At 40.3% G+C, this 72,089-nt stretch overlaps 1 protein-coding gene across 1 annotated transcript; it reads right to left on the reverse strand.

Moving 5' to 3' along the window:
- Positions 1-7,046: 7,046 nt before the first annotated feature.
- Positions 7,047-51,429, reverse strand: RPN1 (ribophorin I). The gene is made up of 10 exons (XM_028524232.2): positions 51,069-51,429; positions 44,899-44,963; positions 36,950-37,256; positions 21,856-22,065; positions 20,814-21,006; positions 13,705-13,804; positions 12,270-12,408; positions 11,905-12,024; positions 8,804-9,049; positions 7,047-7,507 (listed from the first exon to the last, which is right to left on the reverse strand). Exons 1-10 carry the CDS (start codon positions 51,381-51,383, stop codon positions 7,325-7,327), a joined length of 1,878 nt encoding a protein of 625 aa, XP_028380033.1. The 5' UTR covers positions 51,384-51,429; the 3' UTR covers positions 7,047-7,324.
- Between the last annotated feature and the right edge of the window lie 20,660 nt (positions 51,430-72,089).

Genomic DNA, 72,089 nt, shown 5'->3' on the forward strand with positions numbered 1-72,089 from the left:
TACTATATACCCCTGGTGCTTTAGGCATAATGCCTGATACAAAGTAAAGATATTTGTTAAATGTATCACGGGATTGTTGTGCTGCCTCCTTAACTCTGCTGAGAGTAAGTTCCCAGTCCAGTGAGGTAAGCAATACATTGCACTTCAGAGAGCAGTGCCAAAGAGTGTAAGGTAGAGTCCTCCCAGAGGAACAAGGAAGACCACCTAGGAGGCAAAGCTTGTACAGTTCTCTACCAGTTTACTTGTGGTACTAGTGGGAGGCAGAGCCAATTAATTGCTCAAAGACCTCTCTTGAAATCTCTCCCTCCAGCCCTCAATCACATCCCTGGACTCCCGCTCAACTGGCCCCTTCTCACCTAGATCTGCAACCTCTCTCTCCCTATGATCTCCTTACTTGCTCCCAACACTTGAAGGAGCACCTATCTTTCTCATCCTAAAATGAATCTGTCCGTATTCCATCTCCTAGATGAAAGGCAAAAAAGGTGGCCAGAATCTGGGTTCCTCTTTCTCCATCATCACCCACAGACAAGACATTGTGATTATTCCTAATTATGCCCCCTATTCTGTCTGCTTTTCCTGATGCCCAATACCATTTTGTTCACTTCTGTGTTCCCTGTATTTAGTTCTGGGCCTGTTATGGTAAATATAGAGCCAACTACTGGATAGAAGCTGAGAATTTAAAGGGCTTGGTCGGGGGTACCATGGAGGGGTTGGCCATGGTAGAGGAGAGGCTATACTCCACTCTGGTTTCTGGCTAGCCTAGTCTGGAGGTTCTGTCTACCCCTCCTGTCATTTCCCAAGCCTGTGCAGGCAGATGACAGACCAGTCCCCAGATATCAAGCCAGAGACCCAGAGGCCCAGAGTCTAACCCAGCTTCAAAATGGCGCCAGGCCTGGTCCAAGGCAGCAGGCCTGTGCCAAGGCCATGGGGCCTGGGGTACGTCCGGGGGCGTTTCCTGTCTGGGCCTGCAGCCCCCAACCGCTGGTAGCACGGTTTCCGGCGGGGCTGCGGCCGGGGCCTGCGCTATCAGCTCGGTACCAGATGCCCAGTCAGGATACTTGTGGTGAAACTGTGAGGGTACATTCGGCCCTTTGGGGTTTTCTCCCATGTCAGCCTCCAAGACAAATGAAGGAGGAAAAGTGACACCCAGCCCTCCTTCTTCAGCTGTGTTTTCCCCCTTCTAAACCAGGAGTCGGGTTGCGGGAAGCTGCTGAGGGCCAAGGGCCTATTACACGACCACTTGTGGCTGTAGGGGCAGTTGAAAGCTGAGGCCCTGATGGATGCTGGGGTCAGGCCACTGGAGTTGGGCATCTTAGCCAATGCTGGAGATGAGACTGGCTTGGGGGTCTGAACATTGTCCTGGAAGCCTGGGGAAAGCATTCTTCTCCACACACCCACCATGAGGTGCACAGATGGAGTAGACTGGGTCTGAGACCAAATGAGAGGTACCAGGTGTCTGGGGCACCTCATCTTGCCTAGGGGGGGCCAGGCCTTGGTAAACTCTTTATACACAGGGCCTCATTTCAACCCTCACCCTATGATTTACAAGGGAGCAAATGAGGCCATGTTTGCCACAGGGAAATAGAGGACCAGGGAACTCAGGCTGCCCTTGTCCTAAGACACTATGCCCAGAGCTAAGAATGAGGGTAGGCTGGGAGCAGGATGCCTCACCCATAGCCCCCTAGCCCAGGACACAGGGTGAGCCATGGGCTCTATCTGGCCCAGCACAGGGAATTTGGAAGCCTAAGTCCCCATCACTCATCATCTGCACTGTAGCCTAACTCCCATGCTGACCTCAGGCCCACTTCTAGTCCAGATGGCAGCAGCAGTTCCCAGACCTGTGCCCTTAAGTGGTGCCACAGCCAAAGCATTGGCTTTGGGGAATGACCAAGCTACTCTCCCTTTAACATGGATGCAGTCTTCCTCATGAGCTGCACTCAGCCTTACTTTCTGGCATCCGAGTGATATTTCCATACGTTTGAGACATTAGGACACAAGCACAGCTCCCTGCCCAGGCCTGTGAGAGGCCTGCCAGCATGAACCCTTGCCAGCTTTTATTTTCAAGGCTGGTGAAGTAACTGGCCAAATGGGCCAAGATGGTACCTGCCCAAGGCAACCAGGGCCCCAGCCCTAAAGCACATAGCTGCACCTGGGCTTCCTTAGAGAAGCAGAGGCAGTGTTGCAAGGATGCTGGACAAATCAGTTGGGCAATTTTAGGGGAGCAGGGGAAGGCCTGCTTGGCCCCACCTAAGGGTACCAGAGACCAGATGTGAGTGGGGACAGGCCCACAAGAACACCAAGCGAACACCAGTCCCATACAGCCTCCAGTTTCCAACCCATGAAGACAGGACACCACAAGGATCAGAACCAACACTATGATTTGAGAAATGGAAAGAGATAAATGAAACAAAATAGAACACAATCACTAATACTTAACCAGCAGTTGCAATATGCCACTTCACACTTATTACATCATGTCATCCTTACAGCCATCCTACCAAGCAGCTCATATAGCACTGCTTCATTTTAAAAATGAGGGAACTGATACCCAAAAGCTTTGCCTAAGGTCACAGTGGGTGGCAAGATTCAGATTTCCATGGAGGCCCACTGAATGCAGAATCCCACTGTTGAAGACAAGTGTCCTCCCTCCAATACCCAAGTCCCAGTCCTTCCACAGTCCTTTGGAACCCATATCTTACCACTGCATCAAATATTTCACATTGTCCACAATCATTTTCTCTTCTCTACATTCAGCCACGGGATCCCTCCCAATAGCATTTGACACACTTGAATCTCTTCCATTTTAAAACTTTCAGCTGCACATCCTCCTATAGCTACCCCACACTCATACCTTTCACAGCCTGTCTGTGAAATGCAGTCACTATTCAAAAGAAGCTTCACCTCAACCCAAATCTCCTTGCCACCACTCCACCAACAGTTTAAGACACTGAAAAATGACTTCAAAATATGAGCTGCTCCTAAAATCAAACAGGCATCTCCCATTCTTCCTTTTGCTTAACAATTCTCAGTGGCACTTGCTGTTTTTTTCCATGTTTTTTTTTATTTCAATCCTTTGAATTTTTTTTATTTTTTAAATATATTGATTACACTCTAACAGTTGTCCCATTTCCCCCCTTCACTCCTCTCCACCCTGCATACCCTATCCCACCCACATTCCCCCCTTTAGTTCATGTCCATGTGTTGTTAGTTCTTTAGCTTCTACATTTCCCATACAATTCTTACCCTCCCCCTGTCTATTTTCTACCTATCTATGCTACTTATTCTCTGTACCTTTCCCCCTCTCTCCTCCTCCCACTCCCCTGTTGATAACCCTCCATGTGATCTCCATTTCTGTGGTTCTGTTCCTGTTCTAGTTGTTTGCTTAGTTGGTTTTTGTTTTTGTTTTTGGTGTGGTTGTTAATAATTGTGAGTTTGCTGTCCTTTTACTATACATATTTTTTATCTTCTTTTTCTTAGATAAGTCCTTTTAACATTTCATGTAATAAAGGCTTGGTGATGAACTCCTTTAACTTGACCTTATCTGAGAAGCACTTGATCTGCCCTTCCATTCTAAATGAAAGTTTTGCTGGACAGAGCAATCTTGGATGTAGGTCCTTGCCTTTCATGACTTGGAATACTACTTCCCAGCCCCTTCTTGTCTGCAAGGTCTCCTTTGAGAAATCTGGTGACAGTCTGATGGGAACTCCTGTGTAGGTTACTGTCTCCTTGTCTCTTGCTGCTTCTAGGATTCTCTCCTTCATTTTTACCTTGGCTAACGTAATTATGATGTGCCTTGGTGTGATCCTCCTTGGGTCCAACTTCTTTGGGGCTTTCTGAGCTTCCTGGACTTCCTGGAAGTCTATTTCCTTTGCCAGAATGGGGGATGTTCTCCTTTATTATTTGTTCAAAAAACTTTTCCACTTGTTGCTCTTTCTTTTCCCCTTCTGGTACCTCTATAACTCGGATATTGGAATATTTCAAGATGTCCTGGAGGTTCTTAAGCCTCTCCTCATTTTTTGGAATTATTTCTCCATTCTTTTCTGTTTCGTTATTTCTTTCATCCTTCTAGTCCACTCTATTGTTTTGAGTCCCAGTTTCCTTCCCATCACTATTGGTCCCTGTGCATTTTCCTTCATTTCTCTTATCATAGCCTTCATTTGTTCATCCAATTTGCGACCAAATTCACCCAATTCTGTGAGCATCCTGATTACCAGTGCTTTGAACTGACAGGTTCAAATCTGATAGGTTAGCTATCTCTTGGTCACTTAAAAGTATTTGCTCTGGGGCTTTGATTTGTACTTTCGTTTGAGCCTTTTGGGGCCGGGGGGCGGGGTCCAGCTGCGCCTGTTACTTCATGAGGGGCAGAGCCTTAGGTGTTCTCCAGGGCAGGGAAACCCACATTGCTGGGTTGTGATGTTGTATGTGGGGGTGGGGTCCGACAGGAAACAATGGTGCCTGCTCCTCTCTCCATCGGATTTCATTTCCTTCCACTACTTCCCCCAAGCAAGCTGGGCTTTTCTGGTGCTGATTCCCGGGTGGGTGGGCTTGTGTACGTTCTAGGACCCCATGGATCTCTCCAATGCACTCTCCTGTGAGGCTGGGAGTCTCTCCCTGTGCCTCAACCCCACAGGTGTTTTCAGCGAGTGTCCTGAGGTTCTTTTTCCCGGCGCTGGGACCCTGGGTGGGGCGGTCTGTCTCACTGCCCAATTTTGCCTGCTTTATCTGTACACAAATGTGGCCCGGGCAGCCAGGAGCCTTGCGCACAGTGCCTCGCTTCACAGTCACTGCCTCGCTGGCTCTGTCAGCCGCCTGTGGGCCCAGGGTCTGCCAGCGGGGGTCTTGCACCCGGGATGCCTTACATGTCCAGTGCCACCACTTTTTGTGTCTCGACCCCTCTCCACCCGGCTGCCCATCTCCGCCCCTCCTACCGATCTGGATGAATGTGTATATTTTAACTCCTTGGTTGTCCGACTTCCATACAGTTCATTTTCTGTCAGATCTGGTTGTTATCTTGTTTCTAAATTGTTGCTGACCTTATTTTGGTTGTGCGAAGAGGCACAGTGTCTACCTACGCCTCCATCTTGGCCAGAAGTGTTTTTTCCTTTTTTGAAACATCTTTCCACTTGGCTTCCATGACACCACATGGTCACTGGCCACTTAACTACTGTGCAGTGGTGTCCTCCAAGTGGCCACTTTGACAGTCCTAATGTTCAGTTCTGGTTCTCTTCTTACTCGGCACCCTTCTTAAGCACCTTTACCCACCACATCCTCCATCTCACCATTTCCACAAACATCTTCATATTGAACAACCCCCACATTTATCATTTCCATGCCAGGCCTCTCCTAAGTTGTAGTCCTGAATATCTAACTGCCCATAGACATGCCCATTTGAATGTCCATGTTTGAAACAGAATTTATCATTATTTTCCTCAAACCTGGTCTTACACATCTTCCCATATTAAATGAATGTAACAATCATCTCTCAACCTACACCACCAATATTCAAGCTACTCATTCATTCAGTAAGCCACCCACTATGTACAATACACTGATCTGAACATCTAGCTGATAATGTGAGAGTAAGCATATCAAACAAAACCCCTGCAGTATCAGAGCCAGACCAGTAATCACACACATTCTAACTGTGCAGCAGAATGTGGAGTGTTACAGCTTGAACAACAGGGCACAATAGCATTTGATTGACTATGAGAGAACCTAGAAGGCTTCCCTGAGGCAGAAACCTTAAACTGTTACCTGAAGGCTGAGCAGGAATGAACTAGGTAAAGACGAGGTGTATACCCCAGAAAAGAAAGAGCAGGAGAAAGCATGGCTCTCATTTAGCACTGTGAATTTCCCAACCTAAATCTGTCATCTCTAACCATTTTGGTACATCATCACCCATGCCCAAGCCCTCATCTTTTGCCTGGATTACAAGGTTCTCTCCCACGCACTTAGAGCCTTCAGCAGTTCTCAGACAAAATACAAATCTAAGCATGTCTCACACATATCTTCCCTTCATTTTAGGATAAAGCTAAAAGCCTTGACAGACTTATAAAGCTCTATCTTGTACTGGACTTTTCATTTGCAGTCCTATGTCATACACTGTCCACCTTACTCTCTGGATCCCCTTCATGTCAAGCCCCAGCCTATCTCAGGGCCTCTGCAAATACTATGCTCTCTACCTGGAATACTCTCTGCCCCACCATCCCTGCCATCTATATGTAACTCCTACAGATCTTAACTCAAAAGGCACTTCCTTCAATGAACCATTCACCAGCTCCCTTGTCGATTAAGTCTAGCATTGTCTAGTATATACCATCAGAGGACCCTGTGTCCCTTTTCCTCACAAGGTTTCATCACGGTTTGTGATTATAAATGTGTTTGATCATTTGACCATCTGTCCTCCAAAAGAATAATCTCTGGTTTGCTCATCAGTTTCCTCAGTACCTAGTAGAGCCTGTGATGAAAAATAGGTAATCAAAAAATGCAAGAACAGAGAACTTACTCTATCACTCTGTTCTGTAACTTTATGAAGTCCATTTTACCTTTGTGGCCTCAGTGTTCTAATATATAACCAATACTTGCACCACACTTGTTCTAAGGAGCAAGTCCATTATTTAGTAGATAAAAGCAGATACTCAAAGTTAACAAATAAGTTATGAGAGATTTTCACAGAATAAAACAGAATTTCACAGTCCCTGATTTATTTTTTATTTTTTTGGTCACACATGCTTTAAAAAACACGCACACATTACCCTGGCTTGCGTAGCTCAGTTGGCTGGAGCGTCATCCCATACAGTAAAAGGCTGGGGGTTTGATACCTGGTCAGGGCACATATCTAGGTTGCAGGTTTGATCCCGGGTTGGGGAATGTGTAGGAGACAACCAATCGATGTTTCTTTCTCTCCCTATCTCTAAAATGAATAAGCATATCAGAAAGAAAAAAACATGCACACACTTACAAAATACCCAGACATCAGGAAGTTGAAGGGTATAAAACAAGGAGCAAGGTTTCAGAATAAAAGAAAACCAATCAAATATTGAAAATTTCTTTGTTGAAAACACAAAGATATTTTATTTTTAATAAATTTAAGGTTTTCTTTGTTAAAGGAACAGTTTAGGGACAAGAACTAAGCTTCCTGTGTTGTCTGAGGCAGGACCTGGTTTCTCTTCCCTGAAGGCCTTTTGAAAAATACAGACACCAGCATTCACTGACCTCAAAGTTTACAGTCCCCCCCAACGCACACCTGTACACACACCTGTACACACACCTGCCATCTGTAAGTGCAGCACCCTGGGCCCATCATGGAAACAACTGGCAGGGGTTACAGAGCATCCAGGATGTGGTCAATTTTGGTGACCAGCTCCTGTCGCTTTCCTAAGATAAGCTTCTCATTCTCGATGTACGTGTCTTTCTTGAGCTTGCCAGCCACCAGCCGCTCAGCTTCCACTGCAGACTTTAGCACCAGCTCCTTGACCTGTGCATCCAGTTTCTGCATTTCGCTCACCTGTCCAAGGAAAGAGCAAGGCAGGGTTTGAGAACTGTCCTCTCACCCTTACTCAGCAGGGCCCACCAACTCCCATGCTTACAGATTCCAGAACTCCCAGACCAAAGGGGCTGGCTGTGAAGGAAGACAGGCTTGGCTTCAAATACCAGCTTCATCCCCTACAAACCCTGTTCCTTCAAGCTCTGACTCTTGTGAACAAGTCCGTTCACCATCCCTGGGCCTTAGCTGTAGAAGAGTATTGTTGAAGACTGAATGTAAAAATATATGAATTTACCTAACATCGTGCCAGGTACACAGTAGGTACTCTAGGAACCTTCATTCTCATCCCTTCAGCTTGCCAAATTGGGTGCAGGAGTTCATATAGACAAAACACCAATGGCAGGGGTGTGCCCACAGGCCTGAATGACTTCCATATTATCAATGACTCACTGTCAGACTGAAGACTTTTATAGTCACATTCACTTAATATTCAACAAATATTTAGTGAGCCACAGTGCTAAGCATAATTCTAGCTTCTGGAAAACACACTAAAGACAGATAAGGTATCTGCCCCTCAAGAAGCTGACACATTATATATACTTAAGCACATGAATAAACAGTTTCAAAACATGATAGATGCTATGAAGAAAACAGCACAGGGAAAAGAGAGGGAATGCTGGGGTGTGGCACATAAGGGGGGAGGTCCAGAACTCTGAGGGATACCTCCAGGGGGAGGGGAAGTCCCCATCCTCATTTACAGATCACAAGAACTCACAGCATGTCTCAGGAAGGATTCTTAGCACTTTATATGCACTGAACTCATTTCACACTCACAACCACTATGAAATAAGTACTAATAGCATCCCCAGTTTACCTGTGAGGCAACTGATTTAGAAAAGTGAAATAACTTGCCTAGGATTACAAAGTCTCAATCATAGCCTGAATTCAAACCCATTCTTCTAAGTCTAGGTTCTTCTTACCCTGTTCAGTTTGGCTTCCAGGAGAGGAAGCAGCTGGTTTCAATACTGACCATGGGGACAGACAGTATTATAGAAGCTAGCAGAGCTTTCTCCAAACCCAGTTCACATCCAAGACACCAAAACTTTTTGCTTCATCACAAAGGTTGACACCATGCCACAAGTCTACAACTGCGTGAGATGTCACCCCACAAGCCAGCAGTGAGCACGAGCTGCCTGGTTTCTGATCCAGGCACAGTAGCTGCATGATGCTCTAGACAGTTGGGTACAACCCCCTAAATTGGGTTATAGCAGGCAACAAGCCAAGTGACTCAGTGTTGGCATGCTGGCAGACACTTACTTTGTCACACAGGTCAGAGCCCTCTGTCTTCAGCCTGGACTGTAGCAGTGCTATCTCACTGGTCAAGGCCTTGTGTTCTGTCTCCAGGCTCTTCTTGCCACTGTTGAGGGTGGATACATCCCGGGATTGTTTATACCTATTGACAGTCTCGTCAAAGTGACGATAGAGACCTATTCTCTTATTGACCAGGGTCAAGACCTGTTCTGTGATGCAGGCAACCTTCATCCTGGCTTCTGCAGCTGGATCCTGGAGAAGAGATACCATGTGTGATGAAACCAGGCCTGAGCCCACTCCAATTTTCACCTGCTGAAGATCATCCATCACCAATTGTACAAACCAAAAAAAAGGCATCTTCTGCCCTGACCAGTATGGCTGACAAGGTTGGACCTCATCCCCGCAAGGGAAAGGCACCAGGTTCAATTCCCAGTCAAGACACATGCCTAGGTTGCACATTTCCAGTCAGAGTGCATAAAAGAGGCAACTGATACCTATTTTTCACATTGATGTTTCTCTTCCTCTCTTTCTCCTTTCCTTCCCCCTCTCTAAATTAATTAATTAATTAATTAAAAATCTACCTTCTTGGAAAGTCAGAGAATTAAACTCATACTAGCACTGAACCTGGACCAGTTCAGCAATGGGTAAGAACAGGACATGAGAATGAAACAGATGTTCACTTCAAACTCCAGCAGGGTTAGGCAGACAAATGCGGAAAAGGGTACTAATGCCAGACTGCACCATGGAAGGCATAGAGTACTCAGGAAAGAGAAATCTCAGCTCAGGTCAGAGAAGGCTTCCAGATGTTCATTGTCTCTTTCCTTAAAAACTTCAAGGGTTTCCCAGGGCCTAAAGGAGAAACCCAAATTCCTTATCTTACCAATCAAAGCCCATTAGGTGAGGCCCTACAGACTTTCCCAAATCATCTCTACTAACAGACATCTACTGATGTCTATTAAAGACATCAGTATTAATTCTATTTTAAATAGCATATATATTCATCTCCTAGCTCTCTCTTTGAAAAGGCTTAGAAGCAGCTATAGTCCAAGGGCAAAGATCACATCTAGCTCACAGATCATGGTCTCAAGGTACCATTCTGCAATAAAAGGAAGCAGGGGTCCTTGGAGGAAGTACAAGATATGCCTGAAACATGTTACTGTGCCAACAATAAGGAAGTGCTCAAAAAAACTGGAGATGTTAAAAAGACTATCAACTCTGGGACAATTAGAGCATCAAAATAAATAGTACCAGTGACCCTGGCCAATGTGGCTCAGTTAGTTGGAGCGTCATCCCGTAACTGAAAAGTTGCGGGTTCAATCCCGGTCAGGGCACATACCTAGGTTGCGGGTTGGATCCCCAGTAGGGGCACATATAATTCCTGGTTCAGGTGCATACAGGAGGCAACCAATTGATGCTTCTCACTCGCATCAAAGTTTCTCTCTCTCCTTTCCTCTCTATCTGAAAGCAGTGAAAAAATATGTCCTCGGGTGAGGATAAATAGTACCAGTGTACAATAATCCATGGAACATAGTAAAAACCCTTGAATCCCCCCAAAAAATCAACCAACTAACCAACCAACAGAAAAGCCTTTCTTTACAGAATACCAACTAATAATGTAAAAGGTATCATAGTTTTTTTACTACCATTCTAAAAAACATATTCAGAAAAGAATCAATAATGCTACAACAGGTGAATGTATATGAACATATTTATCTAGCCTCAAACAAATTATTAATTATAAAGAAAAAAATAACTTTACAGTGAAGAAACCAGGCAGACAGCAGGCAAATAGAGCATCACTTTATAGTGTTCTTGCCAAAAATGCATAATCTCAACTTAATCAGGGAGAACAAGATAAATGTAAACTAAAGGACAGTCTACAAAACCTGTCTCTAAACTTCAAATACATGAAGGTCATTAAAGACAAAAGCTAAGAAACTACTCCAGATTAAAGGAGACTAAAGAACTAAGATAACTAAATAAACTGTATGATTCTCAATTGGACTCAGAAATATGAAAAATAATTGCTACAAAAGTTATTACTGGGACAAGCAGAAATGTAACAACATTACATTTCCTGAATTTGATCACTGTCATGGTTATGTAAGAGAATACTCTTATTCTCAGGCTGCATACATGCTTAAGTATTCAAGGATAAAGGAGCACAAATAACTGCAAACTTCTCAAATGGTTCAGGAAAAATGATGTATAGAGACAGGCTGAATGTTAACTGATATATCTAGGTGACAAGCATACAAGAGTTATTTTTATCTTTCTTGCAACACATATAAATATGGCATTTTTTTAAAAAATCAGTAAAACGCCCTGGCTGGTGTTGAGCGCAGGCTGAGAACCAAAGTGTCCCAGGTTCGATTCCCAGCCAGCGTACATTCCTGGGTTGCAGGCCAGAACCCCCAGCAACCGCACATTGATGTTTCTCTCTCTCTCTCTCTTTCTCCCTCCCCTCCCTCTCTAAAAATAAATAAATAAAATCTTCTTTTAAAAAAAGAAGCTTTTCCCTATGTTTAAAAAAAATCAGTAAAACAAAGCAATTTTTATAACTTAAAAATAGGGCTATTTCATAATAATACTCAGATTCAGCCCCTTCTGCAAGACAAGATTTGCCAGCAGCTATCCCAAATGTACCACCTTGACCCTTGGGCAGCTTCGCTGGTCTATGGAGCCAGCTGAATCAACGTGTTTGTTCGCATGCACACTACTACTAAGCACAGGTCCCCATGAAGCCCTCCCTGCTATCCCACAAACTGTGCACCTCTTGCTGAGTGCCTTTCCCCACCTTTTCTGCCTATTACTCCTCAGGGTAGCCTTTTCAGGCCCACAAGTCCCACCACCAACAGCACACACTATGCCGGCTGCCCTGTTCCCACAGTACTCACCACCATTAGCAACCTGTGCGTGCTCTGTGACCACAGCAACAAAGTACCTTTACATAAAAAAAATCAGCAGAAGCCACAGAAGAGAGTCTTCTGGGCCGCAGTATTCTGCCTTGGGCTTGGGATGACCAACACTCAGTAAGGCTAGTAAAACACATATTCAGGGTGCAAAATGACTATGTGACAAGAGAAAGAAGAAAGCTACAAGCATACCTTTGTGATAGAAAAGTCCAGCCTGACATAGATGATGACTGTGAAGAATAAGATGTAGAAAGCAGCCACTACCAGCAGGGGCTCCTGAAGCATGAGCACTTTGTTGAACGTGTAGTGCACCTATGGGGAGAACCAAGAAGATGGTTTTTGACAGGCCTACAGGTTCTCAGAAACCTGGGAGCCAAAAGAGTTTTACCAAGCCAACAATTATCTGGGCTGTCCCACCTACCTACCCAGCCCTAACCCTAGAGGATGCTATGTTCAAACCACCCCAGCCCAAGGAGGGAAAGATGGGTAAGTCCTGGTCTCCAGCACTCATTGTCTGGAAAGGGAAGTGTAGGGAGCAGAACAGTGGAACCACATACCACAATGTCCTGAATGTGCTGTTCTACCAGATTTATCTTGTAGGCAACAATCACAGGGCGGCCAAATGTGTCCAGGTAGGTGTAGTGCAGCTCATCTGGGACACGGCTGATTTCATAGGGACTGTCAACTTGGATGTTCCTAGAGTCATTTGGGAATAAAATACAGCCTCAGACAAATTGCACTGACCAACTAGGTTTATTTAGGGTTGGAAAATTCCAAGTCTCAAGGGGCCTTTCAGGATCACTAAGTTCATACACCACTCTGCTCTCCTTCTAGCACCAGGGAACACCCAACCACTTAAGACAGCTGACCCACTGTTGGGAAGCCCGAGTATGAGACCATTCTTCTGCTGAGGGAGGCAACTGTCGGTGTCCCTATACCTTGAAAGCACAAGGGCTCACCAATACCGGCCTACCCCTGGACTCACACAGCTCACAGAACTCTGTGTGCATTCTACCCAACAAGAGCCTCTCAGAGACTTGAAGAGGTACCTGAAAAGTTACTCCAAATGTTGTCTTCTCATATGACTGAAAACTTGTTATAGGGTATAGTGGATATACCCTGCTTTTGCCTGCACAGACTCATTCTACCTTCTCCTAGTCAACTTGGAGGAAATACCCATTCACCAATGAATGTCCTCCATAGGAAGGACAATCAAGGTTACTCTCCTTCTGATAATCAGAGTAAACAAGTAACCTAACAGAGGCCAAGTAAATGTTTCCCTTTACTGTGAATCAAGAGCAAATGACACAAAGCCTACAAAAAAAAAAAAAAAACATGCTTGTCACTCATTCCAAGGGCAGGTGCCCCTGTGGGTGTCCATCACTTTTAGCCATCTGAGGTCCTGAAGATGGTCTGGCTCTGGCTTTCCAAAGCCTAGTTCCTCAGTCTATGCTGTCACTTAACGATATTCCTTACCCTTCCAAACTCATTCCTCTCTGCTTAAATTGGCCAAAGACAGCTCCTACTGCTTGTAACCACAGAACTCGAATACACCATCTGAGATTCCCCCTCCGCACACCTTTCTGAATCTAGTCTAAGGAACCCAGGATAAAATGACGAAGCCACTGTTTCATTATTCTTCTTCATTCTATTAACATAACATAAGGGCTACCTGACTGTACTGACTCTAAATTATTCCCTGTTGCAAATCGTCCCATCAGATTCAGGCCATCACTCTGGCCTGATAAGGTGACTTTGGATACTGCTCCTGTCATACAAAGGTACTGTGTTTGAGAGATATTTCATAAATAAATCTTGTTCGTTCATTTGAATCTAACTTTTCTATTTAAACTCCTGTCAGAAGGTCCCTACAGGCTTCACAGTCAGAGCTATGGACTGAGCACTTACTCTGTGCCCTTTGAACACATATTTCCCTTGAGGTACCGAGGGCACCATCAGAGAAATGGGGAGCAAAGGAACAGTCACACTCACCTGGCTCCTTCAGGCAAGATGATCTTTACAGTCAGAGAATCTATTACTTGCTCATCAAATACATGGTCCACGAACCTCATCTTCAGTGCATACTGGTCACCTGGAGGATTAAGCAAACACATGCAATGATGTGAAAAAATAAGAAAATGAGACAGGAGCTAGAGGGAAATACTGGATATGAACACCCCTATCTTACACCGAGAGGAGTAAAGATGCTACCTAATGTTAATAGGCTACGAGACTATGGGAGACAGAGGTGGTGATGGCAGCATAGATTCTGGGTCTTCCCCAACTTCCACATAAAGGTGAAGCAACTAGGTAACAAAATAAGAAACCCATGGACCATGCTCACAACAAACTAGGTAACAAGGAATCTCCATGAACCTCAAAATATAAGGGTGTGGTCCACAAAATACCAAGAGCCACAAGATCTACACATTATTAGTATCTGTGAATAAGAAAGCAAAGGGAGGCAACAGGACAACCATAGACCTGAGAACAGAAGAACCCCTGACAGACAATAGTGTTCACTAAAACCCAGGACTCCTACACCCTGCATGGTGGGGGAGTAAAATGTACCCACAGAAGATCTGCAAGTCTAGAGCAGTCTAGTCCAGAGAACTTTTAAAAGCCTATCTGAACTCTCCTTTCAGGACAGTATCATATACTAAGAAAAAAACTGCTGGAAGAGAATCAAAATCAAGCATAATAGGGACAACAGAGATATGGGAAAACAAAGCCAGAGAAAGCTCAGAAAGCAAGCCAACATATTTTTTAATACTACACTAAAACAACAGCAAATTTGGCAGTTAAAATTATTCCTCCTAAAAGTTCATATTAAAAATGAGCAATGGGCCATGGCTGCTGTGGCTCAGTGGACTGAGCACCAGACTGTGAACCAAATGGTCGTCGGTTCAATATCCTAGTCAGGGCACCTGCCTGGGTTGCAGGCCAAGTATCTGGTGGGGAGTGCTCAAGAGGCAACCACACATTGATGTTTCTCTCACTCTCTTTCTCCCTCCCTTCCCCTCTCTCTAAAAATAAATAAATAAAATCTTTTAAAAAAGAAAAATGAATAACAGAAAAGCATAAGACTCCCCTTTTTAGATTAAGTTATATTTAAAAACCTCTACCATGACAACTACAATTAAAAATAATTTTAAGTTACAAAAAAATAACATCCCCAGAGAAAATAAAAGCATGGCAGAAGACACGCCCACAAAACCAACAAAAACTGTTCTTATTATTTCACACCAAGCTAAAGGCATTATGAAAATGACACAAGTCATCAAGAGCAAGGTAAACCAGATTTATAGAAATTCAAAAGAGCAACAGAACTCAGGAAAAATTTTAGAAATAAAGTCATTTTAGAAATGAAGGCTAAACTAGAAGGAATGTGATTGAATAAACAGATAATGTCTTATGATAAAAAGGTGAAAAACAGAAAAACTTAAAATGAAGAAAAGACACAAGAGAAAGTGCCAAATACTGAATACTGAAGACAAAGATTCAACATTGACATAATAGGAGTCCCAACTGAGGAAAACTTTCAAAAAAGTTTGATATTCTAAGTTGAAAGACTATACTAAATAGCAACCACTGCGATGTTCTAGTAAAAGTATCATACTTTAAAGAAGAAAAAAATTTTCAGCATCTAGATAAAAAGAACACATGACTTATAAGAGAAAAAAAATCAAATTTTCACCAGATCTTTATAGGGACACTTTATGCTGAAAAAAAAATGAAGCAATATATTTAAGATATTCAAGGAAAGAAATGAAAGCCAAGGATTTTATATTGAGGAAAAGCACAAAAGGCACAACCTGTTATCAACCTGTAAGAACTCATCAAACCCTTCCTGTGGTATCTACTTGAGGATGAGCTCCAGATCATAAAAATGGCTAAAGGTATCAGTCAACATAAAAACTGATGGTGAGTATTAAATGTAGTTATCTGTAGAACTAAGACAGGTTAAAAAAGGAGAAAGTATACTACGTAATGGCTATTTTTTTCTGCTGTATATATAGTATATATACACAGTACACCAAAAAATGGCGTACTATGGAGAAATGAAAGGATATGCAAAAAAAAAATTAACTGTTTTTAGTAATCATACTGGAAAAGGTAGTATGACTACTTTTATTGACTGCTGTGTATTAAGTGTGGGCTAAAACAAGTGGCTATTTATAAAATATTCCATCATCCTGTATCCTTCACAATCAGGATTCTCAATATGGAATTAGATATAGATAACATATAGAAGCAAAATCTCTATAGGTCATTGTTATACAAAGACCTGAGGTCAGAGAACACCTCAGTGTATTGCTTGCTGAATCCAAAGAAATAACCCAGAGGACTGGCTGTGCAAGACATGGGTTTGTTTATCAGGACTTACGTGTGCACTGGTGGCAGCTGGCCAGTGAAGTTTTCCATCAAGTCTGACCTGGCTTACAGAGAGACCACACTGGGAGTGGCTAGCCCGTGAAATTACCACAACCCAAACTTTTCCAGTACAGGGTTAGATAGAGTAAAGAAAACAAAAAAAAAGGGTATGTAGAGTGACCACGTGAAATCAAAATGTGGGCTGTTTCTCTACAGTTGTTTACAATATGGGCGCAGAAGCAGTTTCTCCCTTAACTGAGGAGCTGGCCAGATTCCCAAGGTCTTACAATCCACTTGCAAATGGCCTTCACTATATTCCCACAGGTTGGAGGGCGAGTTGGAGCTTGGAAAGGGGACCATGTTCCCATATGCCATACAGTCATACTATAAGTAACTGCATGAATTCATAAATTTTTAATCCAGAGATAATACATACCTAGCTCTATTAACTGAAAAGATCTAGAAATTAACCAACCTAAGAGCAATAAGTATTCCCAATTCTCAGAGTATGGTCTTCAGAGACCTTTTTTTCACTAGAAGAAACTAGAGCATTGAAGAAAAATGGCTGGTTTCAGGTCTGGGTCAGAAAATATACAAGTTGAGCAAAGGAATCCCTTTTCATAAGACAGCAAGGAAGCTACCAGACTTACTGGTGTCATGTCAAAACAATTCAGGAACTCTTTCTGGCAAGATGGAGGCATAGGTAGACGCACTGTACCTCCACGCACAACCAAAATTAGAACAACAACAATTTAGAGGCAGAATAACACCCAGAACTGACAAGAGAATTTATATGAATGGAAGTCGGACAGCCAAGAAGTTGAAGTAGACCCCTTCATCCAGACCGGTAGGAGGGGCGGAGAGGAGGAGCGGGCACCAGTCACGGCGCACGGAGATCGGGGAGAACAGGGCACATAAGGCAACCAAGCGCATAAGCCTTCTGGGACACACAAGATTGCAGCGCAACAGTGGACCCCAAGTACGCAAGCGGTGGCTGACAGACCCAGTGAGGCAGCATTGTGGACCAGGGCAGAGCGCACAACCCAGGATCCCAGGGGGGTTGCTGAGGCCCCAGGAGAGCGGAGCTGTGGCCATTGTTCCCTCCCGCCCCCACATACAACGTCACAATCTAGCAACTGGGGTGTCCAGCCCTGGTGAACACCTAAGGCTCTGCCCCTCACCGTAACAAGAGCAACCAAACTGGGGAAAAAAAAAAAAAAAGGAGAGAGAGAGAGACATGTCTCCAACAGAAGAACAGCTCAATACCCCAGGACTCATCCTTTTGAGCAACAAAGAGATAGCCAATGTTCAAAACATTGCACAGTTCAAAACACTGGTGATCAGAAAGCTCACGGAATTGGTTGATTTTGGGCCCAAATTACATGAAAAAATGCAGGTTACCATAAAAGAGATAAAAGAAGATGAACGGAAAACCAATAGTGAAGGGAAGGAAACTGGGACTCAGAACAATAGAATGGACCAGAAGGAAGAGAAAAACAACCAAGCAGGAAAGAATGAAGAAATACGAATTCAAAAAAAAAGAGGAGAAGCTTAGGAACCTCCAGGACATCTTTAAACGTTCCAACATCCAAATTATAGGGGTACCAGAAGGGGAAGAGGAAAAGCAACAGATTGAGCATGTATTTGAACAAATAATAAAGGAGAACTTCCCCCATTCTGGGGAAGGCAAGGAAATAGACTTCCAGGAAATCCATGAAGCTCAGAGAGCCCCAAAGAAGTTGGACCCAACAAGAAACACACCAAGGCACATCATCATTACATTAGCCAAGGTAAAAATGAAGGAGAGAATCCTAGAAGCAGCAAGAGATAAGGGGACAGTAACCTACAAAGGAGTTCCCATCAGACTGTCAGCTGATTTCTCCAAAGAGACCTTACAGGCAAGAAGGGGCTGGAAAGAAATATTCCAAGTCATGAAAGACAAGGACCTACATCCCAGATTGCTCTATCCAGCAAAGCTCTCATTTAGAATGGAAGGGCAGATCAAGTACTTCTCAGATAAGGTCAAGTTAAAGGAGTTCATCACCACCAAGCCCTTATTTTATGAAATGTTAAAGGGACTTATCTAAGAAAAGAAAATAAAGAAAAAACATGTATAGTAAAAGGACAGCAAACGCACAATTAACAACCACACCTAAAGCAAAACCAAAAGAAACTAAGCAAACAACTAGAACAGGAACAGAACCACAGAAATGGAGATCACATGAAGGGTTAGCAGCAGGAGAGTGGGAGGAGGAGAGAGGGGGGAAAAGGTACAGAGAATAAGTAGCGTAGAATGTAGGTTGAAAATAGATAGGGGGAGAGTAAGAATAGTATGGGAAATGTAGAAGCTAAAGAACTTATAAGTTTGACACATGGACATGACTAAAGGGGGGATATGGGTGGGAGAGGGTGTACAGGGTGGAGGGGAGTGAAGGCGGGAAAATGGAACAACTGTAATAGCATAATCAATAAAATATATTAAAAAAAATTCAGGAACTCAATCTGAAAAGGTGTTTACTGGCTAAAGATGGAAGAATCTGAGTACCAATGAGGATAATCACTGCAAAGGAATGAAACCCATAAAATATTTAAATCTGTAAATATATAATGATTTTTTTTAAAAAATGTAATTGGTCATCTAGTACATAAAAGGGAAAGAATCGAGTATTTATCCTGCCTTTCCTATATGAACTGCAATGCTAGAAAACCTAAGAGTAGATAAGGGGAGGTGTTTCCTTATAAATTCCACCTAATAAATGAAAAAAAATGCTAGAAATAGATTGACAATTTGCAGTCCCCTGTAAAGTACCAGGATCTAGACACTGAGCATCACAAAAGGATATACTAGACACTATTACTGCATGCCTTTCAATGAAAGAACACATCATTCATCTGAGTCTTGCTAAAAGGATCAAATCTAGTCTGATCAAGCCTCCAGGGACAGCTGTCAATTTGTAACATATACAGAAGACAGAAATATGAATTGGGTGGTTCAGCTGGTTAGAGCTACCCGATTCGTTCTGACACGCCAAGGTTGCAAGTTCGATGCTTGTTCAGGGCACATATAAGAAGCAACCAATGATGAATAGATAAGAGAGTGTTTCCGTTTCTCTCCCCCCCCTTTTTCTCTCCCCTCCCCTCTCAAATCAATAAAAAATTTTTAATAAAAAAAGAAATATGCTGAATTGCACTGAGAAAGGAGTCAGCAAAATCCAGACTGCAGGTTACACTGCAAATATGCTCAAGTTCTTCAACAGATAAATTTTAAGAAAAACAGGAGGAACAGGAAACTGGATTAGTAGAGACTGATAAGACAAATCAATTTTTTTTAAAAGAATGAAATTAGAGTATCTAAAGATGTACTCTTGGGTAATAAAACTATGAAAAAGTTCAAGAAAAGTGGCAACTAAAAGTCCAGAAGATGATTACTGTTGTGAGGAAAGAGGAGGTACATGGAGGACCTTTTGAGGGGCTGGCAAATTTCAATTTGTTGAATTGAGAGTGTTACAGCATTCCTCTTACAATAATTTACTGAGCTTACATTTGTTTTATGTGATTTTTCTATATTTTATTTTGCATTAAAAAGATTTTTTATAGTTTTTTTTTTAATTTATTTTTAGAGAGGGAAGGGAGGGAGACACAGAGAGAGAGAGAGAGAGAGAGAGAGAGAAACATCAATGTGCGGTTGCTGGGGGTTATGGCCTGCAACCCATGCATGTACCCTGGCTGGGAATCAAACCAGGGACACTTTGGTTCCCAGCCTGCGCTCAATCCACTGAGCTACGCCAGCCAGGGCTTGCATTAAAAAGATTTTTAAAAGACTTGAAGAAAATATTGATAAAATATTTATAATCATCAGTTCTGGGTGCCTATATAAAAGTGTTTTTTATTCTCTATTTTTTTAATTTTTTTTAAAGATTTTATTTATTTACTTTTAGACAGAGGAAGGGAGAGAAAAAGGAGAGAAACATCAATGTGTGAGAGACACACTGATTGGCTGCCAGTTGCCTCTTACACGCCCCCTACTGGGGAACTGGCCGGTAACCCGAGCAGGTGCCCTGACTGGGAATCGAACCAGTGACCTTTCAGTTCATAGACCTGAGCTCAATCCACTAAGCCACACCAGCCAGGGCTAAAGTTTTATTTTTAAAATATGTCAAGATAAGAGAATTTAAGTAGTTCCCTCCAGTTATGAGTTGATCTGGAGATAAGGAACTTCAGTTTGAATTGATTACCTTATGCATGTATTACTTTTATAATAGTAATTTGTACCCACCCACAGAAAGCTGTTCCTGATATCCCAGCCTTTTTAAGAATGATAAGAGAATATTCTCTTTCCCCACACAGGACTAGCAATTGTCAAAATAAATAAACAAATAAAATAAATGGTATCTCCCTTTTCCACACCCTTACTATTAAGAATGGCCCAAATTGTACCCAAAACCTGTATAATTTTATTAACTAGTGTCACCCCAGTAAATCAATTAAAGAAAAACAAAAAACTGCCCTGCCTGGTGTGGCTTAGTTGGTTGGAGTGTCGTCTCATACACCAAAAAGCTAAGGGTTCAATTCCCAGTCACAACACATACCTAAATTGCAGGTTCAATCCCTGGTTAGACATATGTATGGGAGGCAACCAATTGATGTTTCTCTCTCCCTCTCTCTCTCCACTTCCTCTCTCTCTAAAATTAATAAATATACTTTTAAAAATTAAAAAAATGACTTACCCAAATTATACAGGTACTCATAGCTTGGAAGGTTGTAGCCAACAATGTAATGGGTCTTCCACCCTCCAAAAAGAGGAAAACGAGGCCGGATTTCCATCTCTACAGAGTCATCCAAAATAAGGAGATGGCTGGTAGAAACATTGCCAATCTCATCCCGGTAATAAACATCCTGGGCAGCAGCAGGGAGGATGGTCTACAAGAGAGTGAACACAAACCTTTTTCAAAGGAAATAATCTTAAATACAGAAAAGATTTTCTGCACCAAGATCTTCATCATAGTACTACTCAGTCAGAATAGTCCCAAAACTATAAACAACCTAAAAAATCTAACGTTTCCCCCAAGGCTTCAAATGTCTAGCTAGATTCACTAGTTAGATCTACTTCTTAAAAAGGTTGAGAAATATCCAAATTCTTCTACAAGTAAATAATAAAGAGAATCATAAATACCTCTGTGAATACCAAAGACATAACAAAGGTAAAAACAATCTGAAAGTTATTTTACAGGGGGAAACTAAAGATAAAAGAAATTATATCAAATAACTAGGTAATAGGGAGAGTTATAGAAGTGTTTTCTCCACCTAATATTCTTTATTGTATCTTCCAAACTTGTAAGCATATTTTGATAACCAAGGGGAGAAAATGTAATATCTTTTTGGTACCATAAGCCCTTCTATATGTTAAGTACATGAAAATACTTCCAAGATTTCACTTATAACACACAAATATAAACTGTATATAAAATACAATCAAATTTTTTAAAAACAGCATAAAAATATTAAATTATCAGCAATACTACTGAATTGGGGTGGTATCCTGTTTATCCTTTCCCTATTATTTACATTTTCCTTACAAAACGCGGCCTACTTATATAAATGGGAGTATTTTTTAGAAAGTCCTTTCTCTTGGTTCTAACTCTATCACTCAACCACTTAAACAGAATCAATTTTAAACTGTCCATATTTAACTACTTTCAAAAAGCAAACAAAAGGGCAGATGTGATAAAGTCGTAATTTCTCCCAATGTCCAAGTTGAACACTCCATACCTTAAAAGAACGGATGGAGGATATACCACTATCTGGCTGTCTCTGGTAATCATAGCGTGAAAAAGGCCCCTTAAGCACAGCCCCTGTGTGCTTCAAGTCCACATTTTCTTCCACAGCAATATTACCCCAGTGAGAGACCTCGATGACTCGGGTCATGCTGGTGATAGTAAGGAAAGGGCTGTTGTTCTCATAATGTACTTTAAAAGTATCCTGCAGAGGAAGGAAACAAATAGTTCAAAGTTCAAACCAAGTTGGAGATTATACAGCAGCAATAGAATGGCTCAATTATAATGTATCCAATGAATGCAACATTTTAAACTATTTACTATGAATTTTTAATACTATATGAAAATAAATATTCACGATGTTGTTTATTAGACAAATAGGATATACAAAATTCTTTTAGGTTCCAACATAAATGTCATTTGTTTTAAAAACAAAAACTTCTACACTCTACTTATCTTACAGAAACTATGTGAGAGAAAAAAAAGATTCTGAAATTCAATACAGAAGAATCTCAACTGATAGGAAACGGAATTACTGATTACTTCTCCCTACACTTTTAATTTTTTTCATTTTTCAATTACACTTGACACTCAGTATTATACTAGTTTCAAGTGTACAGCATAGTGGTTAGACATTTAAATAACATATGAAGTGCTCCCAATGATAAATCTAGTACCCATCTAGCAGAATAAACAGTTATGCCAACATTATTGACTATATTCCCTATGCTGTTCTTTACATCCCAGTGACTATTTTGTAACTGCCAATTTGTACTTCTTAATCTCTCCCATCTTTTGCCCCAGTCCTCCAAACCACCTCCTACCTGGCAACTGACAGTTTGTTCTCTGCATCTGAGTTTCTGTTTGCTTGTTCATTTATTTTACATTTTAGATTTTGCATATAAATAAAATCATGTATCTGTGTTTCTCTGATTTATTTCACTCAGCATAATACCATCTAGGTCTATCCATGTTGTCTTGTTGTGGATGGTAAGATTTCATTCATTCTTATGGCCAAATAATATTCATTCCATTGCATGTATGTAACACATTTCTTTTAAGATTTTATTTATTTATTTTTAGAGAGAGGGGTAGGGAGAGAAAAAGAGAGGGAGAGAAACATCAAATGTGGTTGCCTCTCTCATGCTCCCTCCTGGGGACCTGGCCCACAATCCAGGTATGTGCCTTTACTGGAAATCAAACCAGCACTCAATCCACTGAACCATACCGGCCAGGGCTGTTTTCATTTATTTATTTTTTTGCCACTTTTTAAGTATATTTTATTGATTATGCTATTACAGTTGTCTCATTTTTTTAAAGATTTTATTTATTTATTTTTAGAGAGGGAAGGGAAGGGGGGGGAGAGAGAGATAGACAGACAGACAGACAGACACACATCAATGTGCGGTTGCTGGGGGCCGTGGCCTGCAACCCAGGCATGTGCCCTGACTGGGAATCGAACCTGCAATCCCTGGTTCACAGCCTGCGCTCAATCCAGTGAGCTACGCCAGCCAGGGCTTGTCTCAATTTTTTTTCTCCCCTTTATTCCCCCTCCACCCTGCACCCCACCACCCTCCAGCATCCCACCCTGCTAGTTCATGTCCATGGGTTGTACATATAAGTTCTTTGGCTTCTCTATTTCCTATACTATTCTTAACTTCCCCCTATTTTATGCCTACCATTTATGCTTCCTTATTCCCTGTACCTTCCCCCAAATCTCCCCGTCCCCACTGAGTTTTTACCTTTTTGAGGAACATCATACTGTTTTTAATACTGGCTGAACCAATTTGCAATTAGACGAAAAAGCATGAGGGTTTTGTTTTCTCCACTTCTATACCAATACTTACTGTTTGATTTATTGATGATAGCCATTCTGACAGGTGTGAGCTGATACCTCATTTTGGTTTTAATTTGCACTTCTCTTACGATTAGTGATGTTGGGCATCTTTTCATGCCTATTGTCCAATTATATGCCTTTTCTGGAGAAATGTCTATTTGTTTCAGATTGTTTGTTTCTGAGAGGGTTAAGTTGTATGAGGTCCTTATATATTTTGGATATTAACCCTTATTAGATGTATCATTGGCAAATACCTTCTCCAATTTAGTAGGTTCTGTCATTTTTTTAAGGTTAATTTTAAACAGAGGGGAAAGGAAGAAGAGAGGGAGAGAAACATCAATGTGCGGTTGCCCCTCACGTACCCCGACACCAGGGACCTGGCCTGCAAGTCAGGCATGTGCTCTGACTGGGAACTGAACCGGCAACTCTTTTTTTTTTTTTATTATCTTTTAATCATTGTTCAAATACAGTTTTCTCCTTTTTAATCCCAATCCTTTCCCCCCTCCAACCATCCCCACTTCCCTCCCATTACCACCCTCCCCTTAGTTTATGACCTTGTGCCCTTTAAGTTTGTTCCTGTGAGCCCTTCCCACTGACCCCTTAAATTCCCTCTTCTCTCCCCTCCCGTCACCGTGAGCCTGTCCTCTATTTCACTGTCTTTGGTTATATTTTGCTTGCTTCTTTGTTTTGTTATTTAGGTTCCTGTTAAAGCTGAGATCATATGGTATTTGTCTTTCACTGCCTGGCTTGTTTCGCTAAGCATAATGTTTTCCAGCTCCATCCACGCTGTTGCAAAGGGTAGGAGCTCCTTCTTTCTTTCTGCTGCATAGAATTCCACTGTGTAAATGTACCATAGTTTTTTGATCCATTCATTTACTGATGGGCATCTTGGTTGCTTCCAGCAACTAGCTATTGTAAATTGTGCTGCTATGAACATTGGGATGCATAGGTTCTTTTGAATTGGTGTTTTAGTATTCTTAGGATAGAGTCCCAGCAGTGGAATTGCTGGGTCAAAAGGCAGATCCATTTTTAGTTTCCTGAGGAAGTTCCATACTGCTTTCCATAGTGGTTGTACCAGTCTGCAGTCCCACCAGCAGTGCACTAGGGTCCCCTTTTCTCCACAACCTCTCCAACACTTGTTGTTTGTTGCTTTGTTTATGATGGCCATTCTGACTGGTGTGAAGTGGTATCTCACTGTGGTTTTAATTTGCATCTCTCTGATAGCTAGCGATATTGAACATCGTTTCATGTCTTTTTGGATTTTCTGTATGTCCTCCTTGGAGAAGTGTCTGTTCAAGTCCTTTGCCCACTTTTTAATTGGATTTCTTGTCTTCTTAGAGTGCAGTCGTGTAAGTTCTTTATATATTCTGGAGATTAAACCCTTGTCTGAGGTATCATTGGCAAATATGTTTTCCCATACGGTTGGTTCTCTTTTAATTTTGATACTGTTTTCTTTAACTGTGCAGAAGCTTTTAATTTTGATGAGGTCCCATTTGTTTATTCTTTCCTTTATGTCCCTTGCTCTAGGGGACAAGTCAGTAAAAAAGTTTCTTCGTGAAATATCTGAGATTTTCCTACCTACGTTCTCTTCTAGGACTTTAATGGTGTCACGTTTTATATTTAAGTCTTTTATCCACCTTGAATTTATTTTTGTATATGGTGTAAGTTGGTGCTCAAGTTTCATTTTTTTGCACGTGGCTGTCCAGTTCTCCCAACACCATTTGTTGAAGAGGCTATTTTTACTCCATTTTATGTTGCTGCCTCCTTTGTCAAATATTAATTGACCATAGAGACTTGGGGTTATTTCTGGGCTCTCTGTTCTGTTCCATTGGTCTATGTGCCTGTTTTTATGCCACTACCAGGCTGTTTTGATTACAGTGGCCTTGTAGTATAGTTTAGTGTCAGGTATTGTGATTCCTCCTACTTTACTCTTCTTTCTCAAACTTGCAGCAGCTATTCGGGGTCGTTTATAATTCCATATAAATTTTTGAAGTGTTTGTTCTATGTCTGTGAAATATGCCATTGGTACTTTAATAGGAATTGCATTGAATGTGTAAATTGCTTTGGGTAGTATGGACATTTTAATGATATTAATTCTTCCAATCCATGAACATGGTATACGTTTCCATTTGTTTGTGTCTTCCTTGATTTCTTTCTTCAGTGTTGTGTAGTTTTCTGAATACAGGTCTTTTACCTCTTTGGTTAGGTTTATTCCTAGGTATTTTATTTTTCTTTTTGCTATTTCAAATGGGATTTTTTCCTTGATCTCTGTTTCTGCTGTTTCATTGTTGGTGTACAGAAATGCCTTTGATTTCTGGATATTGACTTTGTACCCTGCTGTTTGGCCAAATTCATTTATTAGGTCAAGCAGTTTTTTGGTAGAGTCTATAGGATTTTCTATGTATACTATCATGTCATCTGCAAACAGTGACAGTTTTGTTTTCTCCTTTCCGATTTGAATGCCTTTTATTTCTTTTTCTTGTCTGATTGCTGTGGCTAAAACTTCCAGTACTATATTGAACAGAAGTGGTGAAAGTGGACAGCCTTGCCTTGTTCCTGATCTTAGTGGAAAAGATTTTAATTTTTGCCCATTGAGTATGATGTTGGCTGTAGGTCTCTCATATATGGTCTTTATTATGTTGAGGAATGCTCCCTCTATTCCCACTTTGCTGAGTGTTTTTATCATGAATGGGTGCTGTATCTTGTCAAATGCTTTTTCTGCATCAATTGATATGATCATGTTGTTTTTGTCTTTGCTTTTGTTTATGTGATGTATTACATTCACTGACTTGCGAATATTGAACCATCCTTGCATCCCTGGAATGAATCCCACTTGGTCATGGTGTATGATCTTTTTAATGTATTGTTGGATGCGGTTTGCCAGGATTTTGTTGAGGATTTTAGCGTCAATGTTCATCAGTGATATTGGCCTGAAGTTTTCTTTCTTTGTTGTGTCTTTATCTGGTTTTGGAATTAGGATGATGTTGGCCTCATAAAAAGAGTTTGGGAGACTCCCATCTTTTTGGATTTTTTGGAATAGTCTGTGAAGGATAGGGATTAGCTCTTCCTTAAATACTTTGTAGAATTCTCCTGTGAAACCATCTGGTCCAGGGCTTTTGTGTGTTGGGAGTTTTTTGATTACTGCTTCAATTTCTTTTGTTGTTATTGGTCTGTTCAGACTTTCTGCTTCTTTTTCATTGAGTTTTGGAAGATTATATTTTTCTAGAAAGTTGTCCATTTCACCTAGGTTTTCAAATTTCTTGGCATACAGTTCTTTGTAGTAATTTCTTACAATCCTTTGTATTTCTGTGGTATCTATTGTAATCTCTCCTCTTTCATTTCTGATTGTGTTTATTTGGGTCTTCTCTCTTTTTTTCTTGATGAGTCTGCTTAAAGGCTTGTCAATTTTGTTTATCTTTTCAAAGAACCAGCTCTTGGATTCATTGATCCTTAAAATTCTGTTTTTAGTCTCTATGTCATTTAATTCTGCTCTGATCTTGGTTATTTCCTTCCTTCTGCTTGCTCTGGGCTGTCTTTGTTGTTGTTCCTCGAGTTCTTGTAGATGCAGGGTTAGGTTGTTTGTTTGGAATGTTTCTAACCTTTTTAGGTGGGCCTGTATCGCTATGAACTTCCCTCTCAGGACTGCCTTGGCTGTGTCCCATAAGTTTTGGGTTGTTGTGAGTTCGTTTTCATTTGTTTCCAGAAACCTTCTGATTTCTTCCCTAATATCATTCTTGACCCATTCATTGTTTAATAGCATGCTATTTAATCTCCATGATTTTGAGTGTTTTTGGTTTTTTTCCTTGGGATTGGTTTCTAGCTTCAGTCCCTTGTGGTCTGAGAAAATGCTTGGTATGATTTCAATTTTCTTGAAATTCTTGAGGCTTGTGTTGTGACCTATCATGTGGTCTATCTTTGAGAATGTTCCGTGTACATTTGAAAAGAATGTATATTTAGCTTCTTTTGGATGGAGGGCTCTGTATATATCAGTAAAGTCCATTTCATCAAGGGTATTGTTCAATGCCACAATATCTTTGTTGATATTTTGTTTAGAAGATCTGTCCATTTTTGATAGTGGGGTGTTAAAATCTTCCACTATAATTGTGTTGCTGTCCATTTCTTTCTTGAAGTCCTCTAAGATTTTCTTTATGTATTTGGGTGCTCCTATGTTGGGTGCATATATATTTACAATATTTATGTCTTCTTGATGTATTCTTCCCTTGAGTATTATGAAGTGACCTTCTGGGTCTCTCTTTATGGACTTTTTTTGAAAATCTATTTTGTCTGATATGAGTATTGCTACCCCAGCTTTTTTTTTCCTGTCCATTTGCTTGGAAGATTTGTTTCCAGCCTTTCACTTTCAGCCTGTGTAGGTCTTTTATCCTGAGGTGGGTCTCTTGTAGACAGCAGATATGTGGGTCATTTTTTCTTATCCAATCAGCTAATCTATGTCTTTTGATTGGCGCATTTAATCCATTTACGTTTAAGGTTATTATTGATAGGTACTTATTCATTGTCTTTTATGCACGTGTTGAACTGGCAACTCTTTGGTTCGCAGGCCAGAGTTCAATCTGAGCCACATCAGCCAGGGCTCTTTTCGTTTTGTTGACAGGTTCCTTTGCTGTTCAAAAACTTTTCAGTTTGATGTAGTCCCATTTGTTTGTTTTGTTTTTTTGTTTCCATTATCCAAAGGAGACAAATCCAAATAACAGTACTAATATCAGAGTTTACCGCCTATGTTTTCTTCTAGGACTTCTATGATTTTGAGTCTTACCTTTAAGCCTTTAATACATTTTGAGTTTATTCTCGTACATGGTATAAGAAAGTGGTCAAGTTTTGATTTTTTGCATAATCTGTTCAATTTTCCCAACACCATTTATTAAAGAGACTCTGCTGCATTGCACATACATCCTCTGTCATAGGTTAACTGACCATATATGTGCTTGGGTTTCTTTCTGGGCTTTCTATTATGTTCCATTGATCTAGGTTTTATGTCACTACAATGCTGTTGATTAATACGGTCTTGTAGTACAGTCTGATATCATGTAGCATGATACCTCTAACTTTGTTCTTTCTCAAGATTGTTTTGGCTATTAAGGGTCTTCTGTGGTTCCATATACTGTCTTTTGCCATGTATCATGTGCACTTTTTGCCCAAATTTTTTAGGGTAAAATAAGGATGTGCATTATAAATGGGTAGTATTAACTCCCTATCTACATAAATGTTAATTCTTTTATTTACACTTATGTGTTAAAAATGTAACTCTAGAAAGCAATTACAATATGGGTATGTAAAATAATACCCTGGAATGTGATAATCAATTTTGTTTCTAGGTATAAATAAATAAATAATTGAATTTTTTAATTCCTAAAAAGATCTTTTTTCTAGAACAACCAAGAACATGGTTGCACTATTCACAGGAGCACATTATACACAGCTAAATACAGAAATTTTAGGATTCTCTTTTCTAGTTCTGTGAAAAAATGCCATTGGTATTTTGATAGGGATTGCATTGAATTTATGCATTGCTTTAATTAGTATGGACATTTTAATCAAATTAAAACATTTCAACCACATATACGCTTCCAGTTATTTGTGTCTTCTTTAATTTCTCTGTTCAGTGTTATAATTTTCCAAGCAGAGGACTTTCAATACAGTCATACCTCGGTACTGGTCAGCTTCAGAATTCGTCAAACCCTGTACTTATTGCATTTTGACAAGAAAAAAATGTTTCAGTACTCAGCACCTGCTTCGGACTCACTGCACTTGTTAGAACTTGTATGAGTCATAACACTGCCCCACAGGAGGAAATGCTTCATCACTCATCATATTCATCACTTCTGGCACTCATCACGAGTTCTGAAGCATTAATAATGAGTACTCAGGTACGACTGTACTATGTTGCATAGAAGTGGGGAAAGCAGACATCCTTGTCTTGTTCTTCATCTTAAGGAAAATGCTTTTATCTTCTGGCTTTTAAGTATGATGTAAGATATAGGTTTGTCATGTATGGTGGCTTTTATTATGTTAGTGTGTTCCCTCTATTCATACTTTGCTTAAAGTTTTTTATTATAAATGGATGCCAGACTTTGTAAAATGCTCTCCTGCATCTATTGATATGACTTCCATCATTCATTCTGTTTATGTGATGTATGTTAAATAGTTTGTGGATATTTAGCCAATTTTGTATTCTAGAAATAAATCCCATTTGATCATGGATATGATCTTCTTAATGCATTGCTGAATTGGGTTTGCCAATATCTTGTTGAAGTTTTTTCATCTATGCTCATGAGGGATACTGGCGTATAATTTTCTTTTATCTGTAATGTCTTTGTCAGAGTATGTAATCAGGGCAATACTGGCCTCATAAAATGGGTGTGGAAGCCTTCCCTTCTCTTGAATTTGTGGGAATAGTTTGAGAAGGTTACATGATAATTCTTTAAACGTTTGGTAAAATCCACCTGTGAAACCATCAGTCCAGACATTTTTGTTTATTGGAAGCTTTTTAATTACTGAATCAATTTTGTTAATCTGTTCAGATTTTTGTTTCTTCCTGATTCATCCTTGGAAGATCACAGAAATACATCCATTCCTTCCAGGTTGTCCAATTTGTTGGCATACAATTGTTCATAATATTTTCTTATAATCCTTTATATTTCTGTGTGTTAGTTGTTACTGCTCTTTCATTTCTGATGTTATTTACTTGGGCCCTCTAAGTTTGGGGGGTAGGGGTGATGATAAATCTGGTTAAAGTTTTATTAACTTTATCTATTGAAAGAACCAGCACTTCTCCTCTTTCATTGCTTATTCTAGTTGTCTGGATCCTCTTTTCTTCTTGCTGAATCTGGTTAAAAGTTTAGCTTCTTTCTTTGTTTTAATCTTTCCAAACAGCCAACTCTTTGTTTCACTGCAATTTGTATTTTTTACAGCCTCCTTTGTTTGTTTCCATTCTGATATTTATTATTTCCTTCCTTCAACTCACTTTGGGCTTAATTTGTTCCTCTATTTCAGGTTCCTATAGTTGTAAAGTTAGATTATTTGAGATTTTTCCTGTTTCTTGGGGTAGGCCTCTAATACTATGAATTTGCCTCAGAGAACTGCTTTGGCTGTGCCCCTTAAGTTAAGATTTGTCATAGTTTTTTTTTTCTTTTTGCCTTTAGAGAAAAGTGAAGGGAAAGAAATATCTACGCATTCACTGGTTGATTCTTGCATGTGCCTTTACTGGGATCTAACCACAACCCTGGCATATTGGGGTAACATTCTAACCAACTGAGCTACGTGGCCAGGGCCTCATCGTGTTTTCATTACCATTTGTCTCAAGATATCTTCTGATTGTTAACCCATTCATTGTTTAGTAGCATGTTTGTGTAGCTTCCATGTATTTATGTGTTATGTGTTCAGGGGTGATGGTGGTTGTGGTTAATAAATTTCCAGTTTCATGCCATGTGATAAAAGAAGATACATGGCATCATTTCAGTGTTCCTCAATTCATTGAGGCTTGTGTTTATGCCCTCACATGTGGTCTACCCTGGAAAATGTGCACTTGAAAAAATTATGTGCTTGAAAAATAGTACATTCTGCTGCTTTGGAGTAAAAGTAAAACGTTCCCAAAATATCAATTAAATCCATTTGATCTAATGTGTCACTTAAGGTCACCACTTGCTTGTTTTCTGTGTGGAAGACCTATCCATTGATGTCAATGGGATGTTAAAGTTCCCTAGTACAACTGTATTTCTGTCATCTCTTCCCTTGTGTCCATCAATATTTGCTTGATATAACTAAGTACTCTTACACTGGGTGTGTGATTTACATTCTCTTGTGGAATTGATCCCTTTACCATTATTAAATGTCCTTCTTTGTCTCTTCTTATTCTTTGTTTTAAAGTCTATTTTGTGTGGTATAAAGATTATTACCCCAGCTTTTTCAGTGTCATAAAATATTTTCCTTCTCTTTACTGTAAGTCTGTACGTTTCTTTCCACCTGAAGTGCATCTCTTGTAGGCAGCATATGTACAAGTCTTGTTTCCTTATCCATTAAGTCACCCTGTCTCTTGATTGAAACATTTAATCCACTTACATTTAAAGTAATTAATGATAGGTATGTAGCTACTGCCATGTTATTATTCACATTTTTTAATACCTCCTGCCCCTCTCTCTTCAAGAAGTCTCTTTAACATTTCTTGTAATAATGGTTTAGGGTAATGAACTCCTTTAGCTTTTTCTTGTCTGAGAGGCTCTTTATTTCACCTTGATTCAAATGATGACTCTTCTGGGTAAAGTAATCTTGGTTGCAGGTCCTTGCTTTCCATCATGTAATTGTTTCATACCAATCCCTTCTGGCCTGCAAAGTTCCTACTGATAAATATCAGCTGACAGTCTTATGGGAACTCCCTTCTGTGTAAGTAACTGCACTGCTTTTGCTCCTTTCCATAGGAGGTTCTCTCCTTATGGAAAAAAATACTATAAAGTAAAAAAATAAATCATACATTTTTAAAATTTTTTAACAAAAGATTCCTTGTCTTTGCCATTTTAATGTTTTAATGTTTGATTTATCCTGCTGTGGGTTTCTTTGGGTTGATTCATCTTGGTTGGGACCAATGGCACTTACTAGACTTGTCTATTTCCTTTGCCAGGTCAGTAAACTTTCCATTATCATTTCTTTAAATAGGTTTTCAATTCCTTGATCTATTTCCCTTCTGGTATGCCTATAGGCAAATGCCATGTGATGTTCTCCCAGAGTTCCCCAAATTATCCTCATTTTTAAAAATTATTTTTCTTCTAAATTGTGTGTTTTCCACTACTTTGTCTCCCAAATCAGACTCAATCCTCTGCTCTGTCCTTTCTGCTTTTGGTTCCATGTAATGTATTCTTCATTTCTGACTGGTTCTTTTTTATGGTTTCTATCTCCTTGTTTGCACTGAGCTCACCTATTCTTCCCTTATATTCATTGAGCATCCTTATAACCATGTTTTCAATTCTGCATCTGGTAGATTGCTTGTCTCCATTTCATTTCGTTCCTCCTCTCGAGTTTTGTCCTGTTCTTTCATTTTAGGCATATTTGTCTCCTCATTTTGGTCTCCTCCTTGTGTCTATGTATTAAGTAGATCTATTACATCTCCCAGTCTTAGCAGGATGACCTTATGTAGCAGGTGTCCTCTGGAACCCAGTGGCACAGTCTCCCTGGTCACCTGAATGGGATGTTCCAGGTGTATCCATTGTGTGGGTGGTGTGTGTCCTCCTGCTATAGTTGAGCCTTGATTGCTGTTGGCATATATCAGTGAATGGGACTGACCTTCAAGCTGGCTGGCTGTGAAGACTGACCATGACTCCAACAGACATGGTTTGTGAGGTGCTGACCCCATGGAGTGGATTTTTCTGTGTCAGGGCTCTGGTGCCTGCTGGGTCCACTTTTTGGTTGTATGGTTTGTGGAGTTAATTGGGTGGCACTCTGGTGTGGTTTGAAGCCAGCCACTGGGTATATTATTTCTTGGGAAGGGTTCTGGCACAGGTTCAGGTTGTTCACTGTCTGTGCCTGGCCCAGGGCCACCTAGTAGGAGCTACAAAGTGATCTGTGGTTGGTAGCTGCCTGTCCTGAGCTTGGAGGCACCTGGGAAAGACGATGCTGCAAACCGAGGCCAGCTGCCCCTAGTGCCAGGCTATGGGTTGCTTAGTAAGAAGTACAGGGCATGCTGAGGCCAGCCACTTTGTGTTTGGGGTTTATGAACCTTTCAGAGATTTTAGGGAAGTCCACAGCAGATTTGGCACCTGCCTGTGCCTGCTAGCTGAATGGGAAAAAGGCTCCACAAAGGAACAATGGCACCTGCCAGCACTTCTGTCCTAGCCAGAGCTGTCTCTCCAGCCCTCACCCTGAAGACAGACAATTTCAGCTTCTCCCCATATGTCCCTGGCACTTTTTGAGCTGCTGCCCTGCATTGGAGCTCAGAGTCAGTGAGTCCATCTGCCAATAAGCTGTGCATGGGCCCTTTAAGAGGAATGCCTAAGACTCCAGCAGCCCTCTGTTTCACCTGGACAGAATCCCTGAAGATTTTCACAAATAGATGTTGTGGATACTCCTATTTCCCACACTGGTATTCAGCCTGAGATGCCCAGTATGGGGCTGGGAGCCCTTGCTCCTCAGGAGAGACCTCCGTAACTCAGGTATCCCTCCCAAACCTTAAACTGCCACACATGAGTGAGGATCTGGCTCATTTCATGGGTCAGCCCCTGTCCTACCACTCTTGACATGGCTTATTCTTTATATCCTTAGTTGTAGGAATTCTGTTCAGCTAGTCTTCAGGTAGCTCTAAAGGGTGATTATTCTATAATTTAATTTTGATTTGGTTGTGGGAGAAGCAAGCATAGCATTCACGTACTCTATCATCTTGTCCAGAAGTCCCCATCAATTCTCTCCTTATAATTTTTATTTTCCAAACTTCTACAATAAACTTTTTAAATTGCTTTTTAATACAATAATTTTTACATTTTTAAAATAAATAAAATCTTAAATTCTAAGTAAAGAAAAATTCTGATAGGGAACTATATGTAAGATATAATTTTAAAAACCTAATGAAAACATAATCTCTAGCCAATGAGCCAGCAAATAAACTCAAAACTGAGGGTGATCCACTGCATTACTGGATTTTTCTAACCTGGAGAAGACTTATCTGGAAAAATTCAAAAAAAGAGAGACTTTTTAAGCTAACATTTATGGAGCTAAATATGTATGTGTCAAACACTCTTATATGAACTCTAAATAAGTGCATTAGCTCATTTAATCCTCCAAACAACATAATAAAATAAGTGCTACTTATTACCATTTTACAAATTAAAAAACCTGAGGCCTAGCAGTTTTCATTGACATGTTCAAGGTCATAAATCTAAGTGGCAATAGTAAGTCTTCAAAAGTTCTGGCTCCACACTTCTACACAGTAAGTACTTCCTCCAAATAAGGTCCAAAAGAATTTAAAATGATACCTTTGGCAATTCCCCTACTTCTTTGCCAGTTTTACCACTGAAGTTAGTATTAAAAAATCTTTCTGATCATTAAGTAACTCAAGTGCCCTTTTATGAATACACACCTAGAACCCCACAGAAATGGAATCTAAAAGGACAAGATCCAAAAAAGCAACTTTCTTCCTAAAAAGTCAATGAAAAAAACAAGAAAGGGTATATTCTGATTATTCTTTTAGCTCTTGCTACTTTATTCACTCACTCTGTGACCAGATTTTTTTAAGGTTTATCTTCTTTCATAATCAATTTGATAGCATTTAATGCTAATACTGGCAAGAGTAAAGGGAAACTAGCAGTTTTATACTGCTGACACTGTTAATAAATTGGCTAAATCTTTCTGAAAACCATCTGGCAATACATAGCAAAAGATTTTTTAAATGTTTATATGCTTTGGTTTTAAAACTTTCACTTCAGAAAATCTATTCTATAACTTTTATATAAAAAGTTATATAAAAAGAGATGAACATTCTCCTGTTAAATAGAAAAAAGGCTAACTTTCCAACTATAGGAAACTTGGTAAATAAACTATAGGACATCAAATCATGGGATCTTAAATGACTATTAAAATAGTTGACATCAGTACTATAAAATGTTTAGAGACTACTCTAAGTGGCAAAAGTATTACTTTATGCATAATATAATCTCTATACTAAAAAGCCCCTATGCTTAAAAAGAAATAACTCAAAGATTAAGGGGGAAAAAAATACCTCACAAACATAAACAACAGTATGGTGATTACCAAAAGGAAAGAGATGTAGGAAGAAGCAGAAGACTGTAATGGTGATAGAAGAATTGACTTGGGGTGAACACATAATGTACAGATAACATATTATAGACTTGTACACATGAAACCTATATAATTTTATTAACAAATGTCACCCCAATAAATTCAATAATGCTTCTTGCAGAACAAAAATAAAAAGAAATGACTAAAGTACTAAAATGTCAAAAATGGATGTGAACTGATGTCAAGTTTTTCTCTGAATTTGGCAGTCTGTCACAAACATTTCATTAATTTAAAATTAAAGGGGGAAGTCCAAAACCTCAAACATTCAAACTATAAAGGTCTATGTAGGAAATAACCAAATCACTATCCCAATGTGAGCTCAGTTTTAAGTAAGAAAAAGAAATAAATATGCAATTAGAGGCAACAACTCAGAGAGCAGCCCATCAGCTACCCAAAGGACATGGCCCCAGGGCTCTGCACCAAATGGTAACTATACCAGAAGACAGAGGGGACCTCTATTGCTGCCCACAAAAGTCATAGTGCCACAGTATATACAGGGTGCTACTTTTGGAGAGATAGGGGAATATGAATACATTTATTACAATTCTGCATGTACTTATACAAAGGATCATTAGAAAGGTAAAACTAATATAAATGGTCACCAAGGAGAACAGATGGAAGGAAGCTGTAGAATTCTCTGAATATACCTTATAATTTTGACTATAAAATGTTCATTTCTTTATATTCAAAAAATTAAACCTATAAAAAATTCTTAAAAGTTAAAAACAACACAAACTGAACAGCCATAACTATATGTCAAATTGACAGTTGAGAGAGGAAAAACAGAGAAACAATTTAAGCAACATTAGAACAAACTATTTTGTACATTCTTAGTGACATATGTTCTGGACACAAAGTGGTGCAAAGAAGTCATAAGTGTCTCAAATACCTATTTTTTTTTTTTAGAGATCAAAGGGTAAAATGATGTAATTCCTAAGATTTGCTTTAAATTATGCTAATATCTTGATAACCACTGAATCTAAGTGATGGGTATATGGGAGTTTGTTATCCTATTCTCTATACTATTACATGTGTTTGAAATTTTTCATTAACAAAATCTTTTTTAAGCCTTAACTGTTTCCTCTACCATTAAGGGCCAACCCCTAGGCTCAGCAATACAGCCAGCTTTACTACCCACAGCAGCTACACCAGCCACACTACACGACATCCACAGGCCCTTATTGCCTCTGCCCAAAATGCCTTGTTTCCTTCTCCCCCTCCCATCCCAACTCTCCAAATGTTACCTCCTTTAAAAAGTCTTCCTAAACTCACAGCCTCTACCTGTACTCCCAAAATGAGAATACTGACCCCATGGAGTCATTCCACAGCAGGTTAAAAAATGAGGGTAACCTTGGACTTCCACCCACCCACACCACCCAACCCTATCAACTAGTAGTCACTCTAGAAGACCTTCTCTAAAGTAGACAGGGATGGATGAGACTCCATATGAGCCTACCTGGCTATAGGCAGGGACATCTCTGAAAGGTCCATAATCCAGGAGGTCCTCGGATCGTGTGGGGTTCCCCAACTTGGTGTAGCTTTCCACATTTCGAGAGGCAAGCTTCACACGCATAGTTTGTGTCTTTGTTGGATAGGGAGAGTAGAAATAATGGTTCCCCTCAAATACCACAAACTGTTTCTCTGATTGAGTGATCTGGGTTGGATATGGCTGAAGCACATGGGTATAGACAGTTTCCAAAATGACTGGAATCTTGGTCCCAGGATCAAGAGCAACTGGGAGCTTGACTGTGAAGAATCTCTCACTGCAAGAAGAATGAGACAACATAATTAAGGAAATTAAAAATAGCGAGGAACTCAAAATTTGTACCCAAAATAAAAGCAGTTACCATTAAGAGGTCACCTTTAACTTATTAATTAAAACCTTTTAAGACAAATACCTGAATGTCACCTCAAGGTTGTTTATAATAGAAGAGTGCAAAACAACCTCAATGTCCAACAACAAAATAACAAAAAATTCCAGTAGAGAGCCACACAATGGAATATTGACAGCCACTAAAAATGACACATAGATCTATCTATATTAAACATTTCTATGTACAATGTAAATAACATATCACTTTGCAAAAGACACTATGATTTCTTTTAAAAATATATACATATACAAATGTATGTGAAGAAAAAGTTTCAGTAAATGTTCCACACAATGTTAAACGGTAACAATCTCAGGGTAGGAGGATAAACTTCATTTTGTTGTGTTTTTCCAATTTGTTTTATGAGCTTGTATCATTCTCAAAACCAGAAAGAACCATCTTTCAGATGGCTACTTCCATCTGAAAGAAAAAAAAACATGGCCTAGAAACTACTAAAATTCTTAAAATATTAACTAAAAAAAAGTGAATATAAGTTTATTATGCCAGGAGTCCAATTCTTCATAGACCTGGAAACCATTAATGGAAAACTAAAAGCATTTTAACATGTTTCCATTGTATTCAGAGTTCTTAAAAGTCTTCATCGGTCCCACTTTTATACTTCATAACACTACTTTGAAGTACATACTCAAAATATAGTAAGTCCTACATCTGCTCCAGGAACAGTCTTAACCAGTTCTTGGCTTCAAGTCCCAAATCTGCTTCACATCTCATTCTCTCTTCTAAGCCATAAACTCAAATTTTCAAATGTTCACTAAACTATTCCACTGACCATCCCACAGGCAATGCAACATATCCAATATCTAATATAATTCATGATCCTAATTCCCTACCTCTAATAATACTGCTACCATCCAACCAACTCTAAGCTAGAAATCTCAGGCATTTTCTGATGGTTCACACTACCCTATCCCCAGTATTAGATTTATCCTGCCTTAGAATGCCACCTTTTTTTTTTAAGATTTAATTTACTCATTTTTAGAAAGGGGAAGGGAGGGAGAAAGGGAGAGAAACATCAATGTTTGGTTGCCTCTCACGCACCCCTTACTGGGGACCTGACCGGCAGCCCAGGCATATGCCCTAGACTAGGAATCGAAATGGCAACCCTCTGGTTCACAGGCCCGCGCTCAATCTACTGAGCCATACCAGCAAGGGTTAGAATGTCTCTTAAATCCTGGTTTTCCATTTCCTCCTCCTCAATGACACAAACCATTATGTCTTGCCTAAATTATTACATTTTTTTCCTAATTAATCTCTTAATCTCTATCTCCCTCCAGCCCATCAACATAATCTGATATCACTCCCATCTTAATTTTTATGTGAAATATTACCAACACAACTGAATCTTGCTTCGATAATTCAGAAGCTATTTCAGAACCATTCAGTTCTCCAGGGTCTTCATTATAAACATCAAATCTTATTGAAATGTGAAGGTTACTAAAAAATTGATAAAGGCAAGAAATATAACAGAGCTGACTATACTGGGTTCTAAGAAGCAGACATTTTTTTTCTAATAGCTCTTCTCCTGCTGGATCTAATGTAAGAACATTCTGCGAAGGACCTGTGTGTTGGGTAAAATAAAGCAATTACTCATTTACTGAAACAGATAGAACTCTGACAGTTTCTGTGGCAGAAAGAAGTAATAAAAACAAATCTGTATAACACATGCACTCAGAATTAGGAATAAATGAAACAGTATGCTATTTTTAAATGTTCACAACTGACTAAAGGGTAAAGTCCACTGCCCTAAAAACAGTATACAAAGCACTCTTTAAACTGACCTCAACCTTCTTTACAACCTTCCATGAGGTCCAGCCACTCTGAAGGCCCAGCTGACTAAACATACCATGAAATGTCACACCTCTATATCTTTACAGATGTCTCTGCCTGGAATACTCCTTCTCATTGGTTAGCTCTCTTGTTAAGTCAAAATTTGCTGAACATTTGCTACATACCAGATTCTGTTCCAAGGATATTTATGTATTAATTTAGTTATTCTTAACCATGATCACCTTAGGTAGACATTACTACAGTAATGAAGAGGAAAGTATTCTTGAGTTTTCCAAGGACACAGAGCCACAAAGTAATAACAAAGATAGGATTTGAACCCTTGGAATAAGGCCACATAAGACAACTACATAACAACTATGCCATCCTCACTCTCAGAGAGATGCTGCAGGCTAGTAAACATAGACAGGGTCCTCAAACAGTCACAGAGGGAGAGGAGTCTCTGAAATATTAACAAGGAGGAGGGGATTTAGTAGCAACTTATTTAAGGCTAATTCAGATCTGGCATCTGCAGGGCTAGTGAAGATGCTCTTTTCACACATTTTGAGACTACAATAGAAAAATCAAGATAATCACCATGTGTTATAATTTGGCTCCTCAGAACATGTTTCTGTACATGAAATCAAAGCAACTCAAAGAGGATTAGGTTAACAAAAGGAAACCATGAAGACCACACGGAAAACAGGAAATGTTTTATGTGGAATAAAAAAAAAGGATTTAAAAAGCAGTACCACACAGGACCAAGGACCACACAGTAATTGAAACTATGTAAAATATATCTGCAATTGGATATAGTACAGAACAAAAATATATAATTTGTCATGCTAGGATTTGGGGACTTGTTTAATGTTGATGCTAAGCTTTATATAGAATAATAAATTTAAATATGATCCCATTTATACCCATATGTAAAATCATAGATGTATGGACATATGTATTAAGAACAGAGTTATTGTTAGATTCTTCTTATTGTTTTTAAAGATTTTATTTATTTATTTTTAGAGAGAGGGGAAAGGAAGAAAGACAGCAAGAGAAACATTGAAGTAAGAGAGAAACACCAATCAGTTGCCTCTTGTACACGCCCCAACCTGGGACCAAACCTGCACCCACACATGTGCCTTGACAGGAAATCAAACCAGTGGCCTTTCACTTTGCAGAACGATGCCCAACAAAGCCAAACTGGTCAGGGCAGAGTCTCATTATTTTCTTAAAATTTTAAAATAAATGAGAAAAAGTTCTTAAAACTCTGCCAAGCAGCAAGACCTAATGTAATATTTGCTGAACCACATGAAGACTGACAGTTGTAAGGTACAATTATTTGCTGGTCAAGAACCAATTTTTTTTCAAATTATTAATAAGTATATTATGAAAGTTATAGGAGTAGCGCTGGCTAGTGTAGCTCAGTAGATTGAGCACTGCCCTGAGAACCAAAGGGTTGCCAGTTCAATTCCCAGTCAGGGCATGTGCCTGTGTTGCGAGCCAGGTCCATGGTGGGTGGCACGAGAGAGTCAACCACATACTGGTATTTCTCTCCCTTTCTCCCTCCCTTCCCCAATGTCTAAAAATACATAAAATCTTTAAAAAAAAAAGACACACACACACACAAAGTAAGTTAGAGGTACAGGTGAGCCAATGTGCTGCATAGCCTCAGAAAACAAGTTAGAAAAGCAAAAGAAGGGCCCTCAGAGCTTAGCAGAGGAAAAGGCAAAAGTAACTCACCCAGAGGGAAAAGGAGGGTGAAGGGAAAGGCACAGGCATGCTCTCCAGAGGGAGAACACAAAGAACCATTTTTTACATTTGTTCCTAAGATAAGCTATAGCACAGGTGGCAAACACAAAGCCTGCAGGCCCTCTCCATCTTGATTTATCCAGCCGGCACCTTGTTTCTACCCAGCAGTGGCACCAAGCTCCTTGCCCCTAGTTAAGGAGTAGTTACATTTATACAGTCCTAAAATTACTTTTGGCCCTTTGAAGGCAACTGTGCAAGGCTGATGTGGCCCCCGGTGAATATAAGTTTGACACCCCTGAACTATACAACATAAACTAAAGCAGGGTTTTTTAACCTTAGCACTATTACATTTTGGGATAGATAATTCTTTGTTGGGAAAGAGTACCTGTCCTGAGCATTGTAGGATGTTTACCCCAGTAAGAATCCCTGAGCTAAAAACATCTCTCCACAACACTCATTAAACAAATATTTCAGTGCCTAAAAAATAGCATGCAAAATACTGATAACCAAAACTGAGTGAAGGGATAAGTAGCAGTTCATTATATAACCCATCCTGCTTTTTATGTTATTTGAAAAATATCCTTAATAAAGTGCTTTAATACCAAATTTTTCAGACTATAAGACGCACCTGCCCCCAAATTTGGGAGGAATAGTGGTTATTAATGCTGCCGTTGAGTTCTGTTTACATTTACATTGGTGAAATATTATTTATGTTATTAAATATTTTACCACATTTTTTGCTTCAAAATTTTTTTTCCTATCTTCTTCCTCTAAAACCTAGGTACATCTTATGGTCCAAAAAATGCTGACCGTCAGACCCCACTCAGGCTATGTTGAGTTTAAAGCAGAGAACAAGGCAAATCCAACCCCAGGGTTCATAGAGCTCAGTCTACTCCTGAAAAGAAGCATCACTTTCCATGCCCTGAAGACTTTAAAGTGGAGGGGCGGCTATCTGCCTCTTGGAAACAGGATAGTAGCCAGCCATTGATGAGAGAATATCTGCTGAGGCAAACAGATTGGAGTTCTCACCAGTTCTCCACCTTTTGGTTGGGGATCCCTATTCCCGTATAGATTAGAAAGACCTGGGATGAAAAGTAACTACTTTCAGCCCTAGACAGTTAGCTCAGTTGGTTAGAGCATCGTGCCAACACACCAGGATTACAGGTTCAATCTCTGGTCAGGGCATATACAAGAATCAACCAATTAATGCACAAATAAGTAGAACAACAAATCAATGTTTTTTTCCTCTCTCCCCTTTCCTCTCTCTCTAAAATCAATAAAATAAATAAATAAATAAATAAAAGGAAAAAAGTAACTACTTTCTTGTTGTAAAACTAACTGCCCACTGTTAGGGGATTCCAGTATCAGCAACAGTTATCAGAAAAGACATCAGGGGGACTACCAGTCAAGACAGAGGCGTTTGTCTCCTTGCAAAACCAACAACAATGAATTTAAAAACAAAAAACAACCAGAACTGCCAGAAAATCGACAGTATGGAAGTCCAACAACCAAGGAGTTAAAGAAGAAGCATTCATCCAGACTGGTAGGAAGGGCAGAGACAGGCAGCCGGGGCGATAGTGCACATGGCAAGGTGGTGAAGGACCAGGTGGTCCCACATGAGTGTGCAGATAAACCTGGAGGACCTATGGGGGAATGAGACAGATCATGCAACCCAGGGTTCCAGCACAGTGAAATAATGCCTCAAAACCTCTGGCTGTAAAATTCTGCGGGGTCACAGCAGGGAGAGAAACTCCCAGCCTCACAGGACAGTTTGCTGAGGAGACCCACAGGGTATTAGAATAAACATAAACCCACCTACCAGGGCAATCTGTACCAGGGGAGCTCAATTTGCTTGTGCGTAGTGGGGGAAGTGACTAAAAGCTGGCAGAAAGCCCAGCAAGTGCACTGTTCCCTCTAGAACCCCTCTCCCCTATACCGCACCATAACACAAGGACATGGGTGACCCAGCCCTGGTGAATACCTAAGACTCCACCCCTTACAATGCAACAGCTGCACTGAGACAAAAAAATATGACCCAAATGAAAGAGAAGATCAAAATTCCACAAACAGAACTAAACAATGAAGAGATACCCAACCTATCAGATGCAGAGTTCAAAACACTGGTAATCAGGATGCTCACAGAAATGGTTGTGTGTGGTCACAAAATTGAGGAAAAAGTGAAGGCCATACAAAGTAAAATAAAAATATAACCGGGGACCAACAGTGAAGGGAAGGAAACTGGGACTCAAATAAATGATTTGGAAAAAAAAAAAAAAAGATTCAACCAGAACAGAATGAAGAAACAAGAATTCAAAAAAAATGAGGAAGGGCTTAGGAAACTCAGGGACAACTTTAAACATTCCAATATCCAAATCATAGGGGTGTCAGAAGGGGAAAAGGAAAGCAAGAAATGGAAAACGTGTTTGAAAAAATAATGAAGGAGAACTTCCTCAATCTGGCAAAGGAAACAGACTTCCAGGAAGTCTAAGAAGCTCAGACAGTCCCAAATAAGTTGGACCCAAGGAAGCACACACCAAGGCACATCATAATTACATTACCCAGGATTAAAGATAAGAAGAGAATCTTAAAAGCAGCAAGAGAAAAGGAGACAGTTACCTACAAAGGAATTCCCATAAGACTATCAGCTGATTTCTCAAAAGAAACCTTGTGAGCAAGAAGGGGTTGGAAAGAATTATCCAAAATCATGAAAGGCAAGGACCTACATCCAAGATTACTCTATTCAGCAAAGCTATCATTTAGAATGGAGTGGCAGGTTAAGTGCTTTACCCAGACAAGGTCAAGTTAAAGGAGTTCATCATCATCAAGCCCTTATATGAAATGTTAAAGGGACTTATCAAAGAAAAAGATGATCAAAAATATGAACAGTGAAATGACAACAAACTCAAAATGATCAACAACTGAACCTAAAAAAAGAACAAACTAAGCCAACAACTAGTACAAGAACAGAATCACAGAAATGGGGATCACACAGAATGTTATCAGCTGGGAGGAGGAGGCAAGAAAATGGAGGAAAAGGTACAGGGAATAAGAAGCATAAATGGTAGGTACAAAATAGACAGCGAGAGGTTAAGAACAGTATAGGAAATAGAGAAGCCAAAGAACTTATATATACAACCAGGGACATGAACCAACGGAAGAATGTGGTTATAAGGGAGTATAGGGTGGAGGAGAATAAATGGGAGAAAAAATGGGAAAATTGTAATAGCATAATCAATACAATATACTTAAAAAAAAAAAAGACATATGTGGTCCAGAATATATCACAGCCTATTGCTCACTACAACACATTACAAAGGAGGGACCCAAAAAAACCTGAAATTATCTTCTGGAGGGCGGACCTCTTGAGTACAGGCTTTCCCCGCTAGGTTGAGTGTTCTGGGAACCCTTCTGTATTAGGTTACAGATGGTGTTGTTGTGAGAGGCTGCATTCAGCTTCAGTGAATTTTTTGAAGACTGAACACGTTTTCCCATTTCATAAAGGGTTATTTAGGAGCATACCTGCCCACTTTACGCTGAGTGAGCAGCAGTTTTTGGAAAAAAAAAAACAGCATGACCCCCCCGTGACCCAATTTTGCCCCAGCAACTTTTTTCTATTTCCACAAATGAAAAAAGCTCTCAAACGGAAATGTTTTGCTGATGTGGAGGAAATGAAACAAAAAACAGCAAAAGCACTAAAAGGCATCAAATTTGAAGAGTTCAAAACTGTTTTGAGCAGTGGAAAAAAGGTCTCAATAGGTTTATTGCATCAAATGAAGAATACTTTGAAGGTAACTGAAGTTTATACATGTTAAGAATACACAATTTTTTATAAGTAAATTCCGTTTTGGGGAGGTCCCCCTTCGTATATCAATTGAAACAGCTTCTAATATACCAGGCACTTCCTAAGTAATTCCCCCACCTTATGATTCTAACCCTGATAGGATAATCTATAACAAGAGGCACATATACATATAGATATTCTGACCATTCATTAACTTACCTTTTACCCTTAATTTTGGTTTCTCGTACTTCCAGGTTATTCTCTTCCTCATCTTCTCCCTTCACCTAAAAAAGTCACAAAAGTTATTCTTTTTCATGTCTGTTGGTCTCTAAATGTTGAGTCAACAATTAACCAACAACCTCAGGCTATTCACATTAAAGTAGCCAAACTACCAGAACTTTTTTTTGAAGATTTTTCTTATTTACTTATTTTTAGAGAGAAGAGAAGGGAGGGAGAAAAACATTGATGTGCGAAAGATATATCCATCAGTTATATCTCAGACACCCCTAGCTAGGGACTTGGCCCACAACCCAGGTATGTGCCCCAACTGGGAATAAAACAAGCAACCTTTTGGTTTATTAGCCAGCACTCAATCCTCTGACCCACACCAGCCGGGGTCAAATTACCAGAACATTTTAAAGATTGAATGCTGGTGTCAGTAACAATTTTTTTCATCTGAAATACAAGGACATTGTCAAAGCCTTGCTTCTGCACTGAAAAGCTTTATAATAAGCTCTATAAATAAATAACATTTTCCTGAACGATCATTCAAATACACACCTACAAATAATTATACTTCCAAATATACAGGCTTGGAAGGCCTCTTTCTGGATGTTTTCTTCTTCATTTACATCCAAATATACATAGGCAATGAATATGATTATTTATTGTAGGAAGAGTCTTGTACATGACCAAACCCTTTTTTATTTGCACAAAAGAAGTTAAACAGTAGCCAAGTCCTTGAGCAGAAGGAGCCAATGTCCACTGCTTGGTACACTCCCTATATTCTTATCCCTCACTCCAGCAGGATGTAAACCAGAAAAAAAGATGTTAACTCCAGCAGGCTGCAGGGTCTTTCTCGGAAAGAGCAGGCATCACAAACCATGAGACTATATAACAGACTATAAAGAGAAAAACTTTGATACACACCACCAATCTCTTTGCCAACCCAACCTCCACCAAAAGAAAAAAATATTAACACAACCTTTTAGCACTGAAGCACTGATTCCTAATAGGGTATACTAAGCAATAATAAGGAAGCTATTTTTAATATTTCAAAAAGCCTAAAAGTAATCATATACTTATCCTCCATTATGTTGAGCAGACTAATAAATATAACAAATTTCATTATGTTCAAATCTATCACAATGGGAACATTCCAGGATACTCATGAATTTATCACTGGCTTAATAAGAAATATTTATTGTTTAATAAAATATCAGAACCCTGCGCAGGTGGCTCAGTTGGTTGGAATGCCATCCCATCCACCAAAAGGTTGAAAGTTCGATCCCTGGTCAGGCTGCAGTTAGAATCCAGTCAGGGCATGTACAGGAGGCAACCAATCAATAATTCTCTCTCACATCAATGTTTCTCTATTTATTCTTCTTCCTCTCTCACTAAAATCAATAAATATATCCTTGGGTGAGGGTTTGTTTGTTTTTTTAAGGGAAAAAAGCTTAGAGAGACAAAATATTTTAAATATAGCATCCACAAGAGAGAAAAATATGAGATGGGTCCTTGGTAATGAAAAACCAAAAAACCATAAAAGACATTTTTGAGGAAAATCGAATTTGCTGATTATTAGATAAGATTATTATTACTAGACTTCTGGCCAAGATGGAGGCATAAGTAGACCAACTGTGCCTCCTCCCACAACCAAAATAAGAACAACAACAATTTACAAACAAAAAAACAACCAGTACTGACAAAAAATTGAACTGTATGGAAGTCCAACAACCAAGGAGTTAAAGTAGTCTCATTCATCCAGACTGGTAGGAGGGGAGGAGGCAGGGAGCTGGGACCGGGACGGAGAGGGCTCACTGCAGCACGACTGGCAGACCCTGGGTGCACAAGGCGGCAGAGGGCGGACCCAGCAAGGCAACAGATCGTGGAGAGGCACGGTGCACAAATCAGCTGGCAGGCCAAGAGTCCCACATTCCCACACTGATAAACCAGGCGAAACTGGAGAGTGAGACAGACCACGCAGCCCAGGGTCCCAGCAAGCAGAAATAAAGCCTCGAACCACTGACTGAAGACATCTTGTGGGGGTTGAGGTGCCGTGAGAGACTCCCAGCCTCACAGGAGAGTTTGGTAGAGAGACCCACAGGGTCCTAGAACATACACAAACCCACCCACAGGGGAATCAGCACCAGGAGGGCCCAACTTGCTTGCCGGAAGTGGGGGAAGTGACTGAAATCCGGCAGAGAGTGGAGCAAGCACCACAGTTCCCTCTCAGACCCCTCCCCCATAAACGGCATCACAACCCAGTAACATGGGGTGCCCCACCCTGGTGAACACCTAAGGCTCCAACCCTCACTACATAACAGGTGCGTCAAGACAAAAAAAAAAATGGCCCAAATGAAAGAACAGAATAAAACTCCAGAAAAAATACAACTAAGCAAAGAAGAGGTAGCCAGCCTATCAGATGCACAGTTCAAAGCACTGGTAATCAGGATGCTCACAGAATTGGTTGAATTTGGTCACAAATTAGAGGAAAAAATGAAGGCTACCCTAAGTGAAATGAAGGAACATGTACAGGGAACTAATAGTGATGGGAAGGAAACTGGAACTCAAATCAATGGAGTGGACCAGAAGGAAGAAACATCCAGTCAGAAAAGAATGAAGAAACAAGAATTCAAAAAAATGAGGAGAGGCTTAGGAACCTCCAGGACACCTTTAAACATTCCAACATCTGAATTATAGGGGTACCAGAAGGAGAAGAGGAAGAGCAACAAGTGGAAAAGTTATTTGAACAAATAATGAAGGAGAACTTCCCCATTCTGGCAAAGGACATAGATTTCCAGGAAGTCCAGGAAGCTCAGAGAGTCCCAAAGAAGTTGGACCCAAGAAGGAACACACCAAGGCACATCATAAGTGCCCAAGACTACCCAAGATTAAAATGAAGGAGAGAATCCTAGAAGCAGCAGGAGATAAGGAGGCAGTTTCCTACAAAGGAGTACCCATAAGACTGTCAACTGATTTCTCAAAAGAGACCTTACAGGCAAGAAGGGGCTGGAAAGAAGTATTCCAAGTCATGAAAGGCAAGCACCTACACCCAAGATTGCTCTATGCAGCAAAGCTTTCATTTAGAATGGAAGGGCAGATCAAGTGCTTCTCAGTTAAGGTCAAGTTAAAGGAGTTTATCATCACCAAAGCCTTATTGTATGAAATGTTAAAGGGATTTATCTAAGAAAAAGAAGATAAAAATATGTACAATAAAATGACAGCAAACTCACTATTATTAGCAACCACACCTAAAACAAAAACAAAAACAAAGTAAGCGAACAACTAGAACAGGAACAGAACCACAGAAATGGAGGTCACATGGAGGGTTAGCAACAGGGGAGTAGGAGGAGTAGAGAGAGGTAAAGGTAGAATAAGTAGCATAGATGGTAGGCAGATAATAGACAGGGGGAGGGCAAGAATAGTATGGGAAAAGTAGAAGCCAAAGAACTTATATGTATGACATGAACTAAAGGCAGGAATGTGGGTAGAAGCGGGTGTACAGGGTGGAGGGGAGTGAAGGGGGAGAAATGGGACAACTATAGTAATGTAATCAATCAAATATATTTAAAAAATAAATAAATAAAACAAAATGGAATCCATACTTCAACACATTCATAGAGTTCTGCTTTTCCAGTTGATAAGACTACCAAAGCCTCAAAAATATTTTATAGGAACTTTTCATCCCACTTTTAATCATTAAAGGAACATTTCTTGTATTTTTTCCTCTTCTAAAAGTTATTCACTTTTTTCAATTTGGAAAATACTGTGCACGCCAATGAAACAAATAATACAATCTATAATTACATCTATTAGCTCTATTGAGTATCAGTGTTAGTATCTGTAATATTTCCTTCTATTGTATTTTTATGTGAGTCTGTGTGTCTGTGTGTGTGTGTGCATGTATAAAAATCAGCATATTGTACTTCATCAGTCTGGAGGCTCATAATCCTGTTAACATGATATTACCCAGCCACCAGAGCTGGAGACTTACACACCACTACTCACAGTCAATGTCATCAAATACTATTGATTCTATTGCTTTCGGTCTATTATATCTCATATTTTTCGTTCTCTAACCACAGTGTTAACACCTTAATCTATATCATCTTTCATCGTAGTTATGGTACTATACTTAATTTATATCTCTACTCTTTATTTCACATTTCATCTTTCACAAAAAAAGGAATAAAAAATAAATGTTATTTATAAACTTAAAATAAAAGATGAGGAGGAGGAACCACTGGCTCCCTGTCAATAATCACCAGAGCCCCTTTTACAGTTCCTAAAATTCTATGTGTAGGCTTAAAGGTAACCCACTGAAAAAACTTCTTTTTGGGGAATGAGAACTAAACAAAGGATGCTGAACTTGGCTTTAAAAACTCTCCAGTTACCTCTGAACTCTGTTTCAGCTGGGGTTGAAATCCAAACTCAGAAGAGTATGCAACCAGAATACCAGAATAGGTTGTTTTTTCTCCAGTAGTGTGGCTATGAAAAAATTTCTAGCAACCTCAGTAAAACCTCCAAGTCAACTGTTGGAAAATACACACCCTCCATGTTAAGTGCATCATCCAGTTATGTTTCCCATTGAGATAGGGGTATAAAGAAGCACACATATCCATTTAACTGTTCTGTCTCTTGGACTACAAAATTAACAAATAATTTTGAATATATCTGGTGATGCAAATGCAGCTCTTATACCCCAACACAACCCTATCTCACAGCCATCTAGGCCAGAAGAGGTGATGTGGGTACTGACGAACACATAAAATGTTTGAATTTAACCTAGCTTAAGCCCTGATTCACTGACCACTCTAAAATCTCATACAGGGCGTTAAACAACTTAGCATCCCAGACTAGACTCCTCCCCTGCGGTAAAAACCTACACCTCAAAGGGTTATGAGGATTAAATGAGGATGAACTTAAAATACCTATCACAATACCTAACAAGTAGATTCTCAATTTTTAAAAAATCATCATGGGGAAAGGGGAAGGGTAAAAATATCAGTATAGTAACCCAGCTTGTAAGCATTCTCCAGCATGATGGCAGGATTAGTTACCTTCTGATTTGGTGCTTTATACTGTGACAACCTCATTATATCAGGACTAGCCTTTATAAAAGAATGAGATTTAATATTTAAAACATTCAAAGGTGGCAGCAGCATAAATTTAAATGAAGTGTTAATCCATCTTTCCACAAACCATTCAGTGTAACTGAGCAAATGCTCATGATGGACAAGATGTGAACAGAAGTCATTTCAAAAGTATAATCTCCATAAGCTCTGCTTTATAGCTGCAGATGCAGCCAGAAAGTGAAGTGTGCTTAGAAGAGATGATACTGTAATGAGTATTCTGTTAATAACTGGGAAATCACTTAATGGATGTTATATAATGAAAACGGCAACACACCTTAAGACGTGTGTTATTAGCAACCATTTCAAATGATTACAAGAAAAAAAAAAAAAAAAGCAAAGTTCTGTATATTCGCTCTATTCCCAAAGACAACATTTTCTTCCCCTGAATTATAAGTGTTCAGTGAAATACCTGGAAGCATACAAGCAAACTTATGAGCTGAAATGTGAGTGAGAACCAGAAAAAGGAAGACAGAGATCTGGACTTTACCTTTCTATACAGTTTAAACAGGCTGATATGACTTGCATGATTTTTAAAACTAACTTAAAGAAGGATGAAATTTTAAAAAGCGTTCATTAGCAACCTTAAGAAACGGATTATATTAACAACGGTTTCAAATTATTGCAAACTTAAACACGGAACCTACCACTATGATACCTACAAAGGGTCAGATGTTTAATCAAAGAAATTAAATTTTAACTCATTTATTCGTACTCCAGTCGGGCTACTACACTATGTCATGAGAAATGAAAATTTCCAGCACATTGGCAGTCTTAAGTCCTTTGCTGAGGCTATTATCTTAGTTTTACTGGGGCGAATACGATCGCTCCGCCCAAGGTCTCCAGCAGGAGTCGCAGTGGCCGCCCAGGAGTGGCTAGCTCAAAGGAGAGGTACGGCCTGCGCCGGGAGCAGGCTTACGGTGACGTGTCCGAGCCGAGGGCTAAGACCCCGGGCTCCACGTTTCCTCAGAGGCTGAGAAGGGGAACGGGGTCGAAGGACAGGCTCTGGAACCGAAAGAGGCCCACCCCACTCACCTGCACACGGAGATAAGCCAGCCGGGCCTCGAGCTCCGGCTCCAAGGCCAGAAGGAAAGAGGTGGCGCGGGACGTGGAGCTGCCGCCGGGGTGCGCCAGGACCATCTCAACGGTCACCTTGGCCAGGTGGCTGCTCAGGTCCACCGTGCGCTTCACGTCCTCATTGACCAACAGCGGTGCATCGGGAAAGGTGATGCCTGGCGCCGGGGCCCAGGCCCCGAGCAACAGGAACAGAAGAAGCCAAGAGAAAGATTTCTCCATGACCGGAATAGAGCTGCAAAACGCAAACCGCCCGGCCTCCGCGCAGCCGCTCATTGGACCCAGGCTGGCGCCACACCCTGGCGGCAACCCGGGCTGAAGGACCCCGTCTCCAGGGCAACGGGCGGGCCACCGCGCCTGATTGCAGGGCCCCTCATTTACGGTATCTAATTTTTCTTTTATTGACTTTTTTTTTAATAGGAAGTGGGGGAGGCAGACTGAGAGAAGTGGAAGCGGGGAGAGAGCGGAGAGGGAGGGAGAGGGACGGGGGACAAAGAGAGAGAGACATGGGTTTGTTCTACTTATTCATGCATTCATTGATTTCTACTTGTGAATGTCCTGACAGTGAATCAAACCTGCAACCTTGGGCTATCAGCGTGCTCTAACCAACTGAGCTATGGTGCCAGGGGTTCGTTTATCTAACTCTTAAAAGAACTAACCTCTGCCAGTCTGTTCTCTCTTACCATTCTTCCCCTGCAATAACACGGGCCTTTCTGCCCCTTGAAACAGTAAAATGTAGCTGAAACAAAAAAAGTAAAAGCCTAGGCAAAAGTTTAAGCAGAAAGAGGATAGCTGCACAGTCTCAAGGGTTTCCCCTAAAATATGTAGCAATTACAAAGGGGAAAATAATAAGTTTACACTGGAGTATCCTCGCAGACACTCCATTAACCAAGTGATCAAGGTTAACATTGCCAATTCCAAGACATAGTGACATCTATAGCTGAGGCAGGAGACAGCATAGGAAGAACTCTGAGACTGCAGTACTGTTACTGACTAGCATCTAGCACCCTGGTTGCCAGGAAATGCCTTTTACCAATTAAGTAGATTAAACAGTAAACCGAGGCAGGGAGGAGGAGGGAGACAAGTCCAAGTGCTAACTCAGCAGTCCTGAGCCTGGTCTGATAATATTGTCAAGTGTTCCAACACCACAAGAAACACTATATTAGCAAGAAAGAAGGGAAGTCCTTGAAATTCTATGCAGCATTTCCACTATCTGGGAAAGAAAGCCTTGAAACTGTGCTTTCATCCCAAGGCCTGAATATGGGAGAGGGTCCCCAGTGCCCAAAGAAAGAGCCCATAAAACAACTTTGGTTAATTGCCTACCTCTGGTTACTATCTATTTTACGAGGGAGTCCCTGATGCTTACAGAAAGCCCATAAATAACTTTGGAAAGTGCCCCAATTTTAATTGACTGCCTCCTGTCACATATTTGTTTTACAACAAGATGAACAAATGGAGTCTGGAGCAAGATAAGGATTTGGGCTAACAAACCCCAACACATACCTAAGTTTGGGTTGTCACATTCCCCCAGAAAAGCTGGCACCACATTTACCCATTAATCAATATGTAACTTTTTTCTCTTATCCCACCAACTATGTAAGTCCTCTGAACAAAGGGCTCCCGCTCGCGCGCTCTCTCTCTCTCTCTCTCTCTCTCTCTCAGGGGCTCAGGGTGCTCTTGGCTCTCAGGCCACTGGGCCTCTGGCCACCTGGCCTCAGGCTGCCTGGGGGCTTGCCACCCTGGTCTTCAGCAGCTCTTGCTTTTGCCACCCTGCTTTGCCCTGAAACTTTGCCTTTCACTACCACCCACCCCCTCCCACTCTCCCAGACCCATTCTCTTCCATGGGAACGGGTCACTAATAAACTGATTACACACTAATAGATTTGCTGATCTGTAATTCTTTACATGCATTGGCAAGAAGAACCAAATTTCTCCTGTCAACAATTATTAAAATACAATACAGGGAAGCTGTTTTCACAGTGGTCAGTTGCAAATCTAGGGAGATCCAATAGATCAAAGGAATGAACCAATTTGATTTTTTCCACCATGTGACAGCTATACAGCAAATATATCCCTGAATTATCCTGGAGTTTCAGAACTTCAGTTTCCCCTGGACAACTTCTGCCTGGGTTTGCATTCTCCCAACATCTCTCTCCCTCTCCATCCCTCCCTCCTGCCTCAGAAGACTGGGGCTCTGATCACCCTTGCCCTAGTTCATGAGATATTGGTTCCATTCCAGAAGAGACAAGTCAAGAGGAATTTGGGTTATTCCTGCCCCCCTCCTCCACTGACTCTCCAGCTCTTACAGGGATGGTTTCATTTAGAGACAAGTTTTCTTTGTCCCTTTCCCTGGCTCCAGAGCCCTGGCTCAGAGACTTTGGCTGGGTGGAAAAGCAGGCAGTAAAACAAATAGTTCATAATCTCCTTCCAAAGGAAATACAGTGGAACCTCAGTTCTCGAACTCATTTTGTTCTGGAAGGCTGTTCAAGAACCAAATTATTTGAGATGGGAGAACTGCTGTTTGACTATAACTTTATTTGCATCATAGGTTGGAGAAGTACAAACCTAAAGGGCACTCCCAAGAACAATAGAGGTCAAGATGAAAGGCGAAACTGTAGACCAGCAATTTTCAGGAAAGAACAGGGAATAAGACAGCTAGGAGGAGCCCCCCGCCCCCCCAGAACTGGAACAAATGCCAAATAGTGGCTTCACAAACTATTCCTTCAAAGAAGCCACATTTGATTGGGTTAGTTTGTATAGCAATTTATGCCCCAAGGCATTGTTGAAAACAATTGAACAATTATCTGCAATTAGTAAAGTTTAACAACATGGTCTATAGTCAGGGAAAAAGATGAAAAGAGCCCTTGCCAAAATCGCTGTCATCCCAAAGTAACCAAAGCTGCACCTCCCTGCAACACCAAAGGCTTTAAAATTGTGAGAGAGAAAATATACTTCACTAAAAGAATTCAGCCAGTCAACAAATAAATAAGCAAATAAGCCATAAAGGTGAGGGAAGGAATCAAGTCCCCTGAGTCCCTACAATATATTATCTAAAATGTCCAGATTCCAATTAAAATTATGAGGCATACAAAGAAACAAAGTGTGAATGATAAACCAGAAGAAAAACAAGCAGCCAATCAAAACTGCCTGTGAGAGTGTAACACAGGAGCTCAAAAACAGGGAGTTGCTTAAGTGTTCATGATATTCTGAAAAACCCACCTGGAGTACCAGCAGACGTGGACTTGCCACTTCTTACTCCCATCACAGAGGAATGCACAGATGGTGGCAGATCAATGCAAGAGAAACCACCTCCTCCAGTCTGAGGCTCATTATAAGGCAGGGGTGTCCAACCTTTTGACAACTCTGGGACACACTGGAAGAAGAAAAGTTGTCTTGGGCCACATGTTAAATACACTAATGAACAAAAAACGGTTTTAGGTAAATTTACAGTTTTGTCTTGGGCCGCATTCATAGCCATCCTGGGCCATGTGCAGCCTGCAGAAAGACAACACAGGTCCAGGTTGGACAAACCTATGTTCGGCCCATAGCTATATTATGTCAGTGTGAACATGCAGAAGGAAAGGGTCAAAAAGCAGTCACCAGGCAAGAAGCAACCCCAGGGGAGATAATCCAGAGTGACCAGATGTTCAGTTTATCAGAAAAAGTCTACAAATAGCCATTATTAACATATCCACAGAATTAAATGCAACCAAGAATAACAAATAAAACGATGAATGACAATTTCACAACAGAGATATCAATAAAGAGTTCAAAATTATTAAAAAGAACCAGGTGGAAATTCTGAAGTTAAAAAGTACAATATTACTGTACTGTACCAAAAGTGTTGAAATTAAAAATTCACTAGAGGGACTCAAAGGTAGATCTGAACTGGCAAAATAAAAAATAAGCAGGCCCTGGCTGGTAGTTCAGTTGGTCAGAGCATCATCTCAGTAGTTCACGGTTGAGGGTTCCATTCCTGATCAGGGCACATACAAGAATCAGTCAGTGAATGCATAAGTAAGTTGAACAACAAATTGATACTTCTTTCTTTTCTCTTTCTTTCTCTCTCTCCCCCTCCCCCATTTCTCTCTCTCTAAAAGTCAATAAATAAACATTGTAAAAAAAGAAGAAGCAAACTTATGGTAGACCAGTAAAGATGCAGGCCAAAGAACGGGGAGGTAAAAGGAATAAAATAAATGAAAAGAGCCTCAGAAAAATGTAGGACACCATTAAACACATCACCAAATATATAATGGGCACACCAGTAGAAGAGGGGAGAGAGACATGAGCAAAAAAAATATATATATACACACACACATATATGTACATATACATATATACAAAGAAATAATAGCTGAACACTTCTCAAATTTATTAAAAAAACAATAACCTGCACATCCAGGAAATTCAACAAAATGTAAGTAAGGAAAAATGTAAAGGTACATTTACATTTTTCTGTTGGTTTACCACAAACAGATACATTATATAAAAATGCTGAAAGTTAAAGAGAAAAATATTGAAAGCATTGAGAGAAAATGACTCCTTACTTACAAGGCAATTTGAATAAGATTAGCAATTAACTTCTTAACAAACACAATGGAGGAGATAGAGCAATGGGATAACATATTCAAAGTGGTCAAATAAAATCTATCAAACATTTCTGAGGAATTAGAAAATACTTTCAAACAAATGCAAACAAAGACATCAGTATTCATTGGATGCGGCTATAGCAGTACTTAGATGGAAATTTATAACTGTAAATATCTATATTAAGAAAGAAGAAAGATCTCAAATCAATAAACATAAGACACTAGTGCCCTGACCAGTATGGCTCACTTGGTTGAGCATGGTCCCACAAAGCAAAAGGTCACCGGTTTGATCCCAATCAGGGCACATACCTGGGTTGCAGGCCCAGTCCTTGTTTGGGGCACATAAGATGTTTCTCTCACACATTGATGTCTCTCTCCCTCTCTTTCTCCCTTCCTTCCCCTATCTCTAAAAATAAATAAATAAAATCTTTTTAAAAACACAAGACACTATTAAAAGAGAAAATTAAACCAAGAGCAAACAGAGGGAAGAAAATATTAAAGAGTACAGCATAAATTAATGACATAGAAATACATAGAGAAAATCAACCAAAAGCTTGTTCTTTGGAAAAAAACAACAAAACTGACAAATCTGGAGCTAGACTAAACAAGAAAAATGATAGAAGATGCAAACTAGTAGAAGTAGAAATGAAAGACAGGGCTTTACTACTTACCTTAAAGAAATAATTAAGATTATGAAGGAGTGCTGTGGCCATTTGTATGCTAACCTAGATGGAGTGGACAAATCTCTCGGAAAATACAAACAACCAAAACTAACTCAAGAAGAAAAAATCTTTCAGAAAACATGGTTTTAGCTTATTTATTGATATTAGAAAGAGAGGAGTGGGGAGAGAAACATCAATTTCTTGCTTCACTTACTTATGCATAAATTGGTTACTTCTTGTATGTGCCCTGACCCCACAACTTTGGCATGTCGGGGTGATAATCTAACTAGATTAGCTACTTGGCCAGGGTAAACTACACAATCTGAATAGAGCTATAATAAGTGAAGATAGTGATTTAGTGCCCTGGCTGATGTTGGCTTAGTAGGTTGGGCATCATGCCACAAACAATTCAATTACTGGTCAGGGCACATGCCTGGGTTGCAGGCCAGGTCCTCAGTTGGGGGTGAGCTTGTGAAAGGCAACTGATAGATGTTTCTCCCTCACATTGATGTTTCCTTCCCTCTATTTCTTCCTCCCCCTCTCTCTAAAAATAAATATGCTACAAGAGAAACTGGTTCTTCTTGCCAACACAGTAAAAAATTAAAAATCGGCAAGTCTATTAGGGTGCAAGCAGGGTTTATTAGTGATATGTTATCATGGAAGAGAATGGGTCTTAGCAAGGTGGCGGTGAAGGGCACAGGTTCAGGGCATGCCAAGGTTAGGGTGGCAAGAGGCAAGGGCAAGGTGGCAAGAGCAGGGGTGACAAAAGCCTCAGGTTCTTTGTTCTGAGGACTTCTATAGTTGGCGGGATAGGTGTGAAGAAGTTACATATTGATTGATGGATTAAGGTGGTGCCAGCTTTCCCAGCAGGATGTGCCTACCCAAAGGTAGGCATGTGTGGGGGTCTATTAGCCCAAATCCTTATCTTGCTCCAGACTAAGTTTGGTCATCTTGTTGTAAAACAGATACATGACAGGAAGCAGTTAATTAAAGTTGAAGCAGTTACCCAAATTTATTTATGGGCTCTTTCTGTGAGAATTAAAGACCCGCTCATAAAGGAATACTGACCAGAGGTAGGCAATTAACCAAAGTTGTTTTATGGGCTTCTTCTTTGGGCACTGTGAACCCCCTCCTCTTCCAGGCCTTGGGATGAATACACAGTTCCAAAGCTTTCTTTCCCATGTAGTGGAAACAATACATAGACTTTCGAGGGCTTTCCTCCTCCCATGCTAACATATAGTATTTCTTGTGATGATGGAACACCTGGCAATATTATCAGACCAGGCTTAGGGCTGCTGAGTTAGTGGATGAAACACATCTCCTTTCTCATCCTTACCTTGGTTTACTATCTATCCTACCTAACAAATAAATAAAATCTCTTTTTAAAAAAAGATATTGAATTAGTAATTCATAAATTACCCACAATGAAAAACCCAAGGGCATTTGGCCTTATTGGTATATTCTACCAAACATTAAAGACGAATTAATACCAATTTTTCACAAACTCTTACCATAAATAGAAGAGGAAGGAACACTTCCCAACTCATTTTATGAGTCCAGTATCATCATGATACCAAAACCAGAGAAAGACATAACAAGAGAAGAAAACTACAGACCAATATCTTTTATGAATATGTATGCAGCTATTTCTAACAACATATTGGCAAACAGAATCCAGCAACATATAAATATAACTATACACAATGGTCAAGTGGGCTTTTCCCCAAGAATGTGAGATTGATTAACATCCAAAATCGATTAATGTAATATACTATAATAATAGAACAAAAATAAAAGAGAAATTAAGACTTTCCCACATAAACAAAAAACTGAGAGACTTTGTTAGTAGCAGATGTGCACTACAAGATATGTGAAAGGGAAACATTTTGCCAATGTGGAGGAGGTGATACAAAAAAATTCCAGAAGCACTAAAAGGCATCAAAATTGACAAGTTCAAAAACTGTTTTGAGCAGTGGTAAAAACATCTCAATAGGTGTATTGCATCAAATGAGGAGTATTTTGAAGGTGACCAAAGTTTAAACATGTAAGAATAAATACACAGTGTTTTATAAATAAATTCTGGGTTTTTTGGAGAGTCCCACCTCATATATTTTATGTGGATAAAAGTACAAAGGAGTAATGTTCCTGTTTGTTTTGGTTTCTCTGGTCTAACATGTCACTCATAATTTTAAGGATGACGTTGTAGAATTTCAATCTGTTAGAAAACTACATTTTCTTATTTCATTTCTTCCATAACAATGAGATAATATTTGCCCATTTGAACACTTGGTTTAACAAACCTTATATATTTCCCAAGGACGGAAACAGCATCTTTCTAAGAAACTGGATTCTCACACAAGATTGTGATGATGATAATAAGGGCTCATGCACACCCTTCGCTAAGTGTTAAACCTATCACTGTTAAAGTGCTAATAACCAGTGTGGGAACTGAAAACATGTGAAGGTATTTTTGCACTCCTGAAGACTTGGAATGCATTCAATTCCCAGAAACAGGAAACAACACTGATAGAATTGAAGGTGGCCTGACTGATGGTTTGAAGCAGTTACAGCAGGTAATACTTTCTGGATTCTTCAAATCACTATTTATTTGCAACTTCTTATTTAAGAAATTGGTGCAGTGGATCTTGAAAATGTGAATACAAAAGATTGTTTAATCCTTCTCCTTATGAAGTAAGACCCTGACAAGTAGGAACCCTCCACGAAAGGCCAAACTGCCAGACTCCTGAGAGAGTGCCAGAACTGCCTTCCAGGCACTGCACAACCTCAGGCAAGTTCCTGACAGGCAGGTGGAACCAGAACACGAGCACCCTAACAATTCATCACCAGCCAGAGGTCAGGCACAAGGCTGGGTCGTCTGACTTCTTTGGAGAGGAGAAACCAGGCACTAAAAACTCAATGCTTACAACAATCTACCAGCTTTTACAGAAAATAGTGGGGGAGGAGTTCTTGTAATCCCATCTGTGCCAGGCTTTAGCAGAGCGAGCAAGGAGGGTAAGCCATTAATACATGCCTCACTGCGTGAAGAGGTTTAACAGACCACACAGTCTTTTAAGAAACACATCCCCATGACCCACCATGCATCATCGCTTTTGCTCAGCGTCGACTCAGATTCCACTCTAGCCTAGCCCCAGCTAGATGTTCCTCAGCAGACCAAGACGACTTTAAGTGCCAACCCAACCAGACGTGGAAGCAGAACAGGGGTGTCAAACTCATTTTCACTGGGAGCCACATCAGCCTCCTGGTTGCCTTTGAAGGGCCTAATGTAATTTCAACTCCTTAACAGTTAAGGAGTAGTTATATTTATACAGCCTTAAAATTATTTTGGCCTCTTGCAGGCAACCTCGAAGTTGGTGTGGTCCCCAGTGAAAATGAGTTTGACACCCCCTGCTCTAACAGGTGTAAACTACCATCGCTACCCTCGCCGTGCCACCAGAGGGCAAGAAAGTAGCATAAGTTGACTAGCACCTCCCCTTTTCCGTCACAAGCCCCACCCGAAAGTGAAGGAGTTTGCCCTACTAGGTAGCCGTTCCCTTTGTGGTGATGAGGAACGCAGAGAAGCTTTTCCGCTTCTGAAAAACGCCGCTATTTGAGCGCAATGGCAGAACTTGCTTCCTATAAAAGATGGCTGCTGCGGCGCTAACAGGGGTCTGTCTTGAAGGAGTAGGTGGCAAGAAGTGTAAGATGGCGGCCCTCCAACCGCGGGCGCCAAACAGATGGGGAAACGGAAGCGCGGCTGATTGTGGAGGTTGTCCGCCCCTTGGCGAAACCCGCCCCCACCGCAGTTTGGGGCTGAGCTTTCCCGCTCAGCCTTAGGTTGCTGGCTGACAGGTATGGTCCACAGCTAGGCGCTTTCTGCCCAGTCTTTTCCCGGTGCTGTTTGGGGTTAATACCCCATTTTACCTAGTTACGGAGTTTGCCCTCCTAACGATTAGAGAGGGGCAGAATACCCTTAAACTGACCCGTGTAGACAAAAAAAACTCTATGCTATCTATCCGTAAAACCAGAAAATAACACGGTGGAATCAATGAGAGTCCATCCTTTCAGAGAAATAGCTTGCCATTGCTAGAAAGAGCAAAGCAGCTGACTTGAGCAGGAAGAGGGGATGGTCTTTGAAAAGGGAGCCCACTAGTCACCCAAGTTGCTGCACCTGAATAAACCTATTTCCTTTTGAAGGAACACTTGTCTCGTGAGTTTGGTTTTCTTGGCAGGCAGCCAAACCTGCACTAAGATTACAAAAAAATCAATCTTCCATCCTGTAGTGATGACATTGCTGAGCCTTTGCTAGTGTGTCAGGCACTGACAAATGGACACTCTTACACATACCACTCTGGGTTATTGGATGTATTACATGTGGTAAAGTAATTAGAGTTTAGCCTAGTTCCTAACCTGTACTAAATGCTCAATAAATATTAGCAATTAAAAAGGAGAAAACTAAGAAAAAAAATATTAGCAATTACTATTTTGGTTCAATCCCAAGTTGCTTGATACAGTATGTTTTTGCCTCTGAGCCTTGGGAAGGGGGGGGCTTTAAAAATGCATTAGTTGCTAAAGTGATGTTATTATTTTTATCATCTTGGAGTCCATGTGGTATAATGGAATTTAGCTTCTTTTTTTTAATCCTCACCCAAGGACATGGTTATTGATTTTGGAAAAAGGGGAAGGGAGAGAGAAAGAGAAGGAGAGGAATATCGACATGAGAAACATTGATTGGTTGTCTTTCATATCCGTCTGACTGGGGGCCAAGCCCCCAACCTAGGTATGTGCCCTGACCAGGAAATTGAACCAGCAATCTTTTAGTTTGTGGGACAATGCCCAGCCAACTGAGATATACTGCCATGTGTTATCTTCTAGAATTTTTATGGTTTCAAGACTTACATATAAGTCTTATAAGTCTTACATATAAGTCTTTAATGCATTTTGAGTTTTCTTCAAGTATGGTGTGAGAAGGTGGTCTAGTTTTTTGTTTGTTTTTGCACACATCTGTCAAATTTTCCCAACACCATTTATTGAATAGACTGTCTTCGCCTATTGTATGTTCTTGCCTCCTATGTCAATTACTAATTGACCATAACAGCATGGGTTTACTTCTGGGCTCTCTATTCTGTTCCACTGATCTGTATGTCCGTTTGTACACCAGTACCATTGTTTTTGTTACTGTGGCGTTGTAGTATAGTTCAGTATGAGATAGTATGATTCCTCCAACTTTGGTGTTTTTTTTTTCTTAAGATTGCTTTGGCTACCTGGGGTTTTTTGTGGTTCCATGTAAGTTTTGGAAGATTTGTTCTAGTTCTGTGAAATGCACCATTGGTATTTTGATAGGAATTATGTTGAATCTATAGATTGCTTTGGGTAGTATGGGCATTTTAATGATGATAATTCTTCCTATCCATGAACACAGTATATACTTCAATTTATTTGTATCTTCTTCAATTTTTTTCTTCAGGGGCTTATGATATTCTCAGTACAGGTAGGAATTTAGCTTTTTATTGTGTATCTTTGAGTAAGGTACTTAATCTTTCAGGACTTCAGTCTCCCCATGAGTAAGACAAGAATCACAAACCATCTTTCAGGGGTCATTGTGAAAATAGTAATTAGAAATAATGTATGCAAATCACTGTATGAATGAGATATAGTAGGTACTCAATAAATGATCTCTAATTCAGTAATATTTCAACCTCAGAGTTAAGGAATACTGCACTCAGAGGCCAGAGAACTTCTCTAATCAAGGAGAGGAAGCAAACAGCCACAGGGTGACAGTTAACACAAAAAGCCTAGAAGGAGAAGTTGGAGGGATGGCAGGTCTACTGGCTTCAGGGCCTCAGGATTCCTGTCTCCATTGGAAAAATGGCGAGGCCTTCACACCAGAAGGGTATGGTCTGTGGATCATTTGCAAAAATACTCCCTGGCCTACAGCCACAAGCACTGTTTCAGTTCACAGTTACCTCTTTGGAGCATCTTTCAATGCCTCTCACTCAGAGACATCACCACTGTTTCTGAGGCTCATTCCTTACACATTAGTATTTAATGTGAAGTGCTTATTGCATATGTGTAATGATTTTTAGTTTTTAGTAGCGGTTTAAAAAAAACAAAAACACATAACCATATTAAAGCACCACTATCCTGCCCCTGCACAGCTAATCCTCCTTGTAGGATGGAGGTTGGTGGTCAGTATCATAGCCAGTCCTTGCAGCTGACCAGCCTGGGTAAATGCCTCCCATTGACCTGTCAACAGCAATCAGTACTCAACAACAAGAGAAGAGGGTGTACTCAGCCCAAACAAGGGGCACACCTTGAGTACCAAGCTTGGGTGATAGGGGAGATAGGGGATAGGAGAGGCTGCGCCACTGGCCTACTACATTAGGCCACACTACTAAGACAGGGAGTCATAGCAGCTCTCCCTAATACATAGGAATAAACACAAAGAAACTGCCAAAAGGAGGCAAAGAAACATGACCCAAATGAAAGGACAGATCAAAACTCCTGAAAGAGAGCTAAACAAAATGAAGATAAGCAATCTACCAGATGCAGAGTTCAAAATACTGGTTATAAGGATGCTCAAGGAACTTAGTGAGGACTCTAACAGCATAAAAAGATCTAGTCAGAAACAAAGGATACACTAATTAAAAAACAATTTACAGGGAAACAACAGGAGAGTGGGTAAAGCCAAGAATCAAATCAATGATTTGGAACATAAGGAAGCAAAAAACAACTAATCAGAACAACAAGAAGAAAGGAGAATCCAAAAAACAAGGATAGTGTATGCAGCCTGTGGGACAACTTTAAGCAATCCAACAGAGGGCTGCCAGAAGAAGAAGAGAAAGAGTAAGAAATTGGAAATCTATTTGAAAAAGTAATGAAAGAAAACTTCCCTAATTTGGTGAAGGAAATAGACAAGCAAGTCCAGGATGCACAAAGAGCCCCAAAAAACATGGATGCAAAGAGGCCCACTCCAAGACACATCACAATTTAATACCAAAGGTTAAAGATAAAGAATTGGGAAGGTGGGTGTGGGAGAATGGGTGAGAGGTGAGGGGATTAAGAAGCACAAGTAGGGACTTCTGGCCAAGAAGGAGGTGTAGGTAGATACACTGTGCCTCCTACCACAACCAAAATAAGGACAGCAAAAATTTAGGAACAAAAAAACAACCAGTACTGACAGAAAATTGAACTGTATGGAACTCCGACAACCAAATAGACAACCAAATAGAGTTAAAATAGACACATTCATCCAGATTGGTAGGAGGGGCTAAGTCCGGTGGCCTGGTGGAGAGGGGTCACGGTAAAAAAAAAGTGGTGGCTGGCGGACCCTGGCCTTGTAAGGCAGCAGCTGGTGGACCCAGCAAGGCAGTGGATTGTGGAGGGGTGCAGCGTGCAAGGCAGCTGGAGGACCGGGCAGTCCCACATTCACAAGCAGAAAAACCAGACAAAACTGGGGAGCAAGATAGACCACACAACCCAGGGCCCTATCACAGGGAATATAGCCTCAAAACACTGATTGAAAACACCTGGGGGGGCGGGGTTTGAGGTGCTGGGAGATACTTTCAGCCTCACAGGAGAGTTCACTGGAGAGACCCACAGGGTCCTAGAATGTACACAAGCCCACCTACATGGAAAACAGCACCAGAAGGGCCCAGTTTGCTTGGGGGAAGCGGCGGAAGGGACTGAAATCTGGCAGAGAGTGGAGCAAGCACCACAGTTCCCTCTCGGACCCCTTCCCTATAAACGGCATCACAACCCAGTAACGTGGGGTGCCCCACCCTGGTGAACACCTAAGGCTCCACTCCTCACTACATAACAGGCGCTTCAAGACAAAAAAAAATGGCCCAAATGAAAGAACAGAATAAAACTCCAGAAAAAATACAACTAAGCAAAGAAGAGGTAGCCAGCCTATCAGATGCACAGTTCAAAGCACTGGTAATCAGGATGCTCACAGAATTGGTTGAATTTGGTCACAAATTAGAGGAAAAAATGAAGGCTACCCTAAGTGAAATGAAGGAACATGTACAGGGAACTAATAGTGATGGGAAGGAAACTGGAACTCAAATCAATGGAGTGGACCAGAAGGAAGAAAGAAACATCCAATCAGAAAAGAATGAAGAAACAAGAATTCAAAAAAATGAGGAGAGGCTTAGGAACCTCCAGGACACCTTTAAACATTCCAACATCTGAATTATAGGGGTACCAGAAGGAGAAGAGGAAGAGCAACAAGTGGAAAAGTTATTTGAACAAATAATGAAGGAGAACTTCCCCATTCTGGCAAAGGACATAGATTTCCAGGAAGTCCAGGAAGCTCAGAGAATCCCAAAGAAGTTGGACCCAAGGAGGAACACACCAAGGCACATCATAATTACATTAGCCAAGATTAAAATTAAGGAGAGAATCTTAAAAGCAGCAACACCAAAGTGTCCCAGGTTCGATTCCCAGCCAGGGTACATTCCTGTGTTGCAGGCTAGAACCCCCAGCAACCGCACATTGATGTTTCTCTCTCTCTCTCTCTCTCTCTCTCTCTCTCTCTCTCTCTGTCTCTCTCCCTCCCTCCCTTCCCTCTCTACAAATAAATAAATAAATAAAATTTTTTTAAAAAAGCAGCAACACAAAAGGAGAAAATTATCTACAAAGGAGTGCCCATAAGACTGTCAGCTGATTTCTCAAAAGAGACCTTACAGGCAAGAAAGGGCTGCAAAGAAGGATTCCAAGTTATGAAAGGCAAGGACCTACATCCAAGATTGCTCTATGCAGCAAAACTATCATTTAGAATGGAAGGGCAGATCAAGTGCTTCTCAGATAAGGTCAAGTTAAAGGACTTTATCATCCCCAAGCTCCAATTATATGAAATGTTAAAGGGATTTATCTAAAAAAAAGAAGACAAAAAACATGTACAGTGAAACAACAGCAAACTCACCATTATGAACAACCACACCTAAAACAAAAACAAAGTAAGCAAACAACTAGAACAGGAACAGAACCACAGAAATGGAGATCACATGGAGTGTTAGCAACAGGGGAGTGGGAGGAGTAGAGAGGGGGAAAGGTACAGAGAATAAGTAGCATAGATGGTAGGTAGATAATAGACAGGGGAGGGCAAGAATAGTAAGGTAAATGTAGAAGCCAAAAAACTTATAAGTATGACACATGAACATGAACTGAAGGGGGGAAATGTGGCTGGGAGTGGGCGTACAGGGTGGAGGGGAGTGAAGGGGGGAAAAATGGGACAATTGTAGTAGCATAATCAATAAAATATATATTTTTAAAAAGAAGCACAAGTAGGTAGTTACAGAATAGCCATGGGAATGTAAAGTACAGTATAGGAAAGGGAATAGCCAAAGAACTTAACATGGATGACCTAGGGACATGAACAAGGGTCAGGGAATACCTGAGGGAGTGGGGGATGCTGGGTGGAGCAGGGCAAAGGGGGAAAATCAGGACAACTGTAATAGCATAATCAAAATAAAATATTTTTTAAAAAGTTAAAGATTTTAGCCTTGGTTGATAGGCTTAAGTGACTAATGCACGTAGAAAGATCTTATTCCAGGAAGTGGAATGCATGATCAAACGAGTCCAGGGAGATCTACAAGCAATTCAACCTTTGTATCCCAGAGAGACTGCAAGCCATTCAGACAGGTATGTGAGCCATTGTGTTCCAGGGAGGGAATGGCATGATGCAGATTAAAAAAGTCTGGGTCAACAGATAAAGAAGTAGTAGGGAAATAACTCCAGACTGCAACTCTTATCCACTTAACCTTTTTTCCAAACCCCTTATCTACCTTTCTATCCAATTAACCTTTTTCCAAACCTCTTACCCACCCTCATTTCTCCTTGTAAAAAGTTCATCTCGAAATGAGATGTTCAGATGGTTTTGAGGGTACGTAATCCTGCCTTCTTCTCAGATCTCCAGCCATCTGAATAAAGTGCCCATAAAGATTCAATCATTGTCCCTACTTATTGGTTCTGATGACAGGCTGCATAAACACCAACTTTTCTAGTTTCAATTTTGCTGCAAATAAGTTCTCTACTTTTTCATATTATCATGCATTACCCTCAACTTGTTGCAGTATATATGGTCAACCAGATCAAATACTACATTTCTTAGACTCTTTTGGAGTTATATGTGGCCATACAATTAAATTCAGCCTGTAGGATATGGGAACAAGTGATAGACAAAACTTAGGTCCTCCAAAAGGAAAGAGGTATTTTTCTTACTTCTAATAGGCAGTAAGCCATGTTGGGCCATGCAGATGAGAGCATAGCTAGGAACAGTTGAGCAACAATGTACTTGGGAGCCTGGCTCCCTGATACTGCAAAGATGGGCTCTTATTAGAAGAAAAAGAAGTTTCTAGTTGTACTCCCCTTCAAGATGACAAAATAAGTAAATGCGGTGCTCACTCCCTCCTACCACCACATCAAATTACAACTAAATTACGTAACAACACTCATTGAGAACTCCCTGAAGATCAGCTGAACAGAAATTCTATAACTAAAAATATTCAGAAGCCACAGGGAGACTGGTAAGAGGGGCAGAGATGCGGAATTGGCAGGCACAATACCCAAAGTGTGGCAGTTAAGAAATGGGAGGGATACATAGATACAGAGATCAGACTGATGGTTGCCAGAGTGGGGAGGTGTTAGGGGGTGGGGTAGGTGAAAAAGGTGAAGGGATTAAGAAGAACAAATCAGAAGCTGCAGTGCCTTACTGCACATCATGGCTCACCTGCTGGCACTGCTGGGCGCAGGGCCGAGTGGGTGCCTAGTTGACTTTGTGCCACCTGGTTCATGGGCAAAGCTGCTCTCTGCACCCTATCACCCCTCTTTCTGCCTCTGCTCTGGCCTGGGCTAGACACCAGGCTCTGAGGCCTGCCAGGACCCCAGCAAAATCACTGTTGACAACAAGCAGCAATATCAGCAATACAGAGGAGGAAAAAGCAAAGCAAGTCACAGCAGCTGAAAAAGATTTTTTCAAGAACATGGAGCTGTTGGAGTGTCACAGCACATTGGAATCTCATTAGTCTCCCTGGGCCTGTTGTTTCAAGTGGCATGGATATGTATGTCTACCATCCTGCTTAAGCTCAGATTTAAAGAGTCATGGTACTGTCAAAAAAGACTGAGGACACAAGCACCTTTGTGGTAGACTATGCCATTCACAAGCTGTTGTACCCTTAAGGATCAGCATTACCTTAGTTTCCATGCCCTTGATTGTCAGATATTTTCAGAAAGTGAGGGTTTTTTTTTTTAACCTCTATAACCTTGATGAACTCTTTAACTGTGAGCCTGAAAACCTATTTCTTTTAAGTTACACATTTTGGATTGGTTTTGGGATTATTTTGATTAGGGGACAGGGGCTATGTTCTCATGGATAAGTTTTACTTTTACCAGCAAAATTCAGGTGTTTGAGTAATTATAATTTTTTGCTTTATAAATTTTGTTTGTGCTATGAATCATAATGCTTTTTTACATTACCCAAAATGTCAAAGGAACGTCCAAATGAGCTGTTATCTCAAAACTATTAGCTTACCAAATATACTTTTGGAAGATCATTGGTAAAGGTATTTCTGCAAAAGCCCAAGGGGTAATCCTTTGTTCAAGTTCTTAAAAGGCAAGGTTTCCTTAAGCTAGTTTTAAAATTCTCTTTTTTCCAATGTTTGTTGTCAGGCAGGCTGTGGTTTAATATGCAATATTCTACAAAGCAATTGCCAGTGCTACAATTAATGAAGCAGAATTTCAGGCTTAACGATATGTAATCAAGACCTAAATTAGAATCAACACCTTCACATCCATTATATTTGTTTGGTGAGGGGGGACAAGATTTTCTGGTGTGTTTCATTTGTCCCCAAACCACTTCAGATCTGGACATGATAGGGCCTGCCTCAGGTTGTTTTCCTCAAATTTCATGAAAGTAGGTCAGGGTCATTTGTTTCTGTTTAGGTAAAATATGGAACTTGTCCAATAGTAGTGGCATCCCTTGGCTCCTGATGCCCATTGTCCTTAGAGAACTGTAGATACTGCACATATGGAAAGGTGAGGTAATTTTTGCTTACCCTCTGTAACTCAAACTTCGGACATTCCAGAACTCCTGTCACAATGTTTACATTGTATGGCTACTTATATTTTTAATTGAGTTAAAATAATGTATGACACACAAAAAAGGACTTTTAATTACTCTTTAAAAAGGAAAATTAGTAGCACTTGCTATAAATGGAAGGCAAGTATGAAATCATGCATGGTGGGGAGGGAAAGAATTCCTATGCTTCCCTCCAGGCTGTACTCATGTCAAGTATTTGCTCCAAACCCTGGGAACCCAAATTCAAACCGTTCTTCCTTGCCAACCTGGTCAAGGGAGTTAGTTAAGTTTATCTTGCTGGTTCCCAGTTTTGTTTCTTTTTTTGCTTTTTAGTTAGTTTGTTTACTAACTAACTAAAAAGCAAAAACTAAAACTAACTAAAACTAAAGTTCCTTTAGTTTTCTGATTTGGGGCAATCAGAAAACTAAAGGAACTATAAATTGATTGTCATGGTTTTATGATATGGCTGTTAACAGTCCCCTTGTTAACTCTTTGTAACCCACTTCAATCACTTAAATTTTATAAAATTTATTGTGATCTACCCTGGCTGGTATGGCTCAGTGGATTGAGCATCAGCCTGTGAACCAAAGTGTCACCGGTTCTGTTCCCAGTCAGGACACATACCTGGGTTGCAGGCCAGATCCCCAACAAGGGGCACATGAAAGGCAACCACACATTGATGTTTCTCTCCTCTTTCTTCCCTTTCCTCTCTCTAAAGTAAATAAATAAAATCTTTTAAAAAATTATTGTGACTTAATACACCAGGGTTGTGGGTTTGATCCTGGTCAGGGCACATACAAGAATCAACCAGTGAATATATAAATAAGTAGAATAACTAATCAATGTTTCTTCCCCTCTTCTCTCTCTCTCTCCATCTCTCTCTCTGTCTCTCCTTCTCCACCTCCCCCTCCCCCATCCCCACCTGCCTTCTCTCTAAAATCAATTTAAAAAAAGAAAACATTTACTGTGGGAAAAACTCTCCACTTGCAAGATCTCTGAAGTGAATCCACATATTTTTTCCTTTTAAAGGATTTAGCCCATTGTCAAAAGATTGTACTAATTTAAAGTTGGAACTGCCTTTCTAGTATCTAAGTTCAAGGACATCCACATAGCTAGTGAAATGCCCAGTACCAGTGTAAGGTCATTCCTTATGTGAACTGACCCAGCATTTTCATCTTTATTTAAACTGTTGGCTTCGGGTTCCTAGCTCCTTTCTATACTAGCCTCCCTTTGAAACAGATCTCTAGTAATTCCTAAGCAAAAAACAACAACAAAAAAACCTGACAATGACTTCTACAGGTTTAGGGCTTGAATCTTAAACTATGACTATATTTGCTGTAATGGCAGTAAACTGAAAGGGCAAGCAGTAATACTAATTATCACACCAAATAGCCATAGCATCTCTTCTAAGCTCCAACTCCACTCCACTCCATTCCTGCTGTCAGTGATCAAAATAAAACTAGAGGCCCTGGCTGGTGTAGCTCAGTGCATTGAGCTCGGGCTGCAAACCAAAGGATCACGGGTTCAATTCCCAGTCAGGGCACTTGCCTGGGTTGTAGGCCAGGTACCCAGTGGGGGCCACATGAGAGGCAACCACACATTGATGTTTCTCCCGCTCTCTTTCTCCCTCCCTTCCCCTCTCTAAAAATAAATAAATAAATAAAATTATTTTTTAAAAACGGAAAGGATGGGGAAATCAAAGGATCAGGGAATTAGAGTATTATGTTAGTTTACCTGCAAGATGTACAAATTGCTTACTCTGTTTTTGTGGAACTAGGAACAAAATGGATATCTATTTTAAAAGGTAACCCATTGTTCACCTCTAGTTTTTTTATCTGACAAAATGAGCAGCTTAAATTCTTTGAAACAAATAAACATCTTTGTAGTTTTTACAAAGTACAAATTAGTAGTCACAAAATAGTCACTGGGATGTAAAGTACAGCATAGGGAATATAGTCAACAATATTGTAATAACTATGTATGGTGCCAGGTGGGAGTTTGAAATATCGAGGGGACCACTTTGTAAAATATATGATTGTCTAGCTACTAGACTGCACACCTAATATAAAATAATAATGACTGTAAACTCTTTTTGAAAAAAAAAATTTTAATTAAAAAATGGGAGGGATTTCTTGGCTATAGAACTACCCCACCACCTTTGTGAGAAGCAAGGGATCCCAGCCCTGGGCTTTCCCAGCCCAGGGTTCCAGTGCTAGGAAGAAAAGTTCTCATAACTTCTGGCTGTAAAAGCCAGTGGAGATTGTGGTTGATGTGAAGCAAGGATCTACAACCAAAATTACTCTACCCAGCAAGGCTGTCATCCACAATTAAAGGACAGATAAAGACCTTCCCAGACAAGAAAAACTAAAGGAGGTCATCATCACCAAAACAGTTTTACAAGAAATGTTAAAGGGACTTCTTTAAGAAGAAGGGGAAAAAAAGTAAAATTATGAATAATAAAATGCACTAACTACATACTCTTAAACAATTTACTGTCAAATTTAAATGTAGTCCTGGTTGGTATGGCTCAGTGGATTGAGTGCTGGTCTGTGAACTGAGAGGTCACTTGATTGATTCCTAGTTAGGGCATATGCCTGGGTTGCCAGCCAGGTCCCCAGTAGGGGGCTTTCAAGAGGTAATTGATTAATGTTTCTCTCTAACATCAATGTTTCTTTCCCTTCCTTTTTCCCTCTCTTCCCCTTTCTCTAAAAATAAATACAAATTTTAAAAAAAACTTTAAATGTAAATGGATTAAATGCTCCAATGAAAAGGCAGGGTGGCTGAATGGATAAGAAACAAGACTTACGTATGCTGTCTATAAGAGATTCATTTCACATTGAAAGTGACACAGAAACTGAAAGTGAAGGAATGAAAAAGACATTTCATGTAAGTGGAAATGAAAAAAATAGACTTTAAAACAAAGCCTATAATAGGAGACAAAGAAGAACCCAGGAATTCTATTTCTGTGTATTTACCTAAAGAAACCCAAAACAAGATGGGTGGAGGTGGAAGAGGGTATAGGGGTGATAAATTGTAATGGAAAAAATACAATAAAAATAAACTATTTAAAAAATCCAAAACACTAATTCAAAAAGACATATGTATCCATATTTTCATTGCAGCATTATTACAATAGGCATGTATGAAAACAACCTAAATGTCCCATCAATAGATGAATGTGTTGGCATAGGTAGTTAGCTACTTATTGATAAAGGAAGGGAGCAAAGGAAACAGGTATTACTAAGCATAATCAACTAGAAAACATGAGCCTGCTTGCTTCCCTAGGAAGTTGCAGCTTCACACAATCCCCAGCAAACCATTGGTTCATTTCCTGCAGATCACTGGGAGAAGGGATCAGACTGGATAAGAGACACAACCCCAGAAGATCTAGGAAATAAATTTACTAGGGGTTGGATCCATCAGAAGCCTGTGAAAGCTTGGAAATCTTGGTATTTTGAAAAATCACCTAGTTTGCCTCAAGCCTGAGATAATCAGTTTAACAAAGAAGTGCCTTCTCTCTTTCCCTCTTTCTCCCTCTCCCTCTCTTTCTCCCTCTCTTTCTCCCTCTCCTCCCTCTCCCTTTCTTTCTCCCTCTCCCTCTCTCTTGGTAACATGCACTTGCCCCATTTGTTTGTGTGTTCTCTCTCCATAGCAG

This window comes from Phyllostomus discolor, chromosome 9 (genome assembly GCF_004126475.2).
Source record: "Phyllostomus discolor isolate MPI-MPIP mPhyDis1 chromosome 9, mPhyDis1.pri.v3, whole genome shotgun sequence".
Lineage (NCBI taxonomy): Eukaryota > Metazoa > Chordata > Mammalia > Chiroptera > Phyllostomidae > Phyllostomus > Phyllostomus discolor.

Bases quoted from the DNA above. Each gene is read 5' to 3' on its own strand.
- RPN1 (XM_028524232.2), bottom strand. From the start codon at position 51,383: ATGAGCGGCTGCGCGGAGGCCGGGCGGTTTGCGTTTTGCAGCTCTATT. The intron at 44,964-51,068 runs GTGAGTGGGGTG...TGACTTTTTTAG, and splicing joins TGGCTTATCTCCGTGTGCAG to GTGAAGGGAGAAGATGAGGA. The intron at 7,508-8,803 runs GTAAGTGTCTGC...TTCCTTGGACAG, and splicing joins GCTCTGACCTGTGTGACAAA to GTGAGCGAAATGCAGAAACT.